This window comes from Homalodisca vitripennis, unplaced genomic scaffold (assembly GCF_021130785.1).
Source record: "Homalodisca vitripennis isolate AUS2020 unplaced genomic scaffold, UT_GWSS_2.1 ScUCBcl_455;HRSCAF=2500, whole genome shotgun sequence".
In the NCBI taxonomy this organism is placed as follows: domain Eukaryota; kingdom Metazoa; phylum Arthropoda; class Insecta; order Hemiptera; family Cicadellidae; genus Homalodisca; species Homalodisca vitripennis.
In genome coordinates, this window is record NW_025776578.1 from 68,932 (window position 1) to 141,020 (window position 72,089).

The 72,089-nt window shown below is 34.4% G+C and overlaps 2 long non-coding RNA genes across 2 annotated transcripts; one reads left to right on the forward strand and one right to left on the reverse strand.

Annotated features, from left to right (window-relative positions):
- Positions 1 to 32,649: 32,649 nt before the first annotated feature.
- On the reverse strand, positions 32,650 to 43,082 carry LOC124370716. Its single transcript, XR_006923210.1, has 2 exons — positions 42,885 to 43,082; positions 32,650 to 34,053 (listed from the first exon to the last, which is right to left on the reverse strand). It is a non-coding gene; the product is annotated as an uncharacterized LOC124370716 (long non-coding RNA).
- Positions 43,083 to 57,912: 14,830 nt separating this feature from the next.
- LOC124370717 lies at positions 57,913 to 61,463 on the forward strand. The gene is made up of 2 exons (XR_006923211.1): positions 57,913 to 58,289; positions 61,195 to 61,463. It is a non-coding gene; the product is annotated as an uncharacterized LOC124370717 (long non-coding RNA).
- The last annotated feature ends 10,626 nt before the right edge of the window (positions 61,464 to 72,089 follow it).

The window sequence follows — 72,089 nt, forward strand, 5'->3', positions numbered from 1 at the left end:
AACGATGTAACTGATTGTTATAACGTTTTCCACACACTAAAAAATAATACAAATAGATATTATGTAATTTTATTAGTAATAGATTTTTTAATAAAGTTATTTTTAAAATGAGGTGTATTTTTAAACCTTTAATTATTTAGATTAAACAAGATTGCAGGATAATAACAGACATTTGTATCAATTGGTTTCCCTTGTGTTATAAAGCTCAAATCATATTATTTGAATTTAAGCATAAGGGAACCAACCAACAATTTCCTTAATATATCAACCAATATTATATTTCTTGCTGTGGTATTTTATTTAACAACTTAATAAAGCCCTTTAATATGTTTATTAAACACATCTGGAATATATTTCTTTGTTACTGGGAATGGGGGACCCACGCTAAACTTTTAACCTCTTTTTCTCAGTTAGACATCATTGTGGGTTGGTTCCATTATGCATACATACGTCCAGTTAATGAAAGGTTTATTCGGGTTTAAGGGGAGCGGGAAGGGCCTATCCGATGCATGTTAATACCATCAAATTAAGGTACATTTTTCTCAGGAAGTATAAAAGCTACACAATTAAAGTTTAACGGCATAAAATACATTGCTTGGTTAGCAAACACAAGCACTTACAAGTTAAAATATTAAAAAATAAACGTTTAAGAAATTTTTAAAATATTTACTATAAAATAGCTATTTTTTTAAAGTAATTAATTTTATGTTTAATTAAAATGGAAACCTATTGTAATAATTTTGCTTACAAGTCTATAATACAATGCCATCCACATACAGAAAAAAATTCAACCTTCTAGCTTCAGTACTTTCTGAGAAAAGTGTACCTTTATGAAAAAAATAAAGTTTCGGTAAACAAGCAAAGAAGTCATTACTTGTCTTTATTGAAGAATAGATGCTTAAAACATCCCTGCACCATACTGAGGACCATCAGCATTCTCTTCCTCTTCTACCAGGGCAAGTTTTCTTTTAATTCTTGCAACTGTACCCTCTTTAGACATTTTTTGAGCTGCTTTGTCCGTCCTTTTTATACAAGTCAAATCTAGGTCGCGAAGCGCGTTTACTGCAGTACTTCTCAACTTTAGGTCCAGCGTTTTGTAAATAGTTAATTTACTGTAAAAGCCATCATTGAAACTGAATACTGCATCAAGTACTCCTAGTTTCAGGGTATGCTATCTCAAAACATAATTTTTTGAAATTTTTGACCACACAAATTATTAAAACTTTCATTCGCATTCTGTGTTTTTTGGTGGACACATTTTTTCAAAAGATTGGGATCAGCTAAATATTAAAAAAATACTTGTTTATAGTTATCATTACACAATAAGGAAGAGACTGCTTCTGTTTACAAGTCCCATTGTTGGCTAAGGCTTTATTGTATCCACAGCAACTGTCAGCCTGTGGGACTTATGTTGGGGTTTTTCATCCGTCGATATCTTGGGGAAGTGTATAGCCCACACATTCTTTTTCATTACCTGCCAGTCTGAACCAACTCTTTTAATTGCTAGGCCATAATACTCTTGTAAATCGTAAATATGTTTATCTGTTAGTCTATTTTTAACACCTATGCCTTTACCACCAATATTTTAAGATCTAGAGAGATCCTCCCCACTAAGACAACACTTCCTAAGATTAAAAGCTCAATACCGGTATAGCATAAACTCTTCAGTCTCTCAAGGTGTCCAAACAAATTAACAATTCTTCAAATAAGTCAAAGACTATGTGGAACATCATAAATGAAAATAGGGTCACCTCAAAGTCTCATCATGACTTTAAGTTTGCTGTGAAAAATAGCAAAGGAGAACTGGTTACTCATCCGAAAGAAGTTTCCAACATTTTCAACGATTACTTCAGAAATGTAGGTCTATTACAGAGTTGCGCTCTAAATAGCAAGAATGCAGGTATCTCTTCAAATAAATGCTCCATTTCAGAGTCTTTCTTTTTGAATCCGGTAAGCTCAACAGAAGTCATTAGTTTGATACATTCAATACGTCCCAAAACGGCATCTGGAATTGACAATGTGTCGTCTAAGCTCCTGAAATCCTGCTCAAATTTTCTAGCAAATCATCTTGCAAATATTATTAATAGTTCGTTTTAAACTGGAATATTCCCCGATTTTCTTAAGCTTTCAGTCGTTAACCCTCTTTTTAAGAAAGGAAAAAAGGAAATGCTTGACAATTATCGACCTATTGCGATAACATCTGCATTCTCCAAGGTCTTTGAGAAAGCAGTTTTAAATAGATTGACTTCTTTTATTGATAGACATGATACTTTATTTTCTGGCCAATTTGGCTTTTTAAAGGGAAAGTGTACAGTTGATGCCATGTTTACTCTCATGAACATCATTGTAAAAGAGCTGGATCAAAGGAAATCTGTTGCGGGTGTCTTCTTTGACCTCCGAAAGGCCTTTGACATGGTAAATCATAGCTTGCTTCTTGAAAAACTTGAGAGAATTGGAATTCGGGGCACTGCTCTAAACTGGTTCTCCTCCTTCCTTACTGGACGTAGGCAAATAGTAAAGATACCTTCCTTACATCAAGATTGTATGACATATTCTTACTCAGATGAGAAGTTTGTAATCTCTGGAGTCCCTCAGGGCTCCATCCTGGGCCCGTTACAGTTCATTTTGTACATAAATGATTTAAAAACAAGTGTTCGTAATGGTAATGTGTGTCTTTTCGCAGATGACACTTTACTAGCCATATCACATCGGGCACGACAAGATTTGGAAATTGACTCTTATGTTGAATCAAATAACATTGTGCAATGGTTCCAAGAAAATATTTTGTGTGTCAATTCTAATAAGACTAAACTGCTTGATTTTTATATTGGCTATAAAGACACAATTCCTTTAAAACTTTACATAGGTGAAAGTATCGTTACTGCGGAGGATAACGTAACATTTTTGGGACTTCACCTTGATGAAAATTTAAAATTTCACTCTCACATTAGAACATGTCGCTAAACGTTTGTCGTCAGGAGTTTTTGTATTAAGACGTCTGTCCACCTTCTCCAGTATTGAAATCCTTCTTTCAGCATATTATGCCCTCATCTATCCTTTCCTTTCATATGCAGTTGTGATTTGGGGATCTGAAAGCTCATATACGAGGACTCTTTTCATTCTGCAAAAAAGAGTTGTGAGGATTATTGCAGGAATTGGCAGAACAGAATCATGTGCTGCTTACTTTGGATCTTTTAAATCGCTCACCTTTCCATCTATTTACATTTTGGAATCACTTATTTTCATGAAAAAGAACCAGCACATTTTCTCTGAATTTTTACCATCTTCGAATAGTAAAACCAGGAACAAGCACAGTTATAATATACCACCACACAAATCAAAGTTTTCAAAAACCACACTATTTATAATTGTATTAAAATATTCGATAGCCTTCCGATCGCTCTGAAACAAGAATGTAATGCAATTACTTTCAAAAGAAATGTAAAAACATTTTCTTCTTAAAAATACTTTTTATAATATTAAGGATTATTTAGATAAGAAATATGTTTAGCTTTTATAAAATGATTGTAATGACGATTGTTGATGCAATTTATTTTGTTTGATAACAATAAAGATATATGAATTTGAATTTGACCGTCTTCCAACTTGTCAATTTTCTTGAATGTCTTTTTCCAAATTTTGAATCTAGTGCCCATTCTCTTTTATACATGGTTGACACATTCCAGCTTTTCAATTACTAGGTCCTCTCCATATGGTTTGTCATCCACTGCCTCCTTGATAATAATATCACTTGCAATACCGATTTACATAGTGTACTATATGAACTGCGCGTAACTCAGACGCCCCCTGGGCCAAAATCTTCGCAACTTTATTTTGTTATTACTTTTTTCAACATGTTTATACCATTTTGTCTACAGAACTATTGATATTTTCTTAAAGAAAACCTTTCAAGGAATTAACATATGCAAAAAGCAAAAACTAAAAAAAAAAATGCCTTCCTGCTCCCTTAAATACGTGTTCTTTAATTATAGAATAAATTTTCTACTAATAGAGGTAATAGTAATTCTAAGTTACATGTTTTTGCTTAAGGTGCCAACACAGTAGGCAATTTAGCAGAGATATAACACTTTATTAGATCTAGAAACGACGCATGAGGTAATCAAAATGATCTCACAACATTACATGACATCTGCTTCACAAGAGCTTTGTCACTTAACATAGTTAATGACTAGTTTATTTGAGCTGAAATATGTGATCTTCTATTAAACAATGATCTACTAATACATACCGCTTTGTTATTTGAGGGTGAAAGCTGGGAGGAAGTGAGAGATGTGGCTGAGCGCGGTCTACTCACTGTCAAGCGCTGGTTTGATCAATGTCGGCTCACAGTTAATATAGCCAAAACTAAATGTATGCCAATCTCTATACGAGCTGACGGCGATCCTTTTGTTTTTAAGCTACGGTTGCATACTTGTGGTGGCCAGGATGGATGCGTTTTGTGTGAATGTATTGATAGGGTGAGTGAGTATAAATACTTGGGTGTAGTTTTTTGACAATCGTTTGAAGTGGTGTAATCACGTAGCTTACATGCGGAATAAACTTCGTAAATTTATCTTTATATTCTGTAATCTGCGTAATATACTTACAATAGATCTTTTAAAAACTGTATACTATGCTTATGTGCAATCAATTCTTCAGTATGGTAATTTAGCATGGGGTGGCTGTTTCCAAAATAACCTTGCTCCCTTAGAAGTCGTTCAAAAAACTATTATAAAAGTAGCTCTGAAGCGAAATCGTACTTATCCAACCAATTTATTATTTGAAGAATTTAAAGTTTTTAACGTCTCGCAATTATATATCCGAACATTAATTTTGTACATTTTTCAACATCGAGATTCAATTTTCATTCGCAGTAACCACAGCCATTTTACGCGTTCTTCACTTCATAACAGAATTTTTGTTCCTAGACTCGTTAAAGCCTTTAATTCAACATCATCTCACTATATAGCTCATATAATTTTCTCAAAATTACCATACTTTATAAAAAACCCAAGACCTTGCACTATTAGTACGTACAAAAAATTAGTCAATAAATGGTTAGTAGATGCTGGGCGAGATGGATTTCGTCAGTATTTTTCCTCAATCTACACCTAGATATGCTTTTTTTATGTATTAAATTTCTGTTATATTTTTTTATTACAATCAATGTTAGTCTGAGTGTTTGGTGAGTTTGTACAATCGTTTTGACTGCAGGCCAACGAGTACTTGTAGTGCGTGCATGTGTGCGTGTGCGTGATTGGTGTGTGTGTGTGTGCGTGATTGGTGTGTGTGTGTGTGTGTGTGTGTGTGTGTGTGTGTGTTTAGTGTGTGTGCGTGGGTGTGCAGTGTGTGGTCCAAGTCTCTCTCTACTTATATCGGCTAATTTTTAATTAAGTCTTTCTGATTGCTCTTTTTTTATGTAAGTTACAAGTTTTTATAAATTACATTTTTAAGTCTTCAAATTATATTTTCTAAATAAGTATATTCCTTTCAAATTTTAGATTATTTATTAACTGAATTTGCTCATGTATTCCATGCTCTGGCCTTGTATGGTTTATTTTAGAGGTTAAATCTTCATTTCTCATTTGTTAATGAAAATGTTTTTATTAATGACAATTCATTTCCTTATTTTAATTTAAGTTTTTTGTGTGTTATTGGTAGTGCAGACTGAGGAACTCGTTCCCCACACACAGGCTGATGCCCATGTGGGGATAATTTCCTATAAGTTTTTTGTTATGTATTATATTTAACTCTGTACATAAATTTTGGAAATAAATAAATCAATCAATCAATCAATCAATCAATATACTGCCCTGCTAAGCACAGAGGGGGTAACTGACATTTTTTTTGCGAAATTGAGTTAATAATGTTTTGTACATCTACACAATATTTGCAATGTAATACTAAGGTATTTTAGCCGTAATTAAATGAAAACATATTGAAAACTGCCTATTTTAAATGTCGTAAGTACACTTTTCAGAGGAAATACTAAGCAAAATGGTGTGTAACTGACATTTACTAAGTTATTTGTGGGGTATGTGATGCAGATACGGCTTTTAGGCTTAGTCACTTCACTTACGGCTAATCTCACTTAGCAATCAACACTTACCACTGTTTTGCTTAGTTTTTGCCATTACTCTTTGTAGTTACTTCCATAACAAACCAGGAGCAGAATGCAACTGCGCACAGCTGGTTGTTAATTCAGTTGCTTTTTTAGTTGTCTTAGGCTGTCGTGTTTAGATCATTTGGTTAGAAAACAAGTGATGTGGTGTTTGAGGTTATATTTTGTTGTTTTGTTGTGATACATTCTCTTTTGTTCTGAAGATGCCTTCAAGAGGTGAACTTATGGTGAAATTGGTACAAAATGCCAGTAATAGTAATAAGTCTAATGAAACAGTAACTTTGCCCCATAGCACTAAACCTAAACCTAAAAAAAACTTCAGTGCTATCAGACTGTATTAGTAATGGTAGGCCTACTTTAAATGAAACTTTGAAGACTACTGCAACTGAACCACTTGTAAATGGTTCAAATTTATGTTTACCTAGCTATGAAAATGTACAGATATTATTAGTTCAAAACAATGAACACTCTATAACCTAGAAGATGATGGAATCTTACTACAGTTTGTCTACGAAGACATGGTTTAAATTCTCTTGAGGCAGATTTAAACAGTGATGTTCAATGTGATAATGTTCTGTTCAATAAACAACATAATAGGCTTAGATTGCGAGACTAATCCTAGTCTGACAACCAGTAAATAACTACACCATATGGACGTAGACGAAGCCAAAGTAGGCCTAACACAGAACAGTAACAGTAATCAACCTGAAACCAGAGAAAGGCTTATTGTATCTAATGAAGAAGTGGTAATTTTTGAAGCAGGCCAAACTCATAACGGTGTTGGTATGCTTATCTCCCCAATGCAAACTTTAAGTGATCGAACTAAAACATGTAGTCTAAGGAAAAGAAAAAAATTCTTGTACGCACCCGCTTAGAGAAAAAAATTAAAGAAAGGTTCAGTTAAGAGCAATCATTCTATCAAAGATGCTTGTTCAGAAAAATGTAAGCTAAAGTGTATTGAAAATATACCTAAAGAAAGGCGAATTGAAATAAATGACCAATTTTGGGACATTGAACCTCATGAACAAAAGTGCTTCGTTATGGGATGTAGAGAAAACAGAAGTTAACCACAAAACAACAATTGGGGAGTCCCGACGTAGTGGTACAAACCATAATTTTCTTAAAAACATTGAAGGCCATTCAATCCGGGTTTGTAAAACATTTTTCTGACAACCCTGGGTTACACCAAAACTAACGACAAGATCTTGCAAACAGTCTGTCGTAGTAGTATAAGTAAGAGTATTACTCCGAAAACAGATAAAACAAAAGGACGAATTGCTCACAACAGAGCTGATCATTCAGTTATAAGAACTCATATAGAATCCTTCGAGCCTACCATAGCTCACTACAGACGCGAACATGCTCCCAACAGGAAGTATCTACCCAGTGATCTGACAATTAATGTGATGCATCGAGACTTCAAGGAAAAACATCCAAATATGAAGTGTTCATATGAGCTTTACCGGTCTGAACTTTCTAAAATGCATATATCGTTTGTGAAACTGGGCCATGAAGAATGCGAACAATGTGAGCACTTTAATATTCATCCACACAAAAAAGATGACTTAAAAGAAGATTGTGAAGAATGTCAAGCTTACAAAAGTCACATAAAATTAGCAGAAGACGCCAGAGTGTCATATAAAGAGGATGCTGCTAAAGTCTGGGAAGAAGGTGAGCTTATATACTCAGTTGACTTACAAAAAGTAATTATGCTGCCCCGCTGCGACATGTTCAAAAATGTAGTTTTCACGCAACGTCTGTCAGTTTACAACGAAAGTTTTGTGCCTGTAGGCAAAAACAGAAAACAAAAAAGTGTCGCTGTCTTATGGCATGAAGCTTTAATGGGATGATAAAAGAGGAAATTATCAGTGCCGTTCATAAATTCCTAACAACATCAGAAGCGCGAGATGCAAAAATGATAACATTGTGGATGGACAACTGCACTTCACAAAATAAGAATTGGACTTTTTTTCTTTTTTAGTGTACAGTGTCAACAGCCCTGACGTATCTGCAGATATTATTACTATAAAGTATTTTGAACCTGGGCACACCTTTATGTCGGCGGATTCATTTCACCATAGTGTGGAAAAATCTCTTCATACCATGAGAAAAGTTTACGACTTTAACGACTTCAAGACTGCTGTTGAAACTTCATCGAAAAAAAGCAAGTGTTCTTGAGATGACGTTGGAAGACTTCTACCAATGGAAAGACTTTTCTTACACAAGAAAGAAAAATGATCCTCGGCCTTACATTTGTGACATTGTTAAGGTGAAAGCAAATCGAGGTGACAAGTTGTTAACATACACAACTAAGATGAATGACTCTCGTGGCAAAAACTCCATTTTCTCAATAAAAAAGCTAAAAACAGTGGAATCTTCACTCCAGGAGAACAACCCCAACAACCACGAGGGATTTCACTACATCGGAAAACTGCGATTCTTCAAAATCTTGTGCTTGGTAAGAACAGTATTGTTTGTCCTGAAAATAGATTCCACTTTTGGAACAACATTCCAGTTACAGATTCAAAAAATGACGAAGTAAGTGATGACTGACTTTAAAAAGACTGAGCTCACCTACTACATGCAAGTTAACTTATTACTGATTTTTTATTTCTTAGTATATTAAGTTAAGTTGGCCTAATTTAGTTTGTTGCATTAACCAAGAAAAATTAATATTAAATTATATTTCATTTCACTTAAGTATGACCTAGGTATTTTGTGATTGTATTTTAGGATAGTTGTTTTTTCCAATTAAATGTTTAAGTTAATGATGAAGCGTTCATGAAAAACATGTTTAAAGCATAATGCTGAGTTACTGTTTGCATATTGACTGAAATTAAGCCTTAAGTGTTTTATTGAAGTTTACATGTTAAAGTTTTTAATTTAATTGTAGCCTATTACTTAATACAGCAAAAAGTTTACCAAACATTGCTCAAGTTATTATTTCCAGAATTTTTACCACCTCTTTTAGTTAAATATTAAGTCAGTTATAAAATAGGCAATAGTTTACTGATATTGTCTGCTCTACAACTAAATTAAAAAGGCTGGTTTTATGAATTACTAGCGGGCCCGGCGCGCTTTGCTGCGCATTTCAATAATTTTTTGCAAAAGTTGCCCGCGGCTTCGCACGCAATTTCCCGTTGAAAACAGTACACTATATTCACTTATTCTTTTTCTATCACATTCTAAACATTGCTGAGATAATTGATAGTCGTTCCATCGTGAGCCTCTTGGGCGTATTATGAAGGTATGTACCATATTCCTGCCTCTATCTAGCTGTTACCCACGGCTTCGCACGCAAATCTTAAGAACCGAAGTCCTTATATTACTCAGTAAATTTTTTTTTTTTACTATAATAAATTTTAGATTAAATTAGTTATATCTCCGATGCCACGATTGAGCTTGCTTTGTTGTCTCGATCGAGAGAATATGTACACACGGAGTTTTGAGAACCATACTTCTGTCAAAAAAACAACTAAGGTTGATTTTATAACATTCTTTATATTTGTAGCCAACGTAAGATAGTAATTATGATATCTGCATTACTCTTCTGATCAAGCATGAGCATGGTTTATATTAAATAAATATTGCAGTTAAAGGTGAATTTTTACGTCAAATTTGAATTGTATTATCTGGATAGTAAAGTCTATGTTTAACCCTTTTGATCCCAACGTCCGTATATACGGACGTCAAAAGTATCTGCATAAAGTCCCAGCGTCCGATTATACGGACGTCCGCGGTATCTGCATAAAATCCCAGCGTCCGCTTATACGGACGTTTACAGAATATTTGTTATAAAATACAAAACGTAACTAAACTTTCACTTACGATATATCAAAATGATCATAAAGAATCAATCTTTCCAATAAAGTTGTGAACTGAACTTTATACAGTACATTACTAGCACTATACGACGTATAATCAACGTGGCGTTGCAACTCATTTCTCTGTGCCGGCCAGCTGTGAATGACTACGCAGTTTATTGTCGCAGTTTGTTGTGGAGTGAGTTTGGCGTTGTTGTTCGACTTTATTGCATAATAGTAGTTGGTTATTTTTGCATTATGTTTGTAAAATGAAGCGTGCAAGGTCGCCACTTAGTGACAATACAGTTCGGCGTATTGTAGAAGAGGACAGTTTTGGTGAGGATTCATCAGAAGCTGATTCAGGTAGTGAGAGCAGTTCATATATTGATGACACAGATGACGACCCTACTTATGAACCGGTACTTGATGTAAATACACCATCCACAAGTAGGGCTAATGTAGGACAGCTTTTGTCATCTAGTGATACAGATGATAATGAAAACTCATCTGTAACCAATCCAACAAACAGGCCATCTGGGGTTAGACATGTACCTAGGCCTCCTGTACCTAGACCACCTGTACCTAATAGTGGAAGTGATACTGATATTGGGGATGATGAGGAAGACTGGGTTGATGTCAATGAAGACAATGATTTGGAATATCCACATAGGTTTTCATTTCAGGAATCGCCAGGTGTAAAACATTGTCCACCTTGCAACTCTCCTGCTGTAGCTTACTTTAGGCTTTTCTTTACTATAAGTTTGTGGGAAAGACTTGTCAAGTACACAAACATGTATGCTGAGAAGACTATATCGGCTCTAAACCTACTAAAAGGACCAGATGAAAGCCATCGTATATGGCAGCGTGTTACAGTTGCAGAAATGAAAGCCTTCGTAACCGTACTTCTAAACATGGGACTAAATAAGAAGCCATCAATTCCTAGCTATTGGTGGAAATGTGAAGCTCAGCACTGCTCATGGTATAGTAGAATGTTTACCAGAAACCGATTCCAGGAAATATTATCTTTCTTTCATTTGGTAGATACAACAAACTTGCCCAAACCCAAAGAACCGGGTTACGACCCATGTGCCCGAGTCCAACCACTCATTGACCACATGAACAACATTTCTAAATTTTACTACACTCCAGGGGAAAACCTGTCTATTGACGAAAGCATAATCGCAACAAAATGCCACAATCCTTTAATGCAATACATGCCAAAGAAACACCATAGGTTTGGCGTTAAGCTCTGGGTGTTATGCGATGCTCTGAGTCATTATTGCCTGAACTTCTTTGTATATCAAGGTGCCAAAGGTCCTGAAGGGCAAAGGAACAGAACAACAGGTCTAGGCTACACAGTGGTCATGAAACTTTTAGAACCAGGTTATTTGAACAAAGGCTACCATTTATTTGTGGACAACTTTTTTTACTTCCTTGAATTTGGCTAAAGATTTGTATTCAAAATTGACATTTTTAACAGGAACCCTTCGTAGAAATAGAAAGGGCATCCCTCCCAACATATTGAGTAAGTACAATGTGGGTGAGAGAAAGTACAAAAGAAAGAACTACATGCTGATGTTAGGCTACAGGCAAAGAAAAAGCAACAAGAAACCTGTGCTCTTGCTGTCAACCAATTCAAAGGCATCTAATGGACAAAGATCTAAAAAAAGGGGAAACAAGGTTTACATTACAAATAAACCAACAATTATAAGGGCCTATAATGACTATATGGGAGGGGTTGACAGCAATGATCAGATGCTCCACCAGTACCTCAGTGACAGAAAAACTTTAAAATTTTGGAAAAAAATTACTTTTAATATAATTGGGCGTATGGTGTTGAATGCATACATCCTGTATAAAGAGAATACAACCAACCCTATGTCTAGATTACATTTTACTGTGTCTCTAATTAATCAGCTGAGCAGTGAGTGGTTTGATGTGAAGGAGAGTAGACCTGGGAATGAAAAGCAACTCGGACAGAGAATGTGGTGCTGGTGATGCTCCTCAACCTGTTAATGAATTTTTTATAAAATTACCAAATAGAAAAGAAAAGAACTGCTGTGAGTGTAGTGCAGCAAGCACTAGTAAGGGGGGGAAAAGAAGGAAATCCACTTTTATTTGTCGAAATTGCAAGAAAGGCTTGCATCCAAAATGCTATCCGCGCCACAAATGCTAAATAAGTAATGTTTTTTTGTTTTTTGTAATATATTTAGAATGTTTCTCCAATAACTATATATCTGTAAATCAATTCTTTACATTGAATTTATTTTATCTCAGTCCATTTTTTATTTAATGTTAGGCCTATACATTTAGTTCAGCCTTTTCTTGTAATACTGAGAAAAAGTACAATTTCTGAAAAACGTGATAATAATAAAAAAAACCTGTATTTTTTTTATTTGTTGGAATAAATTGACAAAATTTGTTGTGTATGTTTATGTGTATGTGTACTTTAATGTGCAATGACAATATACGTGCTAAAAAATTTGTGTGTGTACCTCTTTTGACAACAAAGTCCAAAGTTTCTCGGAATTTTTTTTCAGGTAAGCTAATTTGTTCTATAATGTATAATTTATTGCATGAATGCATGTTTTTTACACTCACTATAATGTAGTATATTTCATGCTGAATAAAAAGAAAAAGAAATCATTATAATCGGTTGAAAAATAAGTTTAAAAATAATTTTTTTGCAAAGTTCTGCAAAACGGGCAAAATAGTGCTGGGATTTTTAGTAGATCCCTTACAGTGAATAGTGGGATTTTTGGTAGATATTTTTAAAAAAATGGCTGGGATCGAAAGGGTTAACAGTGATTGCAAAAACAGTTTAAACAAAATTTGTCGTTTCTCTTAAGCTTACTCTATGCTTTAAAACTATAAGTGTAATATATGTTTACAAAGAACAGCTGATTAAAAATTTGAAAAGACGTTAACATATGTTTGCTGCAATGCATTTCTTATGGGTATTTCTGTAACCAGTGGGGCGGAATCCTGAATCGGGAAAGGGATGGGCATAGCTTATAAACCTTCTCCGTGGAAAAATACATATACGTACAAATTTTCATCATGATCGGTCCAATAGTTCACGATTCCATAAAGGACAAACATACAAACATTCATTTTTATATATATAGATTTGAAAAAATCCACAACAAATGTATCACAACATTTACAAATCAAATTTGTTAATGCATTGGCATCTTACTGTTGCTCTTGTCATAATAGTAGGCCTAGAAAACATGAATAGACAATCTTTTAAATAAAGTGTTCTATAAAAAATATCTTATTGAAATGGCATCTGAATTTAATTGAGTTACTTGTTATTGTTAACTGAGCATTAAGATATATTATATTACTAAGCGCATTGGTTGTAACTGGAGTATCCTGGGCTACTTTAGCCGTATCTGTTTACTTACCCCAAAAGTAGCTTAACCCTTTTACCGCCAAGAGCCTATATATAGGCTTTGCCATGAGTGGTGGTAAACCGCCAAGAGCCTATATATAGGCTTTGTCATGGGTGGTGGTAAACCGCCAAGAGCCTATATATAGGCTTTGCCATGGGCGGCGGTAAACCGCCATGAGCCTATATATAGGCTCTCTACACTTTCGGTTATTAGATATTGATGTTTCCACTGATTTTGATTTTGTTCATTTTAATGCATTCTGGACAATATGAACTTTCATAATAATATTGATTTGTTATGTTTATATTATTTTTATGTAGAGTATAGGTTACATTAAATCAGCGATATTTTGATGGCAGTGGCTATTGCGTCGTGGCCGTAGCAGCTGGCGCTCTGAGTCAGTTGTGTGCATGGCGTGTTTATGAGCACAGTGGTTATTGTTTGGGCATGAAAGGAACAGTAATACTTTGTAAAGGTGTTTGATTTCCATTTACAGAACTTGAAGTGATCATTAGTGTTAGTTTCCAGTACGTTTCTGCAGTTTGTTCGTTCTGAATCATTCGGTAATAACAGGATGAGTAAGAGACAACGTTCTCCGGTAAGTGAAGGGACACTGTTCCAAAATGTTGTTGAATCGGGAATAAACGTCTTTTCAGACGAGGATAGTAATACGGACAATAGTTTGAACGATTCAAGTAGCTCTGATTTTGTGGATGACTCTGACGCAGATCCGACGTATAATCCAGACCTACCGAGTACTTCTGCAGGTCCTGGTAAGTGTACAGTTCCAAATCCAATTGTTACGCCTAGGCCAGATGTAGGCAATTTTTCAACATCAGATGATAGTGAAGATGAGAGTATCTATAGGACTCCAAATCCCTCTCTAACTAATTTGACGAGTACTCCGCTTAGGCGTGGTTCATGTATTGACGAGTTTTCTTCATCTGAGGAGGATATAAATAATGTCAACACACAGAGAGAAATATGTCACAGGCCTATCAGAAGACGTCAACCAAGAAGACGTTTACCTGCAATTGATATCGGTGAGGCAAGGGCCCGACAAGATGACCCAGAAAGCAGCTGGGACGAAATAATAGAGAACGAGGACTCTGGCTTCCAACACTCGTTCCAATACGCGGAACTGCCAGGCCCAAAACACTGCCCCCCTCAAGATTCAAAACCTATTACATACTTGAACCTGTTTCTAACATCTACATTGATTTCGACATTTGTACTAGAGACTAATAGGTATGCTACGAACTATCTGGCAGCTCATGTAAACCGTTTGTCTCCACATAGTAGGCTAAAAGATTGGACCAATGTTACAGTCGCTGAAATGAAGGCGTTTCTGGCCATTGTTTTGAATATGGGCCTTATTTGTAAACCAACAATTGAGAGTTACTGGAGCCAAAAGTCCTCCCAATCAACCACCTGGTTTAGAAAATTGATGAGTCGTAACAGGTTTGAAATCATTTTGAAATTTTTCCATATTACAGATGTTTCTAATATACCTCAACATGGCCAACCTGATTACAACCCATTGGGCCGGTTTCAACCACTGATTGACCATGCGAATAGATTATTTCGTCAATTCTACACCCCAAACCAGTCAATGTCTATTGATGAATCGTTGGTAGGCACTAAAAAACGTATTGGTCTAACCCAGTACATGCCAAAAAAGAAACACCACAGATGGGGAATAAAACTGTGGGTGTTGTGTGATGCAATAACACACTATTGTGTTGCATTTTCGTGCTACAAGGGCGCCAGAAACATGGAAGATATTGAGCAGAGAGCAGAATGTGGCTTAGCCCACAAAGTTGTAGTGAATTTAATGGAAATGGGGAATTACCTCAACAAGGGATTTCACTTGTATCTGGACAATTTTTTCACTAGCATACCTCTGGCTAGGTACTTGTACAGCAAACTCACTTGGCTGACTGGAACTCTTCGTTTAAACAGAAAAGGAGTCCCTAAACAACTAAAAGGAAAGTACAGGGTAGGCCAGAAAGTATATGTGCGAAAGGGACCAATACTGCAGATGGCTTGGAGAGAAAAGAAATCGAACAAGTCACAGTTTATTATTCTCTCAACCAACAGTGAGGCAACATCAGTTCGTTTACACTATTCGTAGGAATAGGAATATAATTATAAAGACAAAACCGAAGATTGTTCATCAGTACAACAGAGGGATGGGTGGTATTGATGGAACCGATCAAATGTTGTATACGTATCTGGACGAGAGAAAAAACTTAAAACCCTGGAAGAAAGTAATTTTTAATGTTCTCGGACGAATGGTACTAAACGCTTACGTGTTGTACAAAATAAACACACAAAAGCCAATGTGTCGGTATGACTTCATGGTAGACATTGTCGAGGAACTGGCTGCTGATAAGATAACTGGAAGAGCTGACGCTGGCACTGGCGGCGATGGTCCTGGAGGAAAATTCGGCCTGGAAAAACTGCCTGATACAAAACAGAAAGACTGCTCTGTTTGTTCAGGAAAAAACAATCCTGAAGGTAAAAGAAAAAGATCCAGACTGCAGTGTACAAATTGTAAGGTTGGAGTACACCCAGAGTGTCTGGTCAAACATAATTGTGTGTAAGGATCACGTAGGACATTTTACAAAGTGTAAAGACAGTATATTTTCTTAGGCTAGTATTACTTTTTTATTACTATTCTATTCTAACTGTTCTATTATCATCTATATGTATATTTTATAATTGTAATCTTAGTTAAATTCTCAATAGACCTATAGTTAATTTAAAGACCATAATATTTTTAAGTTTTTCTCGTTTGTGAAATTTACATTTTTAGTTCTTGTATCTTTTTATATCTTTTATACCTTTTTATATAAGTCTTTGTAGTATTATTATATACATTATACTTTTATCATCATTGTATTTTATTTTAAGGTAATATTTGATTAGGTTTATCTGTTGTCATATAATTTATAACTTACAAAACACATTGTCACGATTTTTTCCAAATTTTCATTTTGTACTTGTACAATAAAAAGGTTAAAACATATTTCAAATGGTTGAATTATTTTTTGAAACTTCCTGAAGTTCTTCTTAGTTAAATTTAAAATAGTATTGCATAAAGATTTTGTGGTAAAAAGAACAAACTTTGGGACTTATAACACTTCAAAGTTAATATTTGTTTGTATTAAAAAAAGAAATAAAAATTAAGTTAAAAAATTAAGTATTTAAAAATGTATTACAGCCAACATCTACACATAGAAAGTTAGCGCATTTAAAAATAAAGAAAACGATACCAACAACATCGTTTTATCTTTGTAATTAACGAAAATATAAGTGATAATGTAAACATGTGTAAAACTGAGCAAAATGCCGTGGCGGAGTAGCGACACGCTCCCAGACAGAGGCTTGGCGGTCGACGCAACTACTCATACAGATATCGTTGGCGGTCGACGCGCCAAGTGTGGCTTGCGGCCTGGCGGTAAAAGGGTTAACATATTACAGTTACCACCAATAAGCTTAGTAAATCAGTGAGAAAAAAATGTAAAAACAGCCGTAACTGCTGCCAATTAAATAATAAACATAAATTTAAGGGTTTAAGCCTTAACTGCTGTAGACGTGTTAACACGTGCAGTAGCTCAGAGCCATTACCGCAGCAGAGTGGGAGAGTCGCGGCACAGCCAGAGCGGAGCATTCAAGGTTGGATAGTCGACGTTGTGCCGGCACGCTGTTTTAACAACTGCTTAGGCTCTAAAGATCAAAATTACAGGTTATATTATATTGTTGTAAGATTCCGTATTTTATGAACAATAACAAGTGTACGGTCATCTTTCTTAATTCGACGGGGTTCGAGGTACTTCTCCAGAAGCTGGCGGACTAACTCTAGATGAAACTGGGACAGAGTCCGTTCTTTACCAGTTTTACATAAGTATAATGCATGTGCATTGAGGTTGGTCATGTCTAATATATGAAAAAATAATTTCTTATACCATCTCGTGGTACGTCTGATACACTCTATGTTTACAATCATCATATCTGAGCGATCGACTGCCCCCATGTTTACATTGTACTCTTCAATACATTTTGGTTTGATTACAGGCGTTTTGTTCTTTTGTCAATTTTTTTTTCTCTTATTTCACTTCCGTTATTGTGACTATCACCCATAATTATCTCACACTTAAATAAACAAAGTGTTACACAACCCAACAATCACTACGTTTATAAAATGTGGTTAGACACAAACTAATATTTTGTTGATGTGAACACGTGCTACCGACGTAGTACCAAAAATGTAAACCACGCAGAGACACTTGTCAAGGGGAGCTACAGTCATTGTAGTACTGAAAATAGCTGCCAGAATGCAGTGAATGCTCCGTAGGCAGGCAGAAATAAACAACAACCAGCCGTCTTTCAGAAACGTTTTAACACGAGAGTAGCAGTGAGGGCACGACGCATCGAAACGTGTAAACACGTGAGTAGCGCTGTAGGTGCCCGGCTCGTGGTATTGCTCAGCAGTTAAGGGGTTTAAAAACAGTTTTACAAAAAAAGGAAAAAATAATAAAACAATTGACACAACTAGCGATACCTCAATCGTAAAGACACTCAAATGGCAGAGGGTCAAACTTAAAAACCAATTTTCCTCACTTTGTTGATTTGGCACTTACCCCCTCTGTGCTTAGCAGGGCAGTATAGTAGTAATTGTACATTACATATTTTTGATAAAAGTGCCAACATAGTAAGCAATTTAGTACAAATTTTACAATGTATTAGATCTAGAAACTACGCATGAGGTAATCAAAATGATCTCACAACATTTCATGAAAACTGCTTCACAGAGCTTTGTCACTTAAACATAGTTAATGAAAGGTTTATTCGTGTTTAAATACGTGTTCATCAATTATAGAATGAATGTTCTACTAATAGAGGTAATAGTAATTCTACATTATGTTTTTGCTAAAGTTGCCAACACAGTAGGCAATTTAGTACAAATTTTACAATGTGTTAGATATAGAAACCACGCATGAGGTAATCAAAATGATCTCACAACATTTCATGACAACTGCTTCACAAGAGCTTTGTCACTTAAACATAGTTAATAACCAGTTTGTTTGAGCTATAATATGTGATCATCTATTACACAATGATCTACTAATACTATTGTAATAATTATACATTAGGGTCATTCTCCACTAAGTAGCAAATTTATGTTACAAAACTCTAGCTCTGTTATTTATAGTCTGAGACATGCGGTGATTTTGAATATTAATAGAGGGAACTGGTTATCACATGATCCATAATTAAAAAACATGTTTCTGTATGTGCAATCATATTTAAAAAATTAATAAAGTACCATTTTCTCTCTACTGTGGCTTGTGACAACCTTGAGTTCACTACTTGTTTGTTGAATAATTAGGCTGTTTTCAAGGCTTTTAAGGATGAAAAAAATATATATGTGTCAGTATGTCCTGTAGAGAAGAGAGAAAGCACTGACAACATTTATCGGTCTACTGACGAAAATACACGGAGCTTTGAAGCTGTGTTACAAGAATCAAGTCTCTCAATCGTGTCAATTTTTGAAATGCGCGCCAATACGTAGTAGGTAACCATAGAGAGAGTAACTAATGTTGGCAGCTCTGCTCATCACGTGATCGTTAAAAGGCAGGAATCTGTTCACTGTAAAACGTCTATTTCCCGGTCGTTTCGACATTTTTGTGCTGTAAAAGTGAAGTTCCTCACCACAGACATCTCTCAACTGTGGAATTCATAACTTCAAACAGGTAAGTATTTCTTTCTTTCATCAAAGTTTAGTGGTGAGGGAGTGGTTTACACCCACTTTTACCCTAACCTCTCAGCTTCAACTGGAGTCTCACAACGTGCATCCAAATGCGAAATTCTCTCTACCGTGGTTCTCTCAACTGTGGACCTAAACTTGCCAGGGTGGAGAGAAACATGACAGGGTGGAGAGAAAATTCACTGTTTCGCAATTTTTTGAAGAAGATATATAGCTATTTGGACTGTTAAAAAGAAATATTTGTCCTTCCACATAAAAGTAATTTTTTAGGTAATTAAAATACAGCTCGCGGTTTATTAAAAGATAGTTTTATTAAACAGTTGTCGAGGTCTTCTTTGAATCTTATTTTAACCCTAGAACTGGCGGTCATTTCATCCTGTAGTGTCGGGCTGTTTTGGAGCTTCGCGCAAGGTTTTTTTAAAAAAATTATTAAAAATATAAAATAAAAGCAATATAAATAAGAGTATATATTTTTGTGTTCAGAATTAAACGTAGAATTGCACTATATTGTAAAAATTAACCATCAAAAATTTTCTAATAAACACTTTTTTTTATCAAATATAAAATTTACGAAAAATATTTCTTAAATTTGGGGGGACCATACCTAGCAAATGAAGTTTATAGTGAGAAATATTTATAAGTGAGATAGCCATTCTGTGTCAAATTTTATCTAGTTTCAGAAAAACATAAATATTATACACATTTATGAAAGCATCATAAAGCTATAGAACAAAAAGCAGCGATGCGTATAAATTCTGAAAATCGGGTGTACACGTAAGACTTTGGTAAAACAAGTTTTGCTAATACATTTATCTATGAATACATGTTATTTTGCATATTTTATTACTTAGAATAAAATAGAATATACAGTAGTAATGAAATAATTACCATAAATTATTTTTTGAAAAGTAAAAAAAGTTAAATTTTGCCATTATTCAAAAATTTTGCGAAAAATTTTCATTCAGCAAAATATAAAATAGTTTCTAAAGCTTGTACTATATCAAAATTTATAAATTTATGGTTTATAAGTAATAGGAAATATTATGTAGTTAGAAAACTATAAATATAACTAAAGATATTGAAAAAATATAGAATAACCCAAACAGTTATTATATATAACCAAAGAAATTACAGGAAAATATATATTTTATTGTGAAAACTATCTATTTACCAAAAATAAATACTTACTTCATAGCTAAAAGAGTGCTATAAATAACGTTTAGTAAGTGAAAACAATAACAAACTATGTGAAATGAATTTTAGCCAAGTCATTTTGCCATAGCCTACACAAAGCCGGTAATTTCTCAAACATATTTCAGTAAATAGAAATTGATTTATTCTAAAATATATATGTTTACACTACTACGACATCAAACAACACACTACACATTAAATACGACACTAAAACACGCGTAAAACTATTAAAACTTACAAATATCCACAGCTCGGCACGAAAGTGATACAGAACGGCAGCGGCAATATGGCGGTCACAACAAACGGCGTCGCGTTTTCTTTTACGTTCAAAATAACAAGCTTGCTACGTCATAACCATAATACAAAGAGGAATAAAACTCATCTGTTCCTTAGAATTTTTCTTCCCGAATCCAATGGTGCATGAATTATATCGATACGTTACCGGAGTATATTATAAAAAGTAATTATACGTGGGAATGTTTGATCGACAAAATTTTGACGGTTAACACCACAGCGGCATTAACCGACATAATTATGTCGATTAACAGTTCTAGGGTTAAAAGTGTTCTAAGCAAATCATTGGCATCAACAGTAAACAAGCTCGTGGTTTAAAATACACAAGATATTTATCATAATGGGCCTGCAGCGATAAGATAAGACGAGAGCGAGTGGCAGGAAATACAGTCTAAATATAGCTCACGCATTTCAGGTGAAGCGATAACAACATCCGATTCATTGTTTGATCTAAAATCGGTCAGTAGGGGTCTGTGTCACTATTTACGATACTATTTACTGCTACAGTAACAGTTGAGGAAAAACAATCAGCTGCACTACATGCAGAGAGTAAACTCAACTGAGTAATTCTTCAACTTCTACATACAGCTGCGTTATAGGTGAAGGATCTTTTCCGTTATGTGTCAGCAATTTCTATTTATTGTCTATGAGGCAAAACTGAGTGGAATTCACTTTGTAATGGAAGAATAGGTATTTTTAGATAATACAAACTGCCGACAGTAGTTATAACCGGTTGGACTTTGCCCGTCTGGACAAGATAACGAGGCGGCGCGATAACGGAGCCACGGTAGCGGTGCAGTCAGTTCCTGCTCTTGCCTGTGCGTGTATTGTTGTCCTGTTTAGTCGTCTTAGTGTGTTTAATGCTGTGTAATGAATTTTATCCAGTTGGTTGAAAGTTGTAAAAATGAAGAAGACGCTGTGTCGTTTTTCCAGAAAAAAGGATTGTTACACAATCCACGTAAATGTGCGAACGGACATGAAATGAAATTATATTTACAAAATCGATTCCGTTGGGTTTGTAATAAAACAACGTGCCGCGAGTACAAACAATTGCGTCAAGACACATATTTCACCGGCTCAAAGTTACCTTTTCGAACAGTTCTGTTTTTCATATATTGTTGGTCACAAGAATTGACGTCGACAAAATTCTGCGAAAAAGAACTTGGTATAAATCATGGAACTGCGGTGGACTGGAACAATTACATGCGTGAAGTGACCGCGAGTCACTTGGTACAAAACCCTATTGTAATTGGCGGACCTGGCCTGACGGTTGAAATTGACGAAAGTTTATTTGCTCGCCGGAAAAATAACGTCGGTCGTGTTATTCCAGAAACAGTGGGTTTTCGGTGGAATCTGTAGAGAAACTAAAGAATGTTTCTTGGTTGCCGTCGAAAATAGATCAGCCACACAATTAATTCCAATAATTAAAAACTACATTCGAAGTGGAACGACAATCATTTCAGACGAATGGAAATCATATAAACAATTGTACAAACACGGTTATGAACATTTTACTGTTACTCATAAATACAATTTTGTTGATCCGGAGACAGGTGCTCACACACAAACGGTTGAAAGTAACTGGCGGCTTGCAAAACATCGGAATAAAGTTCAGTGCGGTACGCGGCGCTCTATGATTGACTCATATTTGTGTGAATTTTTGTGGCGTCGCCGAAATCGTGATAAACACTTATTTGAACAAATTATTAGTGATATTGTCGCCTACTGGCCTCCAGAATAAAGGTATGTGGTATTTGTTTTATTACAAAGACATAGAAATAATTTTTAGAAATTGCTGACACATAACGGAAAAGATCCTAGGTGAATTTTATGAAAGATTTTTAAAAAACTTAACAAAAACCTTGCTATACAATCTTAGTTGACTAGCGAAGGTGTTCACGCAATCTTACAAACATTATTATAATTATTTGGAGGCAATTAAAAATGTACCGCTTCGTGAGCTTTTCACTGTGCCGCTTGGCCCATTGCCCATTCACTGCCTGCACATCAGTGATCCGCGATGGGTTCCCGTGCTGCACGAGTAAAAACTTTTTAGACATTTTTGTTTTACGTGTTAACAAAACACTTTTTTATTGAACTGAGTTTTGAAACACCTGATATTTGATTGCAGAGCTAAATAATGGGGAGGAAGAAAGCGGATCGGGAGGAATCTCTATTGAAAAAAAGGGTTGCAGAACGCCTGAGAAGAGAAAAAATCAAGAAGGATCCAACTCTTGCAAAATTACAGGCTGAAAAGCAGGCAAAATGGAACAAAATGAAGAAAGAAAAACAGAAGCAGATGACTAACCGACAACAACGAGAACTGCGCAAGAAATGGCGGAAAAAAGCAAAAGAAGCGTATGAGCGAAAGAAGATAAAAAAAACAAACTTCAGATGAAAATTTGCAACAAGACGTAACAAGCTGCCAAAATTGTGATGGCTCACCACCAGTGCAAAAGCTAAATCATAATAAAAGTTTGAGTGCTACAAAAAGGGAAAGACATCGAGCAAAAACTGCCTACCAACGTTTGGTCAGTGAAAATAAAAAACTTGCAGCTAGCAGGGAAATACTCCAACGAAAAGTAAGAACATTACAAATGAGACTAGTCAGAAAGAATTCTGGCTCAAAATCTGAGTCGCCTAAGTCAGTAGTCAAACACGTAATTAAAAAAAATGATAAGAAGGAAATAGCCAGGCGTTTACTATTTGGTGAAACCATGAGAAAAACACTTAAAGACACATACTCAAGCTCCACGACCAAAGAGAAAGCTCTGCTTAAATCAAAGATTTCACCAAATTTTGAAATTATGAAGAAGTATCGTCTACTTACACAGCTGAACTATGTGAAGCCAAGTCTCTTCAACAAGAGTCGCCATCACTTGACCAACAACGGTTACTTGCGAACCAGAATGACTAAACTTACATATGCCGTACAAACTGATGTCAAACATTTCTTTGAACAAGATGATAACAGCAAGATCTGTCCTGGGAAGAAAGATTGCATTACAAGAAAGAAAATAAAGAAACAAAAGCGTTTCTTATTAGACTCTATCAAGAACTTGCATTACAAATTTTGCGAGAATTCCTCCTATAAGCTTTGCTACAGCACTTTCTGCAAACTGAGGCCATTCTGGGTCGTAGAACCACACGTTGATGACCGGAACACTGTTGCCTGCAAGATACATGCCAACATAGAATATCTGGCCGCTGCCCTTCACAAAGCAGGTATTGTTGACGAAGCAACTCCGAAAGGCATAGCTGAGAATATTTGCTGTGACAGTGGGAACATATCTTGCCTTCGAAGACAGTGCAATGCTTGCAAAGATCTTACAATTCCCTACTTTATAAATGATAACAAAGAAATTACTTACAGTAAATTGATTACAGTGAGCTCCCTGGTTAATGGAAAGAGTGTTAAAAATGTCACCAAAACAACTGTTACAGCAACTTCACATGAGGTAGTTAATTCTTTTGAAAAAGATTTTCATGCTTACATGTCGAGACGTCAGAACCAGAGGGTTCCATCTGCAATTTTTTTGATTTTTTCATTTTATTGTATTAATGTGTACATTAAGGCCTTTTTGTACTAATATATAACACAATCTTTGTGTAATTATGAACAGTTAATATTTTACAAGCAGGGAAATTTAGTTCCATCTGCATAAGTTGGCAAACTTGAGAAACCAGACAGTTCTATCTGCATCAGCTGGGAAATAGTATTGTTTCACTGCTGGTAAGGTTATGTTGTCGTGTTAATGTGTTAAAAGTAATTTCATTGTGTGTTTGTAAACATATTAAAATGGATGGTGATATCATAAATAAATGGATTGATGACAGTTTAAATGATAGTTTGGTCAATAGAAAACATCAATAGTGATGATGAAATATATACCTTCACCTGACGACAGTAACAGCGAAGAGGATTGTATTCTTTCACCAAACCCAAAACGACGAAGACTTTGTAAAAGGTATGAATATATATATTTGTTTATTTTAGATTTGTTTAGATTATATCTGTGGTCATTTTAATATCAAAATATAGGTATAGCTTTGCAGTAATTGACTATTTTTGACGGATTTTTATAGTCAACCCTTGCAAAATCGCTTTAAAAATCTATGACATTCGGGCGCATTTCAACTGCCAGTTAGTGGGTTAACTGTTATATTTTAACAATGATTTGACGGTTATAAACAAAAGTTAGTCATCATAAAATATTCATGTTACTTAACTTGAAGTTTTAACCATGGCGTAGCCTAGTATGTCTCCATCTTGCAGAGAATAACTAAAAACTACTGACTGTAAAACTTATTATGTAAACATGATGTTTTTTTATGCTTTGGCCTTTTAAAAAAAGCTTTATCGTTGACTTTTGGCTTTATGTTTCTAACATCGTTCGTTTATTTTCAGGTTGTTTGATGCAGACGACACGGATAAAACTTCCAGTGAAGCCCAAACGAACAATACCGATCCAGCTCTGGAAAATGAAGGAAGCTATAGTTCTGTTTGTGATGTTAGCCCAACAGTGAACCAAAGTGGAAAAAATAAATCGATCTCTAGTTCCTTACAGTGAAACAGAATCAGAAAAAGACTCCACTTCTGATGAACTAACGCCGATGAAGGAAAAGAAAAAAACTAGAAAAAGACAGCGGAATCCGAAGAATTGGAAGAAAAATTTTGGCAAAAAATAAACACATGAACGAGTAACAATTGAAATATTCTACTCCAGGCCATTCATGCATACAGGAAGTAGATAATGTGCATTCCAACATTGAAAAGGCAACTCAAAGTAACTGAGGTTTGGTCCCCTGTTTCTCTTTTAAAGAGTAATCATCGCATCTAATAAAAAGTCACCTTATTCAGTAATCCAAATGTTGACAAATGACTTCTTCGACTTCCAAGCACAAAGCAAGAACCTTGCGTATCAAAGATTGCCCTTATACTAAAGTGTGCCAACTTCAATTTTGCCAATCTAATTTACTATCAGTAAAGTTAAAACCAGCCATGATCCTTTGGAACCTTGGAACTGCATTAAACTTGGTGAAAAAAAAATAAGTCGAACAGATCTACAGGACGAGCAACAACTACTCTGCCGAGAATTCTCTGGGGAGCAAACGTAGTGCGAGACAGGAAGAAATTACCTTCAGACAAGATTAAAGACATAAAATCTATGATGAAATGGATGCCTACAGTTGATGTAGACTATTTAAATACAGTTTTGAATTAAGGACCTTTTGGACTTTAAATATTTGATTTTGTACTCAGGGACAAAAGGTTCCATCTTCACGTTTTGTTTTGTTTAAAAAATGCCTAAAAAATTGTATTTTACTAATATTTCAATAAACTGGGGTTTTTGTAAACACTAACAAACTGTTGATTATTTATAACCTAGAATTTCTTTCAGTACAATATATAAAGTTGCCCTGCAGAAGGTCTTAAACTTTAAAACGCTCTACTGTAAAATTTGTTAAAATGCAGATAGAACCCTCTGGTTCTGACGTCTCGATATTCCACGAGTCGATTATGATTCACCAGTTCCGAAAAATAAAAGAGTTGAAGGTTAGGCTTGGTGAAAATGAAGTGCTCATTCACTGCGACTTCAGTGAAAATTATAATATGAAATATGCAAATGAAATTCAATCCTTCCACTTCGGTGGAAGCCGAAAGCAGTACACACTTCACACAGTAGAAATTTATTATCGAAAAAAACATCTACAGTGAAACCACCTCTCAGTCATTTTGCACTTTATCAGAATATAATGAGCACGGTCCTGTCGCTGTGTGGGCACATCTACAACATGTTTTTGAATACATCAAAAAAGAAACTGCCCACAGTCAATGTGCTCCACTTCCTATCTGATTGTCCTGCAACACAATACAGGAATAGAACTCTGTTCTATCTTTTTTCGAGGGCCATGCGAGCTTGCTTTGAAAACCTTAAATTTGCTACGTGGGACTACGGAGCTCCTGGGCACGGGAAAGGTGCCCCAGATGGAATTGGGGGGTGTCTGAAAAGGACAGCCGACAGGGTAGTGGCACTTGGTAATGACATCAGTGATTTTAGAACTTTCGTTGAAGTTTTACAAACTCACACAAGAAGAGTGCGCCTCGCTATCGTTGAGGAAGATGATGTGACAACTTTGGCCACGATGATCCCCACCAAAGTACCTCCTTATGTGGGATCAATGAAAGTTCATCAGGTGGTTTTTTTCCGCTTCATATCCAGACATTCTTAAGATGAACTCATTGAGCTGCTTCTCTTGTTATGACTGTGAGAAGTACATTCTCTGTATACACCAACTCCCTTCAGAAGCAGACTCAGAGCCATCATCGCTTCCAATTCTTGACGATGTAACAATGGCAGAAGATGACCCTGATGGTACCCAAGCTGTGATTATCGATGAGGCAACCCTTACACCTGGCGTCTTCCTGTTGGTAAAATTTTCTTCAATGGAAAAGAATCCAAGTACCAGCTTGTGGTATTCCTATGTGTGCTGCATCGAAAGAATTGAAACTGACGGAAAATACGAGGTTTAAGCTTTTCAAAGCAGTGGCTCAAACCGTGAATTTGTAATCATTGAAAATGATGTGAGCCATGTGTCAAAAAAACGACATTCTTGAGGTTCTGCCAAGCCCATCCATGTTAGTTAAAAGACGAAAAATCGTTCAAATCTTCAATAAGCCAATAAACATTAAAGAAAAACTTTAGTTCCTTCAGTGAGTTGTTGTAACTTTCCGATGGCTATAATATGCTAACAATCTATTTTTATCTTACATATAATTATTTAATTTAGTATATACTTATTTTCATATAAATACAAGACATTAATGAGAATTTATAGTATTTTCCTCTCAACTGTGGTTGTGTGTTTCTCTCAACCGTGTGGCCATTTCTCTCCACTGTGGAAATTATTCTCTCTACTGTGTGTTGAAATTTAAAAAAAAAATTAATATCTTATAAATGAGTGGTGATTTGTGCTTCCTGTTTCACTGACATCTTACGCAAGGTACCTTAAACCAAATTAGTGAAAAAATTCTGTTTTATTTTATAGTTTATAAATTGGAATTTTCAACTCTGAAATTTGCTACTTAGTGGAGAATGACCCATTACACATTTTTGCTAAAAAACAAATACAATAGGCAATTTAGTACAATTTTTACAGAGTATTAGTTATAGAAACCACGCATGTGGTAATCAAAATGATCTCACAACATTTCTTGACAACTGCTTCACAAGAGCTTTGTCACTTAAACATAGTTAAGGAAAGGTTTATTCGGGTTTAAATATGTGTTCTTCAATAATAGAATGATTGTTCTACTAATAGAGGTAATAGTAATTCTACATTACATGTTTTTGCTAAAGGTGCCAACACAGTAGGCAATTTAGTACAAATTGTTCTTCAATTATAGAATGATTGTTCTACTAATAGAGGTAATAGTAATTCTACATTACATGTTTTTGCTAAAGGTGCCAACACAGTAGGCAATTTAGTACAAATAATTGTTCTTCAATTATAGAATGATTGTTGTACTAATAGAGGTGATGGTAATTCTACATTACATGTTTTTGCTAAAGGTGCCAACACAGTAGGCAATTTAGTACAAATTGTTCTTCAATTATAGAATGATTGTTCTACTAATAGAGGTAATGGTAATTCTACATTACATGTTTTTGCTAAAGGTGCCAACACAGTAGGCAATTTAGTAGAAATTTTACAATGTATTAGATATAGAAACCACGCATGAGGTAATCAAAATGATCTCACAACATTTCATGACAACTGCTTCACAAGAGCTTTGTCAGTTAAATATAGTTGGATGGTCTGATGCCAAACTGAACCAACTCCAATTTCAATGTTTTTCCGGTATTGTCATCTTCTTACTTTATAAAATACAATACATTCACATGCCAGAGAGAACCATATTAAACAGCTGAGTTTGTGAGGGAAATTTTTATTTTTCTGTTTTACCATACGGGGGAATTTTGATTTTGTTTGTGTGGCAGACTGAACTAACTCCTGAAAAAACATGGCTGACGCATTAGAGTTGGTTCATGGTGCATCCTCTTCTTTAATAAATAGTGAGTTAAACTCCAGTTTATCCGACTTATTTGAAGATTCTGGCGACGAGTACATCCCACCTCAACATGCTGAAGATAGTAGTGAAGGTAATATTTCACATTTACTACTATTATCTAAGGTCATTTCAATTATATGCAATAGGTTAGTGTACATTAGCATTTCATCTTATGCCAAAGTGAACTAACTATTCCCTCCATAATATCAGCTGTTGTGGTTGTGTTTTTTTGTAACATATTAATGTTGTAGCCTTTCAATAGTGTTGTTAACAGATATCTGCAATGCACGATATACTATCTGTTGTCATAACTGGGATTTTGGAGTTAGTTCACTCTGGCATACAGTGTTCAGATATTTTAAATGATGTTAGTTCATTCTGGCAGACGAGATTGTAAAAATGCTGATTGTTTTGTTTGCCCCTGGATTTTTATAAAGCTTATAGACAATGATAATAGATTAATTAATTCATTTTTTAATAAAACAAACCTTATTTTGTTTTTTGTGTGTGTATATATTGGTTACATTATTACTTACAGTAATCCTTTTAACCACCATACTTTTAATAAAATAGGACTATTTTATATTGTTGGCTTTGTACATGCTTTATATTGGCATTAATGTTGCAGATGATGTCCCATGTGGTTCTAAGCAAAAAAAGGAAGAAGAGAAGAAGAAGAAGGTTGGAAAAGATGTTGGGGCAGATGGATCAGAAATGAGACAGGAAACACTCGTAGCAACAGAAGAAAACCCACCCGAGAAGAAGAGAAGAAAGAGAAACTACGGAGATCCAGCTAAGTGGAAAAAAAAATATTAGAAAGATAAAATCGAAAACTCAGGAAAAGCTTATGAGAGTACTAGTGGTAATCCTGTTGCAAGTAAAATATTTGAACCGTTTGACCTGTAAATGTAGAATGAAATGCGCTGAAAAAGTTAATATTGATGAAAGGAAAAAGTTTTTTGATCTCTTTTTGGAATTCAGGGTCATTTGATACACAGACTGCTATTATTGGTAGGTCTGTTAAAGTTCGAAATGCTTTTGAAAAAAAGGGGTTTCTGATGATTTCAAAGAGAGAATTCTCTCGTTACTATTATTTGCCATTCAAAATATTGATGTCAGGATTTGTAAAAGTATGTTTATAAAAACACTTAAAATAGATAGCGCGAAGATTTCATCGCTCACTGATGAAAGTTAGTCGTGGTGAGGTTGTAGACAAAAAGAGGTAAACATACGCCTCATAACAAACTATCAGATGAACGAATTAACTCTGTTAAAAATCATATATCATCTTTTCCTGCCTACACTAGCCATTACAGTCGCAAAGATAAATCCAAACAAAAAGTATTTAGGGGCTGAATTAAATTTAAGTCTAATGTATAGGTTATATGCCCAAAAAATGGAAGCTGATAATGTTAAAGATCAGACTGTGTCTCAGTCAATGTATGAAAAAATCTGTTACAAAGACTTCAATTTAGGTTTTAAGACACCTCATAAGGACACCTGTAAAGTGTGCGATTCATATAATTCCAGAAGAAAGCGATTGAGAGTGAACTAGACTCTGCAGAAAAAAAATTTGAAACTCAATCAAGTGTTGGCCAATACTGAGCTTCACCATAGAAAAGTAAATGCAGCAAGAGATGAAATGAAGCGGGACATGCAATTTTGCTAAAAAACGGCGAAATGCACCGTTTTAACTTTTTGATTTACAGAAGACATTCTCATTGCCAAAGGTTCCTACAGGAATAGCATATTATAAGAGGCAATTGTCCGTTTATAATTTAGAGCGTTCATGACTGTGCCTCGTCAAAAGGAACAATGCACCTTTGGAATGAATGTCAAGGAGGAAGGGGACCAGATGGAAATTGGATCCTGCCTTTTGAAATACATTTCTGACCATCCTACAAAAGAAAAAGTGTTGTGGTGCGACTCCATGTGGTGGCCAGAATAGGAATTTCAAAATGGTATCCCTACTCATTGCGACTAGTGCAAAACCCTTTAAACAACATTAAAGAAATTGAGCAAAAATTTCCATACCAGGCCACAGTTTTTTGCCAAACGACACGGATTTTGGTCACATAGAAAAAAGCATGAGAAGACACGAATACATTTATGTCCCACAACAGCTTGCTGAAATAATAAAGGGATGTAGGTCAAAGAAGCAAGCATTTGAAGTCATTAACTATAAAGGAAACAGATTTGATAACTACTGATCAAGTTTGCGCAGCTCTTACAAACAGAAAAGAGTGTGACGGAGAGAAAGTTGAATGGTTAAAGATCAGAAGTTTATGTGTAAGACAAAGTCATCCTTATGTCATGTATTATAAGTACACACACAATAGTGATGTTGAGTACCACTCAATCAGTCTCAGTAAACGGCTCCAAAAAAAAGAAATCAAAAACCCTTGAAACCAAGAGGTCTGAACCCAGTAAGACTCAAGTTCCTCTTCACCATCTTCCTTTAGTCACAAAGAATCCTAACGGCAAAAACCTCTTTCTTCTGAAAAAAAGGCTGACTTAAAATCAATGTTAGAACTTGTGCCACCGATTCACCATGGATTTTATGAAGACTTGTTCCAGAAACAGGAAATAACTACCAGTGAAATCAACGATGAAGAATTGGTTGATAATCTATAAGTTTTATTAAATTTGACCTGTTTTTAATTTTGTAATACTGTGTTTGTTTGGTCTTCTCACTTTTTTAAATAATAAAATCAGAATGAAAAATCAGTAATGAACTTATTATTCCTCCCTAATTTAGAAGTAAAATCCACCTTAGAACATTTTAGATACAATTCAGTAATTTTAAAGATGAAAGAAAAAATATTTTAAGTAACTTATTTTACATATAAATATTGGTTCACTGAAGCACCCAGGGTGCAATGGTAAGTTTCATGAACCAGACTGAACCATGTCAGTACAAAAAAAAATTTTGAAAAAATATTTTCATCCCTTGCTGAGTTTTTATATGAATTTTTTTTCAGTAATTATGAAGATACAATTATTGTAAACTTTTCAGATTATCACAAAACAACAATATGTTCAATTTCAAAGTGCTATTTAGCATCCAAACATTGAAAATCTATTATTGTTCGTACTGAAAAATTAAAAATATGGAGTTGGTTCACTTTGGTATCAGACCATCCAGTTAAGGAAAGGTTAATTCGGGTTTTAAATACGTGTTTCTTCAATTATAGAATGAATGTTCTACTAATAGAGGTAATAAGTAATTCTACATTAATGTTTTTTGCTAAAAGGTGCCAACACAGTAGGCAATTTAGCAGAGATATAACACTTTATTAGATCTAGAAACCACACATGAGGTAATCAAAATGATCTCACAACATTACATGACAACTGCTTCACAAGAGCTTTGAGTCACTTAAACATAGTTAATGAAAGGTTTATTCGGGTTAAAATACGTGTTCTTCAATTATAGAATGAATTTTCTTCTAATAGAGGTAATAGTAAATTCTACACATTACATGTTTTTGCTAAAGGTGCCATCACAGTAGGCAATTTAGTACAAATTTTACAATGTGTTTGATATAGAAACCACGTATGTGGTAATCAAAATATCTCACAACATTACATGACAACTGCTTCACAAGAGCTTTGTCACTTAAACATAGTATGGAAAGGTTTATTCGGGTTTAAATACGTGTTCTTCAATTTATGGAATGAATGTTCTACTAATAGAGGTAATGGTAATTCTACATTACATGTTTTTGGTAAAGGCGCGCCAACACAGTAGGCAATTTAGCAGAGATATAACACTTTATTAGATCTAGAAACCCACACATGAGGTAATCAAAATGATCTCACAACATTACATGACAACTGCTTCACAAGAGCTTTGTCACTTAAACATAGTTAAGGAAAGGTTTATTTGGGTTTAAATATGTGTTCTTCAATTATAGAATGAATGTTCTACTAATAGAGGTAATAGTAATTCTACATTATGTTTTTGCTAAAGGTGCCAACACAGTAGGCAATTTAGCAGAGATATAACACTTTATTAGATCTAGAAACCACACATGAGGTAATCAAAATGATCTCACAACATTACATGACAACTGCTTCACAAGAGCTTTGTCACTTAACATAGTTAATGACTAGTTTATTTGAGCTGAAATATGTGATCATCTATTACACAATGATCTAGTAATACAGATAGTAATAGTACAGTTAATTCTTTTGGAAAAAATGGCAACAGTGGCCAAATTAGAACAAATTTTGCATACATTACCTCTAAATTTCATAAAGTTAATCAAACGATTTTACATAATATTCCACAATTATAGTACAGTATTATCACTTAGGGTTAGTTGAATTATAATGTCTAAGAGTTGTAATTTTATTTACTTCTCAACAATACAAAGTCTAATAAATAATGGTATTAGTAGCTTCATATTAATTTTGTGCCAAAATGGTAATACAGTGCCCAAATTATAAGGTAATGAAATACTTCTAATAATGGACAACAGCGTTGTCCCTTCGCGGTGGTTGAATAACACTTTATAATAGCTGAAGGTTATTTTAATCTTAAACAATAAAACATTTATTAATTCAATTAGTAGCAGTGGTCTTATATCAGTCGTAAAAACTGCAATACGTTAGGCAATTTAGAATAATCACACAACAAATTACTTTTAAACTTAAGAGATAATCAATATTACATTCTGGTAACATGGCACAGTTGTCATTACATGATTTAGTAATAGTTTTACATTACATGATTTTGCTAAAAATTCCAACAGTTCAAATTATGTTGAAATTTTATAATACATTATTGTAGGGGTAGTGTCATATTGCTGTAACTTACAAACAAGTAAAAACTCAAACTAAATTAAATGATTCTATAGATGAATAACACTTACATACCAATTACAACAATTGTGGGAAAGGGTGTGTAGTGGTCCAACCTATTAAACATGACAAAACACTAATATAATTCAGGACTTCTACTAAAAGCAAGTAAACTGACTGATCTGGTCAACCCTATGTGGATGTTCACAACAAAGATGCTGAGGAATAAGTTCATGAGCCAATAACAGGTCCTTAGGCTTAGTTTACTGTCAAAGCTGACTCAGAATACCATATGGATAGTTTTGGTGAGGCTGAGGTATTTTTTTGCTTTTCCACTTGCCAAAAATACTTTAACAGTGGTACTATTTCCTTCTTCCAATAAGAGAAATGGCTGAGCGTATAAGAACAGGTCAATTTCCTTCAATCACATGGTAGTTTGGTAACCTTCAATCACATGGTAGTTTTTCCATAACTTGGCAAAAGGTGTCTTTCCTGTATCCATCATGAAAATCCTCTAGCCGGAAACCACACTGAAGACATTGCACTAATATGTCGTATCAAATATATGAAGAATTTTGCAGCTCCTCCCTCTACAGAACAAACACAAAACAATTTGTTATTTTTATAACAATTCAAACAAGAAATTTGTTAAAAGCTTAATCATATTTTCAAATCTGAAAACACAAATCACACACAATTGAAGACTGCACAAACTGAGCACCTTAGATTAACCCTCTAAGTGGCAAGCGACGTCTTAGAAGTCGCTTCACGTTGCCGCTTATTGCTAGGCAACCGATAATTATTTTTACGCCTAGTTTGCACAGTTGCGTTCACCACTAAATTTCAAATACATTTCATATAGTATCATCAACATCACGACGAAATAATCAATGGTACTAACTGGTAATAATCCGGTACTTTGGGATTATACCGACCACACCCAGACATGAATCGTTATTTGACATTTTGCTTCTACTGATTACTAGATTAGCGTAAAACAATATTTCGTCAATATAAAACAGGAATTGTCTTATCCCAAACCCCTCCCCATCCTCAGACAGAGGTCAAAGTCGAGCGGTCTAGTAGATAACGCGATTGCAGAGTCGCGTCGCTTTGTTGTACTTCCGTGTTTTACCTCTACATTTCTCCAAACACTAAAATTCAACAAAAACAAACATTACCAAACTAAAACTAAACTCTTTATTGAAAAAACACTCAAAACTTGTTTTTATTCTTGATCACATTCCGCCACCCAAAATGGTGCAGCCCCGCGCTGATGTCAACAAAAGAAAAACATCCCTCGAGATAGTACCTATCAGTAAAATATTAAATTCTAGAGGGGCTGATCAGAAATATAAATTGAATTGTAATGGGAAGGCAATTATGTACCGTGTAAATCATGTGATGCCGCTCGGCCTGCCGTAATCGGGATTCTCGAGAAAGATAAGATAACAGAGACAACAATACCGATTACAATAGCTGGAAATGCTTGTAAGTTTTTAATTTTGTAATTAAAGAGTTGTTTTTTCGTTCTATCATGTTTGTTTCTATAAATTTATATTTTTGTGTTCTTCATACTGGTGTGGTCGGTATAATCCCAAAGTATCAATAATCCTAAGTTTTCTCCCGCGGTCTGTTTATTTTATTGAGGGAAAGGGAGGAAAAGGCAAGCAACTTCTAGCGATTCTGACTAGAAAAAGTGTGTTTTTTCTAGATTCAGTTTTTCCCATATAACTTTTACAGTGTTGTAAATAGAAAAAATATTATTGAAGGTTTTTTGTTTAGAATTAGATTGTGAATAAAGGTTGCATTTAACATAATCTCCTAGGAATGACATTTTTAAAGTTACAGAACGTAAAAATGAAAAGTTTGGTGGAGAAAAAAACGTTTTTTTGAACATTTGTGTGGATATCATAAAAATAGGTTAAGGTATGAAAAAAATTACTATACCGTGGAGTCCCGCTAATCCGAACACGTGTAATCCGAACGTCGGTTAATCCGAACAGGTCCAGGAGGAATTATTTATAACGATAATGAACAGTTATAGGAACTAATTACATAAAAAATGAAAATGGGTGCATCATTTCGTACATAAACAAAGAAAACTGTAATTAAATAGACATACAGTATTTTATATGGACAAATTGTGTACGGTACAGTACATAAATAATGAAGTTAAATACAGTACCAAATGGAAACTTATAGGTTAAGTATGAGTTAAATTACTGTATTAAGAAGTTAAATCAAACAAATATTGGACGTACATTACTGATATTATTATTGAGTACAATATTAATTGTTAAAAGACATAAATTCAGTTATTGTCTTCTGTCGCATTAAAGAGAGTCTATTGGATGACGCATAGTTTCGTACAACTATTGAACGCGTGGACCCGTACAATATCCAGTACGCTCACATTGCTTAACAATAGAACTGTCACACTAAATACGGTAAATGTGCGTAGTATTCGGAAACACGTTTATTTGTCAAGAAATACAATGCAACAGTCAGAAAACATGTTTTAATAAACAATGTTGATAATTCTATAACAAAATAGACCCATCTCAAGTTTAAAACAGTATTTTTCTGTAATTCTGGCTAATCCGAACAATCACATAATCTGAATAGGGTTCGGTCCCAATTAGGTCGGATTAACGGGACTCTACTGTACTATGTTATTCTGTAGTTTATTGCGAAAAAATTTATATATAACAAGCATTGCTCATATTAGAATTTGCATTTTATTTTTAAATTATAAGATAGTCCTGCTTGACTCTGAAAAATAGCCTGCCATTCCAGCAACATATTACCGCCACTTAGAGGGTTAAAGATAACTAAATTACTGAACACATTAGTAACATTAAATTATATTCTTTGTAAATAATTTATAAATTTCCTAACAACCGGACAATCATTAATGTCTAACAACTAATACCTTTCCCAAAAGTCAGTTCATTGTAAATCTTAGGTGCAAAGTACGAGAATTTGTTTTTAACCCAAATTCACATCTAAATAAGACATTTGACATATTATAGCATTATTATGTTTGGTGAAACATCCAAGGATGTTTTTGTTGAATGGGGAGTACCTCAAGGATCTGTTTTGGGACCACTCTTATTTTTAATTAGCATTAATGATTTGCCAAACTCATTAAACACAAAATCATTTTTATATGCTGATGATACTACATTCCTAAATACTCCCAATAATGTTAATGAACTTAATTTACTATCTCAATCCACTATAACAGATGCTGCTTCTTGGTTCAGGACAAATGGATTTTTGCTCAATAAAAATAAAACTCAAAAGATGTTATTTACGTTAAGAACTACGGACAGCAATAATATTGACAAGGATAGGGCTTCCAGGACTAAAGTTTTAGGAATCTCAATTGATAATAAGTTAAGTTGGCAGGCTCATATAGATTATATATCCTCAAAATTATCAAGAGTTATATATCTTTTAAAACAATTAATAAGTTGTGTACAAAGTCACTATCTGAAAACAGCTTATTATGCTTATTTTCAATCAGTTTTTCGATATGGTTTAATTTCATTTGGCAACTGTTCTAGGATCGATGAAATTTTAATTCTTCAAAAAAAAAAAAAAGCAATTAGAGTAATAGCAAAATCAGAAACAAAACCTCACTGTAGACCTTTGTTCACTCAATTAGAAGTGCAAACAATCATAAACTTATATATATTTGATTTGATTACATTCATTTTGAAGAATCATGACTTGTTAAAATTTACAAATGAAATTCATGACCACAATACTTGTAACAAGAATAAGGCAGTAACTGAGTATCAGAGACTAAGCAAATCTTTATCTAGTCACATTGTATTGTCTCTTAAAGTGTACAATAAGGTTATTCACCTTATAAATAAAAATTCAGTGAAGATATTTAAACACAAATTTTATAAGTGGTTACTTAACAATCCCTTTTATTCTATAAATGAATTTTTTTAATGTCTGTGATCAATTTTTAAACTAAGAATTTATTTTTATACTGTGCAACTGTACTTAATTATTCATTAACGTTTTATAATAAGTGTTTGTCTAATTTTATTAATAAATAAATTTATGTTTTGTTTATGTATGTATAACTTATATTGTTTTTATTGTTATTTTGATCTCTAGTTTTCATAGAGATTAAGTTGTTAAGATTTTATTAAGTAATACATTTTTTTAAACTGTTTTTTATTTATTGACTTATTTGCTGTAACTTTAAATATCCTTATATTATTTATTTAAGTAGGTTAGTGACGTGGCAATACTGCTCAATATAAATAACTTTGTCAATGCTTTTGTAAGCCTGAACGACAATAAAACATATTCTTATTCTTTGTAATGCTTTTATGTGATTTGTTTATAATCTGTTTTAAAATTCTAGTTTTTCTAATTAGACTATGTGTTATATGTATTCAGTACAAGTTTTCCAAATACCAAAAGTTTCAAAAGTTTTTCCTTTCTTGAATAGCCTATACATTAATGCAAACTTGGTCCAATGTGCCATATACAAATTCATGTTTGTAAAAGATGTTTAGAGCCATAAATAATACAAAATACAGTTGTTAAATTAAATACAGTTGCTTAACATGAATAGTTTTGGAATCTCAACTCTTTGAACTGAAAAAGTCTAAATCTAAAAATAACTACAAATACACTAGAACACAATGGAATATTTTCGTATATTGAATTAGAAAATATAAGCAAAGTTTTGAAAAGTCATAATTTAACCCTAGAACTGGCGATAGTGTTATTCTGTACTGGTGGCTGTATTTCAACAGCCACGCAGATGTACTTTATAATGTATCCTACTTCATAACTGTTTGTCCAAATGTAAATCAAATTAGATGTCAGTCTATTCACAAATATTTGAAAAATATAATAACCAATAATTTATTGTTAGTTTCTAAAATATTTTAATACATTTTATTTAATAAATTATTGATTTTTAAATAAATCATCTTTTTCAACAAAATTTTAAAAAATGGTTTCTTTGAATTGTTTATGTAAATATTCCATTGTGAAACTGCTTAGCAATAAGGTTTTTGCATTAAAACTAAACACAAGGGTTTTCATTTGTTTGAAACACATGCAGTTATTGTTTTAGTTTGAAAATAGGTTGATCTCTAAAGAAATAATATATGTCATGGCTAAACATAATCTTATGATGCATTTATACATATGTAAGTATGATGGTTAAAACAAAACAAAACATAAAATACTACAAAAAATTTGATTCCTTCCTTATTTACATATGTACAATACATACAAAGTTTCATCTTTTACTCAGAGTCACTAGATTCCACCTGCGTCTGCGGTCTGGCATAGTGTTTGAGCAGACGGTAGGACTTAAGGTGATCTCCACAATAACATCCAGGACAACAGAAACTGACCTACATGGGTATGAAAGTTTTTGTATGGTTATATTTGTGTACTGCTTCATGTTATATATATCTATATATATTATCTGCTCCCGATAGTTATCTGAGTGTTCTGTGATTAGAGCAGCTTATTCCAGCAGCAACAACCGTCCCATGCAGTAGCCTTCACTGCCTCATGGACACGGTCAATGGCAGCCATTACTCTATCGCGGTGGGTTAACTCTAATAATATCAATTGGTTTTGAAAGCAGTGTCTTCGTGTGGAATACTTCAGCAGTTAAAATATTATGAAATTAATATAATCCTTTTTAACTAGTCATTGCGGCCTTTTCAAAGTGAATATATGAGTTAAACATGTAATCATGTTATTTTTAAATAGAGAAATAATATTTATAAGCTATTGGAAGTTACTAAATGGCTTGTAAATAGATTGTATACGTATGAAATTAGGAATAAACTGTAATATTAGTTTTGCTTATTAATTACACTATTAAATGGGTTTTTTTACACTATTTATTTGTTTTTAGACAGTTTTGAATAAATTTTTTGCATTATTTTCTAACTATCCACACAGGTAACGAGATTTGCATTATTAACCTATTTGCAATCCTCTTGAACAAAGCAATACAAGGTTAAAGGGGGTAAAATGACAAATAATGAATTTTATAAATTTAAAAATGGAACTACTTGTCCTGGTTAGGAGAATTTACAATGTTCTGCTTCACTAAGTTGCGTTTCCTAGCTAATAGTAATGAAGGTATTCACGATCAGGCCCTTAGAATCTGTCTTTTAGTGATTTAGTGACAGGTGCCAACTCGAAGGATGATTTTTCGTAGCCCACGCTGATGGCTGGAGGCACTTCTGTCAGCCCGATATGAAATTTTACTCTCAGTCTAAATTAACATGTTTTATTTGGATCAAATTCCCTTGATTTCAGCATTACTGTTATTCTATGTATCCAAAGATGGCACAACATCTTACGTCAGCTGCAACTAATAGGTTGACTGAAAGTCACAAGACAATGTGATGTCCAGCACAGAAGTAGAACTAGGATATATTAAATCTCTGAGTGAGTAAAAGTTCTATAATGTTATGTCCTACAACTTCTTTATTTCTCATTGTCATCATTTGAAACCTCATACCTACTATTTTGTTCAGCAGGACGATAGCAATAGGTCAATAACGTGAATTTCGTCTTCAGCCACTCCAGCAGTTAACCCTTTGAACCCCAGGCGACGAAATAATCGTCGCCGAGAAGATATGCGAAGATCCCCGCGGCGACGATGTATCGTCGCCAATGAAGTTGCGAGAATCCCCGGGCGACGTAATATCGTCGCCATGGTATATGCGTTTAATACATATTTATTTGAAATCGTAAAATACTTATTTTTATGAGTATTAATACATATTTATATGTATTTTATTAAAATACTATTTTTTTTTATTTATTTATTTACTAATTTATTTATTTAGGTAATATCAGTGATTTTTGTGTTGTACGCCTAGAGGTTTTTTACAAGTCGCATACTTTTATATAAAAATTCAAAAAAAGTTTATTTTTAGAGATATCAATATAATTTTTTTTGTACATACACAAAACTAAATTTAGAAAAATAAAATGTGGGTGCCCATGGTAAAAATATTTCTTATTTTTTAATTAAAAAATCTTAAAATAAATTTTTTTGCCTAAAAAATCTATATACATATATTTTAAAATTATTTTTAATGCTGTTAAACATTTTTTTATACTTCAGACTATCTTTTTCTGTGTATACAATTTCATTCTGGACATTTTGGTGTGTAATATAAGACAATAGCATAAAAAAATAGCAAAAGTATTAATTTTTTACAAACAGTATGCAAAACAGCTGTTTCTGCTCCGGGGATTCTCGGTAGTTCTTAGGTCAAATGATTTTGGTACGTTTTTTTCCACCATCAATATTTTGGTCTGGGGTTCAAAGGGTTAAATTCACATTTAACTTAGAATTTTATATTTATTGACTGGTTCGAGAGCTGCTTTTTGTTTGTTTCCATCAGTATGAGACAGCAATGATGGATGGAGTCATTACTGTTATCCCATGAACTACAAGTGTCCTTTACGAAATTAGAACAAAGTTTCAGCCTTTTTTTTTTTTTTTTTTTTTTAAGTATATGAGTGGTTAAAGTAGAGGTATCAGTGAGATTAACAGACGGAGTAACCATTCAAAATTCATATGTTACTAACGTATTCTGCACATCTTCCCGAACAAAAATATATTATGTAGTTTTAAGGGGTGGAAATCACAAATCACTTTGTATTATAATAATTGAAATGTAAATTTCAATTTGTGGTTATATTTGTAAACTGTGCTTCATGTTATCTATGATTTTCAGTACTATCTGCTCCTGATAGCTTATCTCAGTGTTCTATAGTCAGAACTGCTTAGTTAGACATCATCAACTGGACCATGCAGTAACCCCCATCACTGCATCTTCGATAACAATGATGTCTATTACCTAATCACTGAGTGTTAACTCTTGATTAGTTTTGAAAGTTATTAAAGAGTTTCTTTACGGATTACGTGAGCAGTTAAAATATTAAGGCATTTAATTATTCCTTTATTAGTTGGTTGGCATGTTTTTTCAAAGTGAGATTATGGGTTCATTGTGTAATCATGTGTCATTTTTAAAATCACGAAACACTATTTCTATTTGATCGAAAGTTACCAGATGGTAAGTATGTTTGGCTTATAACTTATTTTGTTTTTTACACTGTTTATTGGTTTGCTGGAAGTTTGATTAAATGTTTTGCACTATTTTCAAGTTTATTTTTATCCACACTAGAAACGAAATTCCTATTATTATCATCCTACTGAAGAAAACAAACTAGCCTAAGGCTTTAGGGTATGAAAATTATAAATAATAAATTTCAGTACAGTTAAAGTGGAACTACTTTTGTTGCAAGTAGTAGGAAGTTATGGTTGGATGAATTTACATTATAATATGTGTGTTTTTTTCAAGTCACGTTTCCTAGGCCTACACAGCAGTAACAGCCAGAGGCATTCATGATCTGACCATATAGAAATTGATTTATTACTAATAAATAATATCTATCTTAAGAGATGTTTATTGTATGTTGCCATCAACTTAGCCCATGCTAATAGCCGGAGGCACTTGCTCAAGCTGATATGGACTTCTATTCTAAGAAGGTTTAATACATCCACAAAAACATCTTTTATTTGGGCCAATTTCCCTTGATTTCAGCATTAATATTTTATGTGTCCAAAGATAGTGTAACTAACTCCAGATGTCAGCAGTAATTAATAAGAGATCGACGGCTGCAGGCCACCATCACAGTAGAATCATATTTATGATTATCCAAACTAAAAAAACAAAAATGTTGATATAAATTATGTTATATAAAAACTAGCTATGTTCTGTTAACTATAAAATGTAACAAACAAAACAGTTTTAACACTTCTTTACTTTTTACTGTTTTCAATGCATCTATTGTGGTGGTGGCCTCTTATTATACTGCAGCCAAGGGCGACTTATGATAACAAGGCCACATGACGCCCACAGAAAACAAAATATTACTCCACGTGAGACAAAAAATTCTACTTTTAATATTCTATAACTTCGCTATTTTTCATTTCCGCCCAATAAAACCTTATAGGCTATTGTTTTGTTCAGGAAGATGATAGCAACATTTTAATACCGTGAACATTTTCCACTCCAGGCTAACAAAATTACCAAAGTAGACAGCTAACTTAAAAACAAATTAAGCATTAAAACAAATTACAGAAAAATACTACAAAACTGTTATTAAAGGGGATCATGTTAGCCCCCAAGGAGAGGAGTGATTGCCTCCAAATAGTAAGGGTCAGATAGTAAAATGTACTTGCATATTTACTATTTAGCTTAGAAACATATTTACATATTAGCAAAATTGGGAAATGTGCTAACTCAAAGTCTGTAGATTAACGATAATCATTACTGAGTACTAACCTAGTTTTTTTATATAAAACTAAATGTCGTTAATGTTTACTTACCACGTGGTTCCTAACAAGCCTATCTTTCGGTTGGCTTTGATCAATTGTTGTTAATAAATAATAATTTTCTTTACTTGTAATATATCCAGAAGATGTCAAATAATACATAATGTATCGTTATTACTTAATAGTACACAAACTAAAAAATATCTTCCACTTTACAACCTGTTCATGGCCGTTTAACCACCGTGAATTAGATTAGTGTATGTATGACGTCGACGACTCTTGGACATCAAACATCGATGCTTTGCAATTAAATTCGATGTTCGATGTTTTTCCTTCGAGGTCTGGAAACTGATGTTTTTTTATCAATGTACATGTTCTTTTTTCCATATAAAAATAATATTTTTGAAATTCCTTTCCTCTATAATAATATTGTAACCTAATGTAAAGCAATCTATAATGTTCTTGGACCGATGAACAGTTTTTCCCCGCTTTTACCAAATAAGTTATTTAAATTAGCGGCAATACACATTTTTACAACTTGTTTCTTGATGACTGAAATAGAGAGAACCGTAGAGTATTAACAACAACAAAACTTATAATAATGTGTTCTAGATGAAATAACACAATTTGTTAATATAATCGGATGTTAAAACAAGAATATATGATCAAGTAACTTCCATAAATAAATTAAATAATGAAATAGTATGACTTATACAAATATAAACAAAAATATTAATATGTGTAATGCTTTATTTTTTCTGTTCATTAATTTACCCAAAACATCCTTCAAGATTCATGCCAATATAATTTACAAATAAACTAAAGAGGGATGGTCCGAGAGGGGGACCTGACGACACTTCAATCTCACTTGACAAGGCAGATAGATATTTTACTTGGAGAGTACGGCCTTTAAGATAACTGTGAAGCCAGGTTAACAAATCCCCAGGTAGCCCAAGAGCTTTTATTTTTCTGTCCAAGTGGGCATGACTGATTTTATCGAATGCCTTTGAAAACCCTAAGTAAATGCAGTCCAGTTTAGTCCCATTTTAAAAGCATCCGGAATATTACTCGTAAAAACAACTTAGTTGGGGACATCGATCTCCACTTTCGGAAACCATGTTGTGGAGTTATGACATTTTTAAAGCAAGTTCATTAAGAACAAAAATTCCGAAGACCTTAGCTATACTAGACTGTATAACAACAGGCCTATACGTTTTTGCTGATGAATTGTCGTCCGACTTAAGTATATGTATGAGGAATCCAGCTTTCAACTTTGATTGAAAGACTCCTTTAGCAAGCAGGTAATTAAAATAAATGAACAAATGAGATGCTAACGTCTCACTGCAAAGAGCAGTTGCAGGAATCCCATCTGGACCGGGGCACTCCGAGATATATGTACATAGATTTGAAATTCGTTTCAAAAGATGTAGATATGTAGATGAGGATATGTGATTGGTCTCTTCAAATGTGTACACGGGCTTGGTGAGAGGCTATTCTTATAAACAGAAAAAATAAGCCCTAAAAAAGCTCAGCTGCCGCTTGAGGTTCCTCAGAAAGTTTATCCTCAAGCATAAGACTCATTAGACTACCAGATCACCAGACTTCGACTTAGAGACCCCAAAACCTTTTATAGGCTATGCTTGGACTGTCATCCGTTTCGGCAAGATAATTTTGGTGATTAACTCTGGCTAATCTTTTACAGTAATGCCGGACATTGCTGAATCTAGCATAGGCAGCTGCTATAAAAAGCTTTATTAAGAGAGTTCTTATAATCCTTGTGAGGTAGCCTATATTCTTTTGGACGATGAGTTCTTCCAGTTATTTTGAAAAACATTTAGGAAACAGATCCGGTTCATCTTTCTTCTGGGAATAATTCGTAATAAAGTTTTTGCAGAATTCAATAAAGATATCTTCTATATTGTCTAAATGAGAAAAAGATTAGTATGGTTGTCTTTACACCCAGTTGAATACTTCTGGTAAGTTGCATTTCCAGAGATTATAAATTCAATTCTGGGTCTTTCTAGTAATCGGAAGGCTAGAAGGTAGTTAAAAACTATCAGGATGAGCGTTTTCCTGATGCAAACGAATTATCTTCACAGTTGATAACTTCAATGCCAAGTTTTGACTAGAATACTAAATCAAGGACAACGCGTCTGGTATTTCAAATATTGTTAATTTGTTTCATTTTCAAGAATTGTGTAGCCTCCAGTAAGAGACACGCATCAGAAGAAGGAGTACATGCGATATTGCTCCATTTAGCAAAGGGAAGGTCCGAGTCACTAGCTATGTGAGATCATGCTTTCCAGTTGACAAGTATGCCTCTTCAGATGCATTCCAGAAGCTAGAATATAGCCGAGGAGGTAAACAAACTGCAACAATCAGTAAATTTAATTCTAGAATTTTTGTTGATACGAATACTTGCTCCATGTTGGTAACAGAGATCATGATTTTAGAGGCAAGGAAATCCTTATAAACAGCAATCATGACTCCACCTCCTGATTGTTTAATGCTAGTTGGTAATGAACAGTCACATCTAAATAACATAAAGTTATGCATCCCCAATTCGGTAGTAAGAATGTTTTATTCAAGGTTAGTTTCGGTAAACACCAGTATTTTAGGCGAGCATAGGCGATTGACTAATTATTTTATCATACACACTATCGTACAATTTTCGAGTCTGTTGACATTTTTGTAATGGATTGAAATTGGTGCAGATGTGTTGCAGTTTAATAGTTTTCTGTAAGCTGTTTGATAATAGCCAAGAAACCGTTACGTGATTGTAATGTGTATACTATTTCTCCCCTTCCTTCCCTTCTTCCAGCTCATTTTTAAGGTTAAAAATATACAGCCTTTCTTTAGCGGTTCTAACTAATATTACCAAATGAGTTATGTACATCCTTCGCAGCACCTCCAGAAAAATACTCAAAAATGTGCAGAGCTTCATAATCATTCTAAAGCTACTATCAGTGGTCCAGCTGAGCCTTGCTTCTGTTTTCTTACTCGAAACACTCTCTCATCTTTGTGCTCCAGATTAGCAGACTCTTCACAAAAGCAGTAATGAGTTTTTCATAAATTCCTTGTTCTTTGTTTGAAGGTTATTTTTGACGATGGAAGGATTGTGAAGGAAACAGGATTTTTTCCGGACATTTGCCATCGTTAAGTGAAACAAGAAAACAGTAAGGATGGCAACGTGAATACGGATGCAAATAATAAAAACGTAATCAATCTCTCTTCGAAAATCCTGAATGAAGCGGAAATATCAGTATTATCCAAGGGTTTAAACTTTTCTGTGGCACAAAAATCGGTAAAGGCACTGGATTTCGTAGCTGGAATTGAGTCGGCTGTTTCACAGTTACCTGAGGAACAGGGTGACCGCTTCCGCTGCGAGGCCAGTCTTTTACTCAGAAAAATTCCTCCCACAAAACCCAATTTAACAATAGAGGAGAAAAAGGCCAGTTCGATCCTTGGGAAAGATGACACGGTCAAAATCTTACCTGCCGACAAAGGCAACGCTACTGTGGTACTTGACTCAGTAGCGTATAAAAGAAAAGATTGCGGAAACTTTAAATACTGGCAAATATACAGTTTTAAATAAAGACCCCCGACTGATTCATTTGAACGCAAAGTAGCAAACACCTTAAGAAAAACATAAAGAATTTTTTTCAGATAAATTTAGATCTAAATTAACTCCTCACCACTCCAAAATCCCCCATATGTATGGCCTTCCCAAAATCCACAAACCTACCATCCCTCTCCGGCCCATCATTAGTTCTCGTGATTCACCTTGCAGGGAATTGTCCTAAAAGTCCTCTTGGACATCTTAACACCATTGGTAGGAAAAACTGAACTCTTTCATCAAAAAAATTCCAGGGATTTCGTAGAGAAGTCAAAATCCCTAAAGTTGACTGAAACTGACAAACTGGTAAGTTTTGATGTCGAAAGTCTATTTACAAATGTTACCCAGTTCCAGAAACTCTCCGGAATTATTAAATCACGTCTCAAAGAAGACCAAAACATTAAAGGATAGAAACTAAACTTCCCGTGCCAGTAATTATGGAACTGTTAGAACTATGCACTCAATGCAATTATTTTGAGTTAGAGGGTAAAATTTACCGTCAAGATGAGGGGAATGGGCAAATGGGTTCTCCACTGTCTCCTATTTTCGCCAATATCTTTATGGAGAATTCGAGCGAAAAGCTTTGGCTTCAGCTCAGTTCAAACCGAAGATTTGGTGGAGGTATGTGGATGATACCTTTGTTATTTTTTCTCATGGAGACATTGAATTAAATAATTTTTTGAATCACATTAATAGTATTTCTCCTTCCATCCGCCTCACAATGGAAGTGGAAGTCCAAAACAAGCTTCCCTTTTTGGATGTGTGTGTATTAAGAGATAGGGATGTCCTTAAGACAACTGTTTTTCGAAAGATAACACACACAGGAAAATATTTAAATTATCAATCCAACCATCAAAAATCTGTCAAAGAAGGAGTAGCCTACTCGTTGTTTGATAGAGCAAAGAGCTTGTGCTCAGATAAAGATGGACTAAAAGAAGAATTTAAGAAAATTGAATCGGATCTCAGAAGCAATGGATACCCTCAATTAGTAATTAATAAGTGCAAACGAACCAGAAGAATCATTCCTGAGTCAAAAAAAACAGAATTGTGATAAATTTGCGTTTATGTCAATCCCTTATGTGCCGGGATTATCGGAGAAAATTAGAAGAGTAGGTAGAAAGTACAACATTAGAACCGCGTTTAAAACACACCAACACTCTTAGACAAAGTCTCGTAAAAACAAAACCAAAAAATGGCACACAGGATTCCAAAAACTGTGTTTACAGTATAAAATGTAGCTGCAATAGGGAATACATAGGCGAGACAAAAAGACCACTAAACATAAGGATAAAAGAACACAAAGAAAACACGAGAAAGGGTTTCACAGAAAAGTCAAAAATTGCACACCATTGTTGGTCCGAAGACCATCATATGAATTGGGATGAAGCCCACATAATACATCGGGAACCACATTTCTTCAAAAGGAAATTAATTGAGGCAACATACATTAAATTGGCAGAACCAACCAATCAGTCAACCATCAGTCGAGATTAGGCCGCTTTGGTTGCCAATTCTAAAAAATGAACTAAAGAGAATACCAAAAGTATCAAACGGATCGGATATTTGCAATAAACCAATGCGGAGTCACAATATGGTTTTAAGAAGTTCATCTCGCATGAACCAATAATAACGAAAGGGCCCATTCCTGTTCCCCTTCCCTTGTATTTCCGCCATCTTGTTGTTAGCCGGCCGTCACGATTACCATTGGCTACCCCCCTCTGGTCAGTCGTAAATGGTTTAGTAGACGAGTGAAGACATATTGTGACCTGTATTTCCGTAGTTTAGTTTTAATGATTGGTGTTTTGTATAGTTTTTTTTATTAAGTGCATGTCTTTAGTGTTAGTGAAGTTGACATACAACATGTAGGTTGTGATTCCTGACTCAGGCGTGCCACAACGCTTTAGTAAGATTTGTTTATTTTAACCTAGTTTGTAATTATGTATTAGGTTAGTTCTTTACCTGAAGAAGAGATCAGATTGCAGATCTCGAAACGTAGTGTTACTGTTTTCTTGTTTCACCTTAACGATGGCAAATGTCCGGAAAAAATCCTGTTTCCTTCACAATCCTTCCATCGTCAAAAATAACCTTCAAAACAAAGAATTGATTCTCGGTACGGACCCGGAAACCAGTAAACAAATCAAAGACCTTGAGAGCTTGCATCTTAAATTAACTAAACACATTAATCATTTAACTTTCTTTGCATAAATGTAAGGTTGAAGACCTTATGCCTATAGGGTTAACTCTAAAAAACTCCTTTTCATAGTAGGAAAGCCAGTAAAATTTTGTCTTCTGCTTCTAAATCTTTACTTAAAGAAAGAATTGCATATCATCATCGTGAAAAATACCTCCTCCAAAATAGTATTGAGTGTAAAAAAACTGAATTACAAACACTGATCGGTACAGAATTCAACAACATTCTCGAAAGCATCCAAAATAGATGTATAAAAGTTTCTGAAACAGATAAGAAAAAGAAAATCTCCAAACTGGAAAAAATTAGGCCTAAAAAATGTGATTTGCCTAAGGATGGCAACGTGAATACGGATGCAAATAATAAAAACGTAATCAATCTCTCTTCGAAAATCCTGAATGAAGCGGAAATATCAGTATTATCCAAGGGTTTAAACTTTTCTGTGGCACAAAAATCGGTAAAGGCACTGGATTTCGTAGCTGGAATTGAGTCGGCTGTTTTCACAGTTACCTGAGGAACAGGGTGACCGCTTCCGCTGCGAGGCCAGTCTTTTACTCAGAAAAATTCCTCCCACAAAACCCAATTTAAACAATAGAGGAGAAAAAGGCCAGGTCGATCCTTGGGAAAGATGACACGGTCCAAAATCTTACCTGCCGACAAAGGCAACGCTACTGTGTACTTGACTCAGTAGCGTATAAAGAAAAGATTGCGGAAACTTTAAATACTGCAAATATACAGTTTTAAAAAATAAAGACCCCGACTGATTCATTTTGAACGCAAAGTAGCAAACACCTTAAGAAAACATAAAGAATTTTTTTCAGATAAATTTAGATCTAAATTAACTCCTCACCACTCCAAAAATCCCCCATATGTATGGCCTTCCCCAAAATCCACAAACCTACCATCCCTCTCCGGCCCATCATTAGTTCTCGTGATTCACCTTGCAGGGAATTGTCTAAAGTCCTCTTGGATATCTTAACACCATTGGTAGGAAAAAACTGACTCTTTCATCAAAAATTCCAGGGATTTCGTAGAGAAGTCAAAATCCCTAAAGTTGACTGAAACTGACAAACTGGTAAGTATTTTGATGTCGAAAGTCTATTTACAAATGTACCAGTTCCAGAAACTCTCGGAATTATTAAATCACGTCTCAAAGAAGAAACCAAACATTAAAGGATAGAACTAAACTTCCCGTGCCAGTAATTATGGAACTGTTTAGAACTATGCACTCAATGCAATTAATTTTGAGTTAGAGGGTAAAATTTACCGTCAAGATGAGGGGATGGCAATGGGTTCTCCACTGTCTCCTATTTTCGCCAATATCTTTTATGGAGGAATTCGAGCGAAAAGCTTTGGCTTCAGCTCAGTTCAAACCGAAGATTTGGTGGAGGTATGTGGATGATACCTTTGTTATTTTTTCTCATGGAGACATTGAATTAAATAATTTTTTTGAATCACATTAATAGTATTTCTCCTTCCATCCGCCTCACAATGGAAGTGGAAGTCCAAAACAAGCTTCCCTTTTTGGATGTGTGTGTATTAAGAGATAGGGATGTCCTTAAGACAACTGTTTTTCGAAAGATAACACACACAGAAAATATTTAAAATTATCAATCCAACCATCAAAAATCTGTCAAAGAAGGAGTAGCCTACTCGTTGTTTGATAGAGCAAAGAGCTTGTGCTCAGATAAAGAATGGACTAAAAGAAGAATTTAAGAAAATTGAATCGGATCTCAGAAGGCAATGGATACCCTCAATTAGTAATTAATAAGTGCAAACGAACCAGAAGAATCATTCCTGAGTCAAAAAAAACAGAATTGTGATAAATTGCGTTTATGTCAATCCCTTATGTGCCGGGATTATCGGAGAAAATTAGAAGAGTAGGTAGAAAGTACAACATTAGAACCGCGTTTAAAACACACAACACTCTTAGACAAAGTCTCGTAAAAACAAAACCAAAAAATGGCACACAGGATTCCAAAAACTGTGTTTACAGTATAAAAATGTAGCTGCAATAGGGAATACATAGGCGAGACAAAAAGACCACTAAACATAAGGATAAAAGAACACAAAGAAAACACGAGAAAGGGTTTTCACAGAAAAGTCAAAAAATTGCACACCATTGTTGGTCCGAAGACCATCATAATGAATTGGGATGAAGCCCACATAATACAATTCGGGAACCACATTTCTTCAAAAGGAAATTAATTGAGGCAACATACATTAAATTGGCAGACCAACCAATCAGTCAACCATCAGTCGAGATTAGGCCGCTTTGGTTGCCAATTCTAAAAAATGAACTAAAGAGAATACCAAAAGTATCAAACGGATCGGATATTTGCAATAAACCAATGCGGAGTCACAATATGGTTTTAAGAAGTTCATCTCGCATGAACCAATAATAACGAAAGGGCCCATTTCCTGTTCCCCTTCCCTTGTATTTCCGCCATCTTGTTTTAGCCGGCCGTCACGAATTACCATTGGCTACCCCCCTCTGGTCAGTCGTAAATGGTTAGTAGACGAGTGAAGACATATTGTGACCCTGTATTCCGTAGTTTAGTTTAATGATTGGTGTTTTTGTATAGTTTTTTTTTATTAAGTGCAATGTCTTTAGTGTTAGTGAAGTTGACATACAACATGTAGGTTGTGATTCCTGACTCAGGCGTGCCACAACGCTTTAGTAAGATTTGTTTTATTTTAACCTAGTTTGTAATTATGTATTAGGTTAGTTCTTTACCTGAAGAAGAGATCAGATTGCAGATCTCGAAACGTAGTGTTACTGTTTTCTTGTTTCACTTTAACGATGGCAAATGTCCCGGAAAAAATCCTGTTTCCTTCACAATCCTTCCATCGTCAAAAAATAACCTTCAAACAAAGAATTGATTCTCGGTACGGACCCGGAACCAGTAAACAAATCAAAGACCTTGAGAGCTTGCATCTTAAATTAACTAAACACATTAATCATTTAACTTTCTTGCATAAATGTAAGGTTGAAGACCTTATGCCTATAGGGTTAACTCTAAAAACTCCTTTTCATAGTAGGAAAGCCAGTAAAATTTTGTCTTCTGCTTCTAAATCTTTACTTAAAGAAAGAATTGGCATATCATCATCGTGAAAAATACCTCCTCCAAAATAGTAATTGAGTGTAAAAAAAACTGAATTAAAAACACTGATCGGTACAGAATTCAACAACATTCTCGAAAGCATCCAAAATAGATGTATAAAAAGTTTCTGAAACAGATAAGAAAAAAGAAAATCTCCAAACTGGAAAAAATTAGGCCTAAAAAAATGTGATTTGCCTAAGGATGGCAACGTGAATACGGATGCAAATAATAAAAACGTAATCAATCTCTCTTCGAAAATCCTGAATGAAGCGGAAATATCAGTATTATCCAAGGGTTTAAAACTTTTCTGTGGCACAAAAATCGGTAAAGGCACTGGATTTCGTAGCTGGAATTGAGTCGGCTGTTTCACAGTTACCTGAGGAACAGGGTGACCGCTTCCGCTGCGAGGCCAGTCTTTTACTCAGAAAAATTCCTCCCACAAAACCCCAATTTAACAATAGAGGAGAAAAAGGCCAGGTCGATCCTTGGGAAAGATGACACGGTCAAAAATCTTACCTGCCGACAAAGGCAACGCTACTGTGGGTACTTGACTCAGTAGCGTATAAAGAAAAAGATTGCGGAAACTTTAAAATACTGGCAAATATACAGTTTTAAAATAAAGACCCGACACTGATTCATTTTGAACGCAAAGTAGCAAACACCTTAAGAAAACATAAAGAATTTTTTTTCAGATAAATTTAGATCTAAATTAACTCCTCACCACTCCAAAATCCCCCATATGTATGGCCTTCCCAAAATCCACAAACCTACCATCCCTCTCCGGCCCATCATTAGTTCTCGTGGATTCACCTTGCAGGGAATTGTCTAAAGTCCTCTTGGACATCTTAACACCATTGGTAGGAAAAACTGACTCTTTCATCAAAAATTCCAGGGATTTCGTAGAGAAGTCAAAATCCCTAAAGTTGACTGAAACTGACAAACTGGTAAGTTTTGATGTCGAAAGTCTATTTACAAATGTACCAGTTCCAGAAACTCTCGGAATTATTAAAATCACGTCTCAAAGAAGACCAAACATTAAAGGATAGAACTAAAACTTCCCGTGCCAGTAATTATGGAACTGTTAGAACTATGCACTCAATGCAATTATTTTGAGTTAGAGGGTAAAATTTACCGTCAAGATGAGGGGATGGCAATGGGTTCTCCACTGTCTCCTATTTTTCGCCAATATCTTTATGGAGGAATTCGAGCGAAAAGCTTTGGCTTCACTCAGCTCAGTTCAAACCGAAGATTTGGTGGAGGTATGTGGATGATACCTTTGTTATATTTTTTCTCATGGAGACATTGAATTAAATAATTTTTTGAATCACATTAATAGTATTTCTCCTTCCATCCGCCTCACAATGGAAGTGGAAGTCCAAAAACAAGCTTCCCTTTTTGGATGTGTGTGTATTAAGAGATAGGGATGTCCTTAAGACAACTGTTAATTCGAAAGATAACACACACAGGAAAATATTTAAATTATCAATCCAACCATCAAAAATCTGTCAAAGAAGGAGTAGCCTACTCGTTGTTTGATAGAGCAAAGAGCTTGTGCTCCAGATAAGATGGACTAAAAGAAGAATTTTAAGAAAATTGAATCGGATCTCAGAAGCAATGGATACCCTCAATTATAGTAATTAATAAGTGCAAACGAACCAGAAGAATATCATTCCTGAGTCAAAAAAAACAGAATTGTGATAAATTTGCGTTTATGTCAATCCCTTATGTGCCGGATTATCGGAGAAAAATTAGAAGAGTAGGTAGAAAGTACAACATTAGAACCGCGTTTAAAACACACAACACTCTTAGACAAAGTCTCGTAAAAACAAAACCAAAAAATGGCACACAGGATTTCCCAAAAACTGTGTTTACAGTATAAAATGTAGCTGCAATAGGGAATACATAGCGAGACAAAAAGACCACTAAACATAAGGATAAAAGAACACAAAGAAAACACGAGAAAGGGTTTCACAGAAAAGTCAAAAATTGCACACCATTGTTGGTCCCGAAGACCATCATATAATTGGGAATGAAGCCCACATAATACATCGTCGGGAACCACATTTCTTCAAAAGGAAATTAATTGAGGCAACATACATTAAATTGGCAGACCAACCAATCAGTCAACCATCAGTCGAGATTAGGCCGCTTTGGTTGCCAATTCTAAAAAATGAACTAAAGAGAATACCAAAAGTATCAAACGGATCGGATATTTGCAATAAACCAATGCGGAGTCACAATATGGTTTTTAAGAAGTTCATCTCGCATGAACCAATAATAACGAAAGGGCCCATTCCTGTTCCCCTTCCCTTGTATTTCCGCCATCTTGTTTTAGCCGGCCGTCAACGATTACCATTGGCTACCCCCTCTGGTCAGTCGTAAATGGTTAGTAGACGAGTGAAGACATATTGTGACCTGTATTCCGTAGTTTAGTTTAATGATTGGTGTTTTGTATAGTTTTTTTTTTATAAGTGCATGTCTTTAGTGTTAGTGAAGTTGACATACAACAATGTAGGTTGTGATTCCTGACTCAGGCGTGCCACAACGCTTTAGTAAATTTGTTTATTTTAACCTAGTTTGTAATTATGTATTAGGTTAGTTCTTTACCTGAAGAAGAGATCAGATTGCAGATCTCGAAACGTAGTGTTACTGTTTTCTTGTTTCACTTAACGATGGCAAATGTCCGGAAAAATCCTGTTTCCTTCACAATTCCTTGTTATTTGTATTGGAATCAACATTAGTGCTACAACTCTCCGATACATTATTAACCATTATGTTACGGACCCGCATTTAACGATCATTAATCTCCAATAATGTTTCCTGGTGTTAAAATGTTACTAAGAAGAGTGTTTCCTCAAATTTCCTTATACATTTTATCCCATTTCTCTATAACATACTTTACTTGAGCTTCGAGTTCCTACATTTTGTAAAACAATGTATGTAAATCAATCTTTGTCATTGATTCCAGAGGCAACTGTGGTAATTTTATCTTTCCTAGGTTGACTGTGTAATAGTCCGTACAGGGAACTAATAGGGGTTTTATCGTTCTTAGAATAATCGTTAATACACACTCTTTTCTATTACAGAACCACTTCTTCTTCCTTAATGCAGAAGGTTTTTCTTAATTCATATCTGTCAAATTTGACACAATCAGGGTGAAACCATATTTTGCAATTAGCATCGCATATTATACCATTTTCCTAAAAAAAAAAAAACATATTTGACGCAAGTAGGACAAACATAACTCTGGGGTTTAGTTTTGGAGTGGCAATTTCTAGAATTGAGTTTGTTATTCAGGTCACAAGACATATACAGGGTGTCCAATAAAAGTGTTTCTACACAAAAATTAAACAAAACCGTTTATATGAAGGTATCACCTAAAACCTTTAGCGTTCCGTCTATCTGTCTATATGTGCTTTTTATAACAGAAATTATATATTTTAAACCAGATAAGATAAAATTATGAAACTTAATAATTGTAGTAACCAATAATAGACCTTTTTGAAAATAAAAGATTACAAAAAAATCCTCTCACGCTTTTGAAAATGGGGTCTGTTTAAAACTTTTTAAGTCAAATAACAAAAATACCGTTATAGCTATAAAAATGCATGAAATACTAACTATTAAGCCATTTTAATACAACTTGCAACGGTACCTTTTTCAAAGACATCCGTCAACGCGTAAGCGAGCAGGAACACTTTAAATGTATGCTTGCATATGCCAGGAGCAACAAAAATTTTATCTGTTGATAATCATTAGTTGTTTTTAAATGGGTTATACATATTTTACAAGATACCAACTGTTTTAAATTTTTTGACAGTTCCAACTGTTCTTTTTCCAACGAAATCCGTCAACACATAAGTGAGGACGGTCACTTCAAAGATATTATATTTGCAGAAGCCGGAAGCATTTTCGTTGGATAAAGTACCTTTGGAATTGACTGATATTTGCCCCGAGACTGATCTTGCTTGACTGGGAACAGACCTGGCTAGTGCCCCCTCCCATCTACACTTGCTAGTACGGTTTCTGAGTATATTCCGTTATCATCTATTGTGTCAGTTGTGTTCATACCGTTGAGTTGTTCATGTCTACACATTAATCGTTGTTGCCCCTAACATATTCACATCAAATTAATCTTTCACACATAATTAAATTTACTCTTTATTTTCCTTACTTTTTTTTATTAAATTTAAACAAGCTATGCCTACGTACAGGCTATGCTACCCATGTAGGCATTCCTTATAATATAAGTTGTTAATAATTTTAATTTGTAATAGTTGTGTCTTATTTTAAATATCTGTTGTTTCCTTTTCTTTGTATTCATTGGGTAATGAAAGAATACATTTGATTTGTCTTGAGTAATCAAAACAATAATTTTGGAGTGGAACAAATTTACACATGAAAGACTCACTGACAAAGATGAAAATAATTGCGTGTAACCAGAGTCCAATGGAATCTCAATCTAGGTGAGTGGAAGTATAGCTAGACCACTATTCACAGCAAACCACTTGGTCATCCATCTTCTTCAAAAAAAGCCTACATCTAAATCAAAAGCTGACATTTCGGTTTAATTGAGACGAGAGGTTTCTGAATAATGATTGTGTAGCACTAGCCCAGCTGTTTTTTGGTTAGATTATTTGCACCAATTTTTTATATTACCAACGATGGGAGCATCGATGTAAGTATATTATACTTGGAAGATCGGTTGCTAAACTAAAAATGTTGGATGTTTAGCTAGTTGACGGCGGTGTCCGGACCCTGCAGCAATTCCGTCAATTTTGTGTGTCTCAAGTGCATCAGAGAACATTTCTGCACATGCAGCCTATTAGTTACTCAGACAAAACTACTGGTGGCACTTTTGTACAACAATATTGGTGTTCTCAACCACAGTAGGCTATAACACCCAAAGCAAACACTTTCTGCTCAATCAGTTGTTCTTGTTCTAATTGAGGTTTCGAACTACAGAATTGTTGATTGGGCTAAAGTTTGCTACCCAATTAGTTGCCACACAGGTGGCACAAATTATATTACTACTTGTATACAGCTAATAGCGGCATAATAGTAAACGTGAAGGGTATTTTACTACAAAAAAAAAAAAAAAAAACTAAAATCGATAGTTCATAAGTCATAAGTTTAAGCAGCATTGTTTAACGTAATATGCCCTGCACTCATTTAAACTGTGTAGACAAAATACGTTTTTCCTATCAAGACATAGTTATGCTACAGTAAATGGTACACACATACACATGACACCATCAGTGACATCAAGATTTTTTTTTTTTTTTTTTTTTTTTTTTTTTTTATTGATTCTGATCACTTTCCTGTTATTTTAACAACTAATTATATTTGCGAATGTCTATTATAGTTCTTTATCTAGATCTTAACTGTAGTAGAACATAAAATTTCCTTATATTAATTAACTTCAATTATAATGAAGTAGCTCAATTATTTATGTAACAGTTTAAATTAGTAGATCCTAGAAAATATCAATCAAATTACTAGTAATAGAATATCCTTAACTATATCATGATGCTTTTTAAATATGAATAAATAATTGCAACTGAATTATGAGGTATATAGTGGGTTGTGATTACAGTAATTTACAATAAGTACTTAAACGGAATGTAAATTTGTGAGTTAGCCTTAAATCATGCAGTTAACGCAACATTATTTATAAGCTAAATGTACCAATTTAGGATTATTTCGGTATTAATTAAAAAAAAAAACTGAGTTATACGGATAGAAAGAAACCGAATAATACGTGATTTTTAAATTACTTATGTGTTCATTGGATGAAGAAGATTAACTAATAAAAATTTAACTGAGTAATAAGAATTAATGAGGTAACAATTTATAAGTAAAAACCCGTAACAGCAAGTGAATCTCTCACGAGCTAGTCATTAGTATGGCAGATTAGTGCATCACTTCAAGATGCAATACCTCCTAAGTGAAAAATCATTAGGGGCGAATCGAACTCACTAACCTGTAGTGAAACATAAGCGAACGAATCGATTGTTCAGAAAAACGAGCGAATGACTAGTTTTTTCCACGATTGTTCCTAGGTCCTAACACCAAGCGTTCCAGCAGTTTTCAGACTAGAAAATATTTACAGACGTAGGATTATTATTTCTTAAGAATAAAAAAATACCAAAATGATGTTTTGAGACAACATTTTATTAATTCAGTACAAGTTATTAAACACGTTAAACTGTTTTATTAAAAGTTTTAATCAAAGTCGAGTACAATTGATTACTTGACCACGTGACTAAACAAAGCTCCGCCATTGGCTGAGAGGAGAGCTGAGTGTGAATTTTTCCAGAAAACGCTCAGTGGAGAATGTTACTTTTGCTTAAAAACGTGATATTTAACATTAAATTTCAATAGGATATTGTGAGTTTAGACAGTTACAACCTTAAGAAACTGGCTCATCAGTGAGAGGAATAATAATATGCTAATAACTCACTTTTCAGCAAAAGTGGAGAATATGCCTTTTGCAGTTTAGGCCCTTCCTTTCCAGTGTTGTTTACAAGATCTCTGTAATGGTCTTGTTGGTAAGCAATGATACATTTCTTAGCTATAATTTGATGTTCAATTTCATTCCATATTTGTTCAATAATAATGCTAACATAGCAGTGCGATCTGCCCGTAGATTCCATTAATAAAAAGAAAATGCTAACCTAATTCTGGGACAACTACTTAGTTCCTGAACTACTAATCCCTATTAAAAACTAGGATGTGTGTTAAATTTAGGAAGAAAACAAGTCTTTTAATAATTGCCATTCACAGCTATTTTCGGGACTATGCTATATTGATTTTACTGGCCAATTTCTGAAAAAAACCCCATGGATGGTCCTGTATCTCAAAAATGTACAAGCCAGTTTATAAGACTGGGCTGCAGTGTAATAAAAGGCCACCACTACATGACTACAAGAGAATCATATTTATGATTATCTAAACTAAAGAAACAAAAATGGTATTTATTTACATTAGTGTGACCATGGAAAATGAACTTTTTTTCATGGGTTGGGCATTTATAGTCAAGTATTATTATCACAGGTAAGTTACATATGAACTGGGGGTAAAGTATATTATTGTATTATATTTATGCCTTTCGGACATTATTGTGTTAAGGCATCACGTGATCTGGGATTCGACTTTTGCAAGCTTGAGTTAATTTTTTTTCTAAAAGAGCAAGCAGTGCGCAGCGGGCAGGCATCGTTGACAGGATTAACGTATTAATCAGACTTGTCTTTATGAATTGCTTCCACGTGAGATACCGAACATCCAACACAAAGGTGTGCCATTACCACTATTGAACTAGGAAGTTAAGAATAGACGTGGAGGAACAACGGTAGTTTAAAATGGCGTCCCTTCTTTATTTGAGAAGGCGAGGAGTATTACCAAAACCTGTCAAATATGGATAGTGTTGCCAGAGGTACGATAATTATCGTAAAGGTACGATAATTTCATTGATTTTATGCGCCGGTAAGATACACTATGGGTAGTTACATTATCATACCATGAAAGATTTTTGACAAATTTATACAAGTAACAAACCAAAAGTTAATCATAACATAATTTATTATACGAACATAACATACTTTTTCATTAAATGTGTTTGGTACAATTATTTTAAATGAAAGTACGATAATTTCTCGTTGGTATGATAATCAGTATTTAAAATCTGGCTATACTGAGTTTGAGCAGACGAGGAGTTATAGGAAACTGTCAAAAACGGAGTTTTCAGAGGATTTCAAAAAATCGTAACTCCTTTGATTTTCGTTGCCGACGAATTTTTTCTTCACTATTGTTTTCAGGAAAAATTGTAGTATTCAGGAAAAAAAAATTAACATACCTTTCCATGGTCACGTTATTGTAAATTGATACCACAAAAATGTTGAATTACATTATATAAAAACTATCTATATTATTTAGCCTATCTATAACATTTAGAAAACTTTGCAATACCAAAGATGATTTACTGTGTCTTTCTTGGTTTGAAGATATTTGTTTTGTTGTTATTTTTATTATTTGAATGACATATTTGAAATCACCGGTCTTAATGTTCATTTGATAAATGGTTATGGATTGTTTTTATTATTTATGACCTTTAAAGTATTATTTAAACTATTTCTGATAATTTGAAACATGTGCATTTAGTTTAGTATTTTATATATGTTGATATAGATTGATAGTTCTGTTTTTCAATATATAAAGTATTAATTGTAATAAGCGGTATATAAACCGGGTCGGCTTACCATTCTCTGCCCGTCCTCACTTTTTAAGCCACACCAATTTTTGGGACTACCGGTATATTAATTATATTTATCTTTAAATTATGGATTGTCCCATACATGTCTAAAACGGAGAGACGATTTTTATAAAACTTTATATATACACATTCTAGACATAGTCCACTATATAATATAGCCCTTATCCAACTATTTTTGGAATTATATCAATTTTATGTGCCAAGTATTGAAACTAAATTTGAGTCCAGAAACCCAAAAATATACATGCCAGTTTTTATTAAATTTTGCACGGGATACATAGCTGTAGTATAACAAGCGGCCATCAACACATTCAAATCATGATTATAAATATCGATACTATCAAATTCAAGATTTAACATATAGATATTCATAATTAATCATGGCCAGCTGTTTTTAATTCGTTTTATATACTGAGTAGCCTAATGACATCAACAAGAATAATGGCAATGAACCCACAATTACTGTCTCAAATGTATTTTTAAACATTAATCAATGTTTTAAATAGTTACAAGATAATGACCTTTTTCCTTTAAATCCGAAGTAGGATATCCTGTTTGTAGTGAGGTGAAGAAAACTAGAATTAAGTTGGAAATTAAATAGTGTTTCGCTGCAAGAAAAGTCGGAATATTCACAACGTTGCAAAGAATCACTTCAGTTAACTTTTTTTGAACATTCTAAATTTGGTATTATGAATGTAACGGAGATTATGAATGTAATCATAAAAAATTTTAGTTGAAGGCTGTGATATAATAAGCGGCCACCAATGCAATCAAATGATGATTATCTAATGATTGAAACGTGATAGATGTTTTAAAGAACAATATGATTTTGCTAGTTTTCAATTATAGAAAAATTATGTATAAATTAATTTATATAATTTACAAATTATAATGTATAATTAGTATTATTACAACAAAACAATAACATTTAATTAACTTATGTATTTTCAAGGGTAAACTGGACTGCTTGTAAAACAAAGAAGATATTATGTTTGTCACTGTTCTTACCGCTATTAGTCAATAACAAAACACATGATTTCAATTTTTAGTTTATTTCCAAAATGATTTTACTTTGAATTAATTTTGAGCAGTAATGTCGAAATAAATTAAGTATTATTATGCTTTTAAAATCGTATTATAGTGAAGCTATACTTTTATATGTCAAATAAATGTATTTGTTTCAGATTACATAAAACAACTAATTTTTATTTAAACAATGTCTATTTTAAATCACTGGTCTATACTGATCATCGAAAGACCTTGACCCAAATATAAAACAATAATACTGGTCAATTTGATGGAAAAAGTTGAACTAAACCTCTGAGTCCAACTAGCGCACTGCATTGACAACAATGGACACCATCTGCTTGGCGTTATATTTAAAACTAAGTAAAAGTAAATATTAACTTGTGTATTTTATTATATAAAAAGAATGAAATGTATTTCTTCATTACTTTCTTTTTAATTTAATTTCTAAATAACCTCTGCCCCACCCTGTATAATTGTTGTATATAGTAATAAGTTGTATTTGACATATTAAAATTACTTCAACTAATTAGGTCTGAGTGACAACGCTTATGTGAAGCAGTTGTCATATTATCAAGAGTATAACATTGATTACCTCATAAGTTTAAAAGTAAATTGTTGTGAGATTTTTCTAAATTGCCTACCATATTGCAATTTTTGGCAAAATAAGACTAATATAAGACCATTACTACTACTTTAATTATTAATGTTTTGTTATCGAAGATTTAATTAATCTTCAGCTTTTAGAAATTGTAATTCAACCACCCCTAAGTGACAGCGCTGTTTTGAAACTGTTTTTTCGTTATCTGAATTATTTTATTACCTTATAATTTTGTCCCAGTATTGGCATTTTGGCACAAAATTAATATACAGCTACTACTTCCTGAATTATGTTGTATTGTTGAAGAATAAATACTATTTCAACTCATAGAAATAATAATTCAACTACTTCTAAGTGATAACACTGTTGTAAAATTGTTGTCTATTATGTGAAATCAACTACTTCTAAGTGATAATACTGCTGTGTAATTGTTGTCTATTATATGAAATAATTTAATTACCATACAAACTTTAGAAGTAATGTTTTGTAAAATTTGAACTAATTTGGCCACTGTGCAGGCATTTTTTGCAAAATCATTTTATGTAGAAATACTATCTGTTATACTAGATCATTGTATGATAGATGATCACATAATATTTTAGCTCAAATGAACTTTTCAAAAACTACATTTAAGTAACGAAGCTCTTGTGAAGCAGTTGTCATGTAATGTGAGATAATTTTGATTACCTCATGTGTGGTTTCTATATCTAACACATTGTAAAATTTGTACTAAACTGCCTACTGTGTTGGCAGCTTTAGCAAAAAACATGTAACGTGGAATTACCATTACTGGTACCTCTATTAGTAGAACATTCATTCTATAATTGAACAACACGTAATTAAACCTGAATAAACCTTTCATGAACTATGTTTGAGTGACAAAGCTCTTGTAAGGCAGTTGTCATGTAATGTTGTGAGGCTAATTTGATTACATCATGAGTGAGTTCTAGATCTAATAAAGTGTTATATCTCTGCTAAATTGCCTAAGTTACTGTGTTGGCACCTTTAGCAAAAACATGTAACGTGGAATTACCAATACCTCTATTAGTAGAACATTCATTCTATAATTGAAGAACACGTATTTAAACCCGAATAAACCTTTTATTAACTATGTTTAAGTGACAAAGCTCTTGTGAAAGCAGTTCTCATGTAATGTTAAGAGACCAATTTGATTACCTCATGAGTGAGTTCTAGATTTAATAAATTGTAATATATGTACTAAATTGCCTACTGTGTTGGCACCTTTAGCAAAAACATGTAACGTGGAATTACCATTACCTCTATTAGTAGAACATTCATTCTATAATTGAAGAACATGTATTTAAACCCGAATAAACCTTTTATTAACTATGTTTAAGTGACAAAGCTCTTGTGAAGCAGTTGTCATGAAATATTGTCCGATCATTTTGATTACCACATGCGTGGTTTCTATATCTAATACACTGTAAAAATTTGTACTAAACTGCCTATTGTATTTGGTCTTTTAGCAAAAATGTGTAATGTAATGGAATGTATAATTATTACAATAGTATTAGTAGATCATTGTGTAATAGATGGTCACATATTACAGCTCAAACAAACTAGTTATTAACTATGTTTAAGTGACAAAGCTCTTGTGAAGCAGTTGTCATGAAATATTGTCCGATCATTTTGATTACCACATGCGTGGTTGCTATATCTAATACACTGTAACATTTGTACTAAATTGCCTATTGTATTTGGTCTTTTAGCAAAAGTGTGTAATGTAATGTATAATTATTACAATAGTATTAGTAGATCATTGTGTAATAGATGGTCACATATTACAGCTCAAACAAACAGGTTATCAGCTATGTTTAAGTGACAAAGCTCTTGTGAAGCAGTTGTCATGTAATGTTGTGAGATATTTTGATTACCACATACGTGGTTTCTATATCAAACACATTGTAAAATTTGTACTAAATTGCCTACTGTGTTGGCACCTTTAGCAAAAACATGTAATGTAGAATTACTATTACCTCTATTAGAAGAAAAATCATTCTATAATTGAAGAACACGTATTTTAAACCCGAATAAACCTTTCATTAACTATGTTTAAGGACAAAGCTCTTGTGAAGCAGTTGTCATGAAATGTTGTGAGATCATTTTGATTACCACATGTCCTGTTTCTATATCTAATACACTGTAAAATTTGTACTAAATTGCCTATTGTATTTGGTCTTTTAGCAAAAATGTGTAATGTATAATAATTACAATAGTATTAGTACCTAGATCATTGTGTAATAGATGATCACATATTACAGCTCAAACAAACTGGTTATTAAGAGAGATTCTGGACTCAGACATATTTTTTTTTTAGTTTTTGATGAAAGAAGACTTTTAGTATTTTTTTTAACATTGATTGGGTTCAGAAACCCCACATTAAGTGGTGGAGGGACGTATAAATACCATACGTACCATTTTATAATTTTGATATTGATATAACTCGACTAATATTTGACCTAACACCTTCAAATTTGTGTCATTTTGTAGCCACGGATACTATCTAAATTTTTGGGTATTTGTTTGACCATACCATGCATATATTATTTTTTAACCCGCCGTTAGTCCCGTAAAGCTTTGTAACGCCGTTAGTCGGCTGTGGAGAATTTTTTCTCACACCCTGTTTTTTCAAATACTTTGTTTAATATTCTCTATATTGTTAACAAAACTGACATTATTACTTAATATTTAAATAATAAACATAATAAAGTCACTTTTTACACAAAAAAAGGTTGATTCACTCATGCTATTATTGTCAAAAACCTTTGTTTTCTTAATTTTTTAGTCGTTTGTAAATGTAAATGCATTTAATACAACCCCTAGTATAATATTTAAGCTAAACAAGGTAGAGTAAAAACACATTTACAGTTAAGAGAGAGTTTATTAATACATAAAATAAAAGTTAGCCATATTAAACATGAGTTTAGTTAAGTTTTTTTTTTTGTAAGTGAAATAATGATATACCTACTGTTATATGAAAAAGTCTTTGTTTTCTTCTTTCTTCCAGAACACTTAACTTCGTACTTAGTCTTCTTTGTTGGCACATTCTGAGCACACTAAGACAGTGGTAGCAAAATGTTCTTTACAAATGGGTGCTTGACACTCTCCGCAAGTATTCTTCGTATAACGGTTTTTTCTTCTTGGGCAATAGGCACATTTCGGGGGTTTCCCAGGTTCCTGTGCACAAGTGTGTTCAGCTGGGTTCCTAATATTGGCTTCTTCATGTTTACTAAGACAGTTTTTAATTTTTTGTCTCGTTGGGATCGACAGTGTTTTTATTTCAACTCTTCTCAAAAGAAGATTTTTTATCAAATCCTTGCCGAGTTCCATAAGAAATTGTCTTCTTGCCATTTCAGAGTTCGTGTTTGCTTTGAAAATTATACACGCATTGACAGCACCAACATTCAAAAGTCCATTGAAAACCGTAAACGGCCATCTTCTGCTAATTCTAGATACACAGTATTCTGTCTTCAGCCGGTCTACCACATCTACTCCACCTTTAGTTGCATTATAATATGTGATTATTTCGGGTTTCATGTCATTTCCACTTTTTTCATCAATTTTGTCATCATCATGAAGCGTGGACAAAAGAAGAACTAGCTTATTATTTTTAGTGCTAGGCTTATACGATACCATTGAACAGTAATTTGGTGGCCTGGAAAAAGCAAAAATAGAAGAGCAGTTACGCCTTCCAGTAACATCAAGTAGTTCTGCAGGAATTTTCACGTTTGTCTTTACGTAACGTTCCTACTACTGTTAGTCTGTGGTTGACATAAAGGTCATTTGCCAGAGGTACTGACGTGAAAAAATTATCCATTGTTACATTTCGTCCTGTTTTATTTATTATAGAAATGCAACGTTTCACCACACTTGCTGCATCATTGTCCATTGTAAAAGGACTGTCCTTTGGGCTGCTTGCCGGGGTAGATCTCCATGTAAGCTGTGTAAAAAGTTGCGGAGTCAACGGTTGCATAAATTTTTATACCGTATTTGCAGGGCTTACTTTTCATGTAAATACGAAATTTGCAACGGCCCCTAAACGGCTCCATCATTTCGTCGATAGTAACATTCTCGCCAACACTGTAGCTTTCTCCACAAGTTTTTACAAATGAATCAAATAACTCTCGAATCGGTGCTAAGTTATCTAACTTTTTTCCTTGCAGCACGAGTATTTCCATCATCAAATCTTAGGGCCTGTGATAGCAAAGTGAATCTTCTCTGTGACATAGTAGCAATGAAAATTTCTGGCGCTGTTCCATCAACTGTCCAGAGTTCATCCAAATGAATATGGTTGTTTTTCTTGACCCCTAATATATATAAGAGCCCGAAAAAAGCAGATATTTCTGTCACATCTGTAAGTCGGCAGTCTTGTTCTCCTCGAGTATATTTTTGACTCATTTTGGAAAGCTTTTGATTAGTGTATTTCACAATATCCTGCAACATAGAATCAGGGAAAAAAAGTTTCCAACAATCTACTATAGTTTTACACTCACAGGCTACTCCTCACGGCTCACTCCAGGTAATTTCGTCACGATGTTTTGAGGGCGAGCTTTGGTAGTGTTCGAGGTATGAAACTTATTCCAAATGACGTTAGTTTTTTTCCCAATGTAACAATTCTGAGGGCATTCACGACTGACAGGTTGACTGCTACTACTTCCTCGACCACGAGTATCTCGTCGTACAGCACCAGGGCCTCGCACAGCAGTCCGACCTCTTGTGCCATGTGACCGAACAGGAGCATGGTCACGTCTCTTAGTTACTCGTCCATGAGCAACACCTCGCCCTCGAGCTTGACTCGAAAAATCACTAGGCCTACCAATTCCAATTTGGTTACTCCCAGTTAGCTCACTTTGACATGAGGAAGGAGGCCCTGGTTCAAGTACAGTATACTCATTGGTTTCCAAATTATGAATATCATTCTGGAAGCTAACTGGCTGTAAAGGCTCAACATGATTTATGGGTAGCAGATCATTTTGTAAACCAAATTGTTCATCAATGGCAATAAAAGTGCCACAATCTTGATTTGGTTCAGGTGTTGAAACAGGTATATCAGGAACCATATAAACATCATTATCAACCTCATCTGAGTTTTCTACATCAGAGCAAGATACTTCTGAGTGACGATCATCATCGTCATGTTCACTGGGTCCATCAGAGTCCTCTGAATCATCAGCATCGTCTGTATTGTTCAACCAACTCAACAACTGACTGTCTTGATCCATATTGAAAACTTATATCTAATGTAAAAACTAATGTAAATCAAGCAAGTAAAATAATGTCACTTAAACCAAAAAAATAAAATAAAAATGTCACGCGGTTAGTCGCGTGTAGAGGATAAAACTCACAACAACAGCGACGCGACTAGTCCCGAGTAGAAGATTCTCCTCACTGATGCGACATGGGCAGGTCTACCCCCCTCTACCAGACAACCGGCATCCAATAAAGTTTTGTTTGAGCTACCATAGCGCTTCTAGTGTACAGAGTGAGGAACTCCTAGAACGATTTGAACCTATGACCAATAGAATGCGCAGCCTGCTGAAAAATACGAAAATGTGAGAATTATTCTCACAGGGGGACTAACGGCGGGTTAACCAGGTTCAAAATAGTTTTAAAAAATTTTTATCAGCACACATTATAAACCAATTTTATTTTAAAATTACTAATGCTAGACACTTAATCATACTCAAAAAGTTGCTTTATATAATCAAGAACATGAAGTAAAAATTTCATCTTGATATCTTGTTTATTACCTGAGTTATTCAAATCTATTCTTCACAAAACGCTGTAAAATGTGATTTTCGGAAAATGACATTTAAAGTTTTGTTAGTTTTTTTAAAGAAACAAACTGAAGAAAATAAACATAAACTAACCTATATAAATTTAATTCAATAAACAATAATCTTCTACCATTATCACTAACAACAATACTTTTCTTACCATAGGCCTACTGTATACTGAAAATAATTTTTCATTTACATAAGAAACCATGTTTATTTTCCTTAAAGTGGAAAGTAACATAATTTTAGAACAAGATAAACAAACACATAAATTATATGCCTCAAAACTCTCCAGCTCCATACATCTGTCCTTCTTTTTCTTTAATCCTCTTCTCTTCTTCCATCTGAGCTTGCTTTAATTTTGTCCTATAGGCGATGTTTTTTTTCTTTTTTTCTGGCCGATGATAGTCGAAGACGGGATTTGTCCAATCTTTTGGCAATCAAAGAACTAAACTTTCCTAATTTGAGGCCAGATGTTTTCTTGATAATTGGAACACGTCTTTAGGTATCCTGTATTATAGACACTAATGGCCTCAAATAGGCCTATTTCAAGTTTTATTTTTGAGGTGTACACGTTCTTTGAACATTTAGACCATATGGCATTATGCAATGCCTCATTAGCATTTTGAGTTCTACCTGGCAGACATCTGGTCAGTAGAGCTTCTCAGGATAGTCTTATATACAGGGGGGTGCAAAAGTAGGTATACAGTAATTAAATATGTTAAAGAATAAGTAGGTTTATTTCTACAAAAACTAAACTTTTACAATCTATTTTAGAGCGTTAAGAAACAGAAATTAACTCTTAAAAGTGTTGTACTTCACCAATACACTTACTTCCTTTTGTGTTCAAATTGTTTGCCTTCACAGTCAACACACTGCTGTAACCTTGAAGTTACGCTTAAACACACACTTTTCGGCAAAGTTCTTTATTTTCATCTATGTCTTGGCAAGCTTGGCGAATGAATTCAACCATCTGATTAAGATCACGAGGTTTTTTTAGAAAAAACCTTGTCTTTGACAACTCCCCAAAAGAAAAAATCCATCGGTGTCAGATCGGGAGATCTTGCTGGCCATTCAACCGATCCTCTTCGACCGATCCACGAGTTAGGAAACTCCCGATTTAGTAGGTCACGCACGATTGTCGCATAGTGGGCAGGAGCTCCATCTTGTTGGAAGTAGAATACCTCATTACCCTGCTGGATTTTGATTTGTGGTATAACGTCAGTCAGCATGTTCCTGTATGCATGTTGGTCTACAGTGTTATGAAAAATGACAGGTCCAATGACACCTTAACATGAAATGCTAGCCCAAACTGTTTACTCCAGGTTGATTCAGCTGTTCTTCGAATGTCAAGTGTGGATTATCAAAACAGTAATAGACACAGTTGTGTCTATTGACTGCACCTGAAAGCTTAAAATGAGCCTCATCGCTCCAAACAATTTTTTGAATAATTCCCGCACCTTGAAGTTCCTCGTTTAACATTATCTCGCAAAACTGCAGTCGACGATCAGGGTCGTCCTCTATTAGCCCATGAATAAGTCTTGGAATGTACATTTTCAAAACCTAACCGTTTCATTAGGCGTCCTAAAGATCTGCGTTCAATGCCTAGTTCAATTGATGCCCTTTTTCTTGACTTTTTTGGGCTTTGAATATAGGTCTCTGCGCGACAATCATTTCGTTTTCAGGAGTAGTGACAGTGATTGGTCGTCCAGCCTTTGGACCATTTCAGATAGATCCTGTAAGGTTAAACTTATCTCTTAAGCAGGGTCCACACTATGCCGGGGTAGGCCGGGTGGGCTAAGCCGGGCGGGGTACGTTCGGGCCGGCCCGACGTCTACACCGAAAACGAAACCGACCGGGTTATTTTCTACCTACATAGTTTCAACACCCAGACTGGTGACTTCGTTGAAGAGTACTTTTTAGAAGTTTTTTTAAAGTGTCCTTAAAGTGTTTTTTAGTGTTTTCAAAATGATTACCGACGTCATTATGACGTCGCTATGTCAGCCATGGTTGTGGTGATACTCGCTTTAAATCAGGGCCCAAAAAGACGTCAAAGAAGATTTTGGATTCGCCCGAGCCTTAGGAGAGGACGGCAGCTGTACAGGGCTAGCGAATTAATGAAAGATTTAATGTTGGATGAAGAAGACCCGTTGAATTTGGAATACCGAAATGACGTTGGTTTCACCAACTTTTTCCGAATGCAGCGATCGGACTTTCAAATGCTACTCAACAAGGTTGGACCCAAATAATTCAAAAAAGAATACCTCTTATAGAGATGCTATTCCAGCAAGCGAACGATTAGCTGTCACTCTGCGCTTCATTGCGACTGGTGATTCGTACCACTCACTAATGTATGTTTTGAAGATCTCCAAACAATGTATCTCTAAAATCTTACCTGAAGTTTGTGACGCCATTGTAGAGGCCCTTCAAGACTACATTAAGGTAAGGAAAATTGAACAAAATTAATTTAAAACAGTACTTTTATTGACATAATTAAAAATAATTGAGTACAAAAGTTAAAAACTATTGAGGGAAGGGGTCCATATTGGACAGTTCTGAATTAGTGGATGCCGGGGATGCCGATTGAGAATACGATGAAATTGACGACGGTAATGAGGAATATCCAGACGTCGAAAACCATTGAGATGTTGAATTGGTCATGTTGTCAGTGAAGAATGGTGGTTGCGTTTGAGTGGGCGTCTGGGGGAATGAAGGCACCATTGGATTGGCCGGTCCAGAGTTTTGCCGTGTATTAACTTGTGGCACATTGTACCCATGCTGATGTTCAAGATATCCCATTTCAGCTTCAAATAATAATTGGTTGATCTTATTCTGCACAACTAACCTTGTTCGGGGCGAAGGAAGCTTTCTCAGTTTAATTGCTATCTGTTCACCGTACAATGAATATTCATCATCGATGTTCGCTCTTTTTGATTGAAGAGATCTCATGACGTTCAGAGCCTCATCCAGTGCATTGGAAGAACCGGGACTATCCACTAATCGACGTCTTGCAGATTTGCTTTTTGGTGCCTTTGGAGATTTGAATGGTTTTTTGGTTCCGGCAACCTCTGAAGGGGAAAGCGTTGATGCTTGTTTGTCTTCAGAATTTTGGGGATGAACAACTTGGCTGTCATCGTTAATGCCTTCTTCTTGACTGTCTTGTGGTCCATCTTCCTGAAAATATAAATACTACTAAAAAAAGGCGTACCGGCAGCTAGCTGTCGGAAAAAGTGCATTTCTTTTAGTGCATAATTTGAGCCGTTGATTTTGAAAGTGAGACAACTCCATTTTTTGTTATTGCTGGATATTTCTTAATGATTTGCATTTGATGGGCATTAAACTATTCACAAGCACTAATAGACTTATTTAATATTTTTTTGAGGTGCACTAATAAATAAATATACAAAGAAAAAATTCGCTAAAAAATATGACTAATTTTTCTTTTACTTTCATTTTTCAGATGCCTCAGAGTGAAGCAGAGTGGAATGAATATACGCCCAGGTATGTGAGGAAAAGTGGAACTTTCCAAACTGCATCGGTGCTATCGACGGCAAACATATCGCTTTAGTAGCACCTTTTCATTCAGGCTCTTGAGTTTTTTAACTACAAGGGATTTTTTAGCATAGTTTTGATGGCTGTGGTGGACGCCAATTACAATTTTATATATGTAAATGTGGGTTGTCAAGGGAGAATCTCCGATGGAGGCGTTTTCAATAATACATTTTTCAAGAAAGCTCTAGAAGAAAACTCTCTACATTTACCCTCCCCCACGGGCATTGCCAGGAAGGACAACCCTAACCCCATTTGTGTTAGTTGCAGACGACGCGTTCCCTCTTTCACCAAATATTATGAAACCGTACTCTGGAATACATGACAAAGGATCTAAGAAAAGGATATTTAGTTATAGACTCAGCAGGGCTCGAAGAGTTTCTGAGAATGCCTTTGGAGTGCTGTCTGCTTGCTTTCGTGTATTCCAATCTCCAATGGCATTACAACCTGAAGCTGCAACGAAAGTTACTCTGGCTGCTGTTTACCTACATAAATTTTTTACGCAAAACCTCCTCAAAATCAGTTTATAACCCTAGGGGAATGTTCGATAGCGAATCTACGGAAGATGGGGAAGTTACGTTAGGATTATGGAGGCGTGATGCTTCTTCACCTTTACGTTCCCTTTCTGGAGTCCCCAGAAGAAGTACAACTTTGGCTCAATCAGTAAGAGATGAATTTGCCGATTTTTTTATTTCTCCACAGGGTAAAGTGACATTCCAACACAACCATTAAAAACATATTATGTTGGAAAGTGAACTTAGTTTTTAGCATAGTTGTTAAAAAAATTAAATAAATAGAAATTACAAACTTACCTCTTCTTTTCTTTGTGTGCTATCCCGAGTATTCCTCGGTTTATTTTTATCGCCCAAAAAATTCATCGGTTGGTAAGCGAACCATTTACTAACGTACGGCTCATCAGCGCCACTCCCTGTTCTTTTCGTTTCAGCTTCTTCTTTTCTTTTTTTCCCTCCAAAAATGGCTGGTTAAATTTTTCCATTTGCGCTCAATTTCATTTTTATCCACTCCCAAAAGACACAGCAATCTCTGTGAGACTGTCGTGTCTTTGGTTTTTTAATTTATGTTGGGAATCTGAACTATCCCATAG